The 63,547-nt window shown below is 42.9% G+C and overlaps 2 protein-coding genes across 3 annotated transcripts; both read right to left on the bottom strand.

Moving 5' to 3' along the window:
* Nucleotides 1-23,880: 23,880 nt before the first annotated feature.
* Nucleotides 23,881-38,178, bottom strand: ZNF621 (zinc finger protein 621). The gene is made up of 2 exons (XM_044252429.1): nt 38,097-38,178; nt 23,881-25,104 (listed from the first exon to the last, which is right to left on the bottom strand). Exon 2 carries the CDS (start codon nt 25,088-25,090, stop codon nt 24,044-24,046), a length of 1,047 nt encoding a protein of 348 aa, XP_044108364.1. The 5' UTR covers nt 25,091-25,104; nt 38,097-38,178; the 3' UTR covers nt 23,881-24,043.
* Nucleotides 38,179-45,322: 7,144 nt separating this feature from the next.
* On the bottom strand, nt 45,323-59,198 carry ZNF620 (zinc finger protein 620). 2 transcript variants are annotated; one of them, XM_044252427.1, is made up of 4 exons: nt 58,820-59,198; nt 50,682-50,808; nt 50,083-50,196; nt 45,323-47,833 (listed from the first exon to the last, which is right to left on the bottom strand). In XM_044252427.1, exons 1-4 carry the CDS (start codon nt 58,841-58,843, stop codon nt 46,839-46,841), a joined length of 1,260 nt encoding a protein of 419 aa, XP_044108362.1. In that variant the 5' UTR covers nt 58,844-59,198; the 3' UTR covers nt 45,323-46,838. The 2 variants fall into 2 exon arrangements, with proteins under 2 accessions (XP_044108362.1, XP_044108363.1); XM_044252428.1 differs by lacking the exon at nt 50,083-50,196.
* Nucleotides 59,199-63,547: the final 4,349 nt, after the last annotated feature.

The raw sequence follows: 63,547 nt of genomic DNA, 5'->3' as shown, positions 1-63,547 counted from the left end.
TTAGCTGTGAGAATAATTCCAACCTAGAGCCACAGATACTTAGAAAAGCCCAGTAGGACTTCGTCACTGACAAATCACCCAATTTCAGATCTTCTTTCGGAATCACCATTTTTTCATATGATGTATGTTAAGGAGCCAATGAATTTAAAACAAGTGTTCTCATCTGAGAGCAGTAAATGCACCATACGCAGTGAGCCAGAAAAAGCCTTAACCCAGCTCTCCGGTTAAGGCCAGGCACCTCTCTGCCCTTCAATGTCTGGCATTGGAGGGACACCAGGGTTGGCATGGCCACACACCTCCCTTACAAGTCTAAAGCTTCTTCATGAAGAACTGAGCATCTCCCTAAGAAAGAACCTCAGCCTTGGAAACTAAGTACATTTTTAAATAACCATTCAGTAAGTCAACAGAGGGAAAAAGGGTCTTCCCAGTCCAAAGAATAGTGGATCACCTAGAGGGTCACCCTTGTCAAGGTGTACCTGGTTCCAAGCAGCAGGAAAATCACTACCTGAGGAGTTAGAGGTTCCGGTCTCAGCTGAAATTTATTCTTTTTCGCCCTGGTGTTGTTTATAGTCTGTTTAAAAATATTTGGCAGGTTTCACCTGATTGGCTTATTTGTCAATTTGCTGAGTAAATAGTCTGAAGTTTGCTTCAGAAATGGCATTCAGCAGCCATTTCACCTGCCAAAGATAATTTAATAGAATTATAAAACTTGATTAAAGTTCTGTCTTGTGCTCCACAGACTATACAGACAGGCATATATCATCTATATTTAAAAATCAGGGTGATGATTCAGGCAAGAATAGGTGAAAGTTTGGTAAGGAGCAGGATATTTGCATAAACCCTAAATATCTCCCATTAAAGTACTTATTAAATACAAAAGGAAAAAAAGGTACTTTAACAGTGGAAAGATCCAGTGGACACCTGGATACGAACATGCCTGATGTTTGTATCAATAATTAAATCAACCCATGATGTATGCCTCACGATAAGGTGCACTGAGAAGGACACAATATCACTTCTGGGGTATTCTGGCCAAAATGCATAATCAGAATATAATAATGAGAAAACTGCAGAGAAACCCAAGCTATGTCAAATGTCAAAGTCATGAAAGACAAGGAAAGGAGGGGTAAGTGTTCCAAATTTAAAAACCCCAGAGAGATGGTGCACCGGGGTAGCTCAGTCGCTGGGAGTCTGCCTTTGGCTCGGGTCATGATCCCAGTGTCCTGGGATCGAGCCCCACATCAGGCTTCCTGCTCCACAGGAAGCCTGCTTCTCCCTCTCCCACTCCCTCTGCTTGTGTTCCCTCTCTCACTGTGTCTCTCTCTGTAAAATAAATATATAAAATCTTTAAAAAAATTAAAACCCTAGAAAGGCATGAAAACCAAATGCAAAGTGTGATCCTGGGTTAGAAATAAAAATATCTGCAAGCAACTCTAATGAAATAACTGGTGAAATTGGAAAGTAGAAAACGAATTAGAAAATAGTATTGGCTCAATGTTCGATTTCCTGAATTTGACAGCTATGTTGAGATTATATAAGAAAGTGTTTTTGTTCTTGGATATACCCATGGAAGTATTTAAGGGTGAAGGGATGTGATGTCTGCAACTTACTCTCAAATGTTTCAAGGAAAAAAAAAAAACAAACTGTGGTTGTATATATGTATATGTGTCTCTCTATTTAGAAAGAGAATAATCAAATATGGAAGCTGTTAACTGTTGAATCTGTATGCAACTCATTTCAAGCAGGGTAAAAATGAGGATGGAGATCTGAGCAAGAGTCAATCCCCTTTCTGGATGCTCACATACCAGAAAAGTCAGAGGACATCACAGTTGATCCTGGAACAAACTGAACTATTTTGTGGTCTGTGTGTGTCCAGAGGGATGAACTGAGATGACTCAAATCATCTTTACTTTTTTCCCCTTTATTTCTATAACTAATGCTGTGCCCACTCACATGCCAATACCACTTTTTCTTAGAAATGTCGCTTGCTTAAAATCTGGGTGCAGATAAAATAAAGTTGTACAATGCCTAATATTGCCCTTGTTCCCACCAATAAAGAAAGAATAAACTCGGGGCACCTGGGTGACTCAGTTGGTTAAGATCAGACTCAGTCATGGCCTCAGGGTGATGAGATCGAGCCCCACATCAGGCTCTACACTGGGCATGGAGCCTGCTTAAAATGGTTCTCTCTTTCCCTCTTCCCCTCCCCCCAATTCGTGCTTTTGAACTCCCTCTCTTTCTCTCTCTCTCAAATAAATAAATAAATCTTTAAAAAAGTAAACCTGCTGCTTCTCACCCTGTTTATTTTCCCTGTGCTAATGACATTTATCTACCAATATACATTTCCTTGATGTTTTAAGATAATTTTTGCTCCATTTTCTGAAAGTAATCCTATCATTATGGGAATAGTTTATTCAATTTTAAAACAACTAGGCTCTGTAGATGTCATTTATTTATATTTTAATATGTCGTGAGGCCTGTTTTATAATTTATAGCTCATGATCTCTGTATATTTACTGCTTAGCCTTCTGGTGACATTAAGTTACAGCATGAATTATGATGAAGGCAATAACTATTTGTACAATGATGCTTTCATAATTTATTTATTCAAAAAGTACTTATTGAAAGCCTTCAACACGTCAGGCACTGTGTTATTTGGAATGAGAGAGCCGTATGAATTAGATATGTCAGATAATCATAGATTGTTTACTCTTTTCTTACACTAAAAACAGCAGTAACAAATACAACAAAACATCATGATGACTACAAGTTCAAATGAGAACCAACAGTCAGTGCCTCTTGGTCACTATCTTTTAGCACTAAAATCACAGGATCACTTACTCAGTTTAGGTTTCCACTCAAAGAGAGAGTTGGAAAGGCAGGTAAAAAGTCCAATAGCCCCACACCCACGAACTGGACTAAACGTATCAAAGCCCAGCTTTGCACAATCCATGTTCAAGATAACACAAGACATCTAGTTCCCAGCTCTTGGTTTTTAAATACCTTTTCCCATACCAGGACAGCTTGGAAAAATAGTTGCTGTCTGGGCTGGAGCTGGAAAGATAAAGCATCTCCATGAAGTTTTTTGTTTTGTTGTTTTAAGTAAACTCTACACTACACATGGTGCTCAAGAGTCACATTCCCTACCAACTGAGACAGACATGTGCCCAGCATGAAGTGTTTTTATCAGAGATGTTACCAGAACCTAATCAAACCTCTAGACAAACTTCAAGGATACAGGAAATACCGAGAAGGAAGGAAAAAGTTACCATACAAATCAACACTGGGGGACAACCTCCTTTTGGAGGAGGGCCATTAACTAAAATTTTATTAGCACAAAACAACATTGTTTGCGTTTTCACAATATATGTAAATAAAATCATCACACTGTACACCTTAAACTGATACAGTGATCTATGTCAATTTCTTCTTAAAACTGGAAAAAAATAAATTAAGTTTAAAAAATTAACAATAACAACAATTTAAAAAAAAAAAAAAACACTAACCCAGCAACCTGAGGGCCTGAGAATAAATTAAGGCACAGTGCAGGTAAGGGGTGATTTTCCAAGGCCCAGGTAATGAGTCAAGGGCCCATGTGCCCAAAATTTCCCGAGCAAACTTCCAAGGGGACTGGGGAATCAAAGGTCCTGGAAGATTTTCTAAGGATGAGGGAAATGGAGTGTGGTATGGTTCCTAGGAGCAACCCCTGTAGACACAAGTAGGCCACGCTGTTTCAAGATGTTAATTGTAAAACCTAGGACAACCATATAAAAAAAAATTCCAAAAAATCTGTGTTAAAAAACAAAGAAATGTAAACAGTACACTAAAAATATCTAAGTGACATAAAAGAAGTCAGAAAGGGAGGAACACATGAACAAAAAAGACATAAGACATATGGAAAACCAAGAGCAAATTTGCAGATATAAATTGTACCCATAACGGTAATTACACCAAATGAAAATAAACATTCCTATCATAAGGCAGAGTTAGCAGAATGGATTTTTTTAAATGACCAAACTACATGCTGCTTTAAGAGACACAATTTAGGTCCAGTGACACAAATGGACAGAAAGTAAAAAGATTGTAAGATGTGCTGTGGCAAACAGTAACCATACAGAGTTGAAGTAGCTATTGAATGTCAAAAGAGGCTTCAAGATTTTAAAAAATGTAATTTGTGACAAAAAGATGTTTTATAATGATAAAAAGCTCAGTTTAGCAGAAAAATAACAATTATACATAGATATGTACCTAACAACAGAGTCCCAAAAACAAAACTGACAGAATCAAAAGAGAAAGAGACAATTCAATCATTGGAAACTTCAATACTCCACCCTCAATAATCGATAGAAAAACAGAGAAAAAATAAGCAAGGACACAGAAGAACTGAAAAACACTATGAACCAACTTGACCTAAAGATATCTATCCAACACTCCACTCAACAAGAGCATAATGCACATTCTTTTAAAGCACATATGGAATATTCGGTATGATAGGCCATATGCTAAGCCAATGTTTTACAATTATCTTAATGAATTTAAAATATTTTAAATTATGCAGAGTTTGTTCTCCAACCATAATGAAGTTCAATGAGAAATCAACGACAAAAGGGAGTTTTGGAAAAACAAAAATAGTTTGGAAATTAATGAACACATATTCTAACCCATGGGTTAAAGAAGAAATCACAAGTGAAATAAAAACACAACACATGGGGCATCTGGGTGGCTCAGTGGGTTAAAGCCCCTGCTTTCGGCTCAGGTCATGATCCCAGGGTCCTAGGATCAAGCCCCACACCGGGCTCTCTGCTCCGCAGGGAGCCTGCTTCCCCCTCTCTCTCTGCCTGCCTCTCTGCCTACTTGTGATCTCTCTCTGTCAAATGAATAAATAAAATCTTTAAACACACACACACACACAAAAAACATATAAAAATGTATGGGATCCAGCTAAAGTGGTGCTTAGAAAGAAATAGTTCTAAATGCCCATATTAGAAAAGAAAGAAAATGCCTGTATTAGAAAAGATCTCAAATCATTAATCTAATCTTTCATTTTAAAAATAAAGAAAAAAGGACACCTGGGTAGCTCAGTCAGTTGGGTGTCTCACTCCTGATTTTGACTCTAGCTGTGATCTCGATGTCCTGGGATGGAGCTCTGTGTAAGGCTCCGTGCTCAGAGGGGAGTCTGCTTCTCACTTTCCCTCTGCCCCTCCCCTGTGCTCAAGCACATGCACTTTCTCATTCTGTCTCAAATAAATAAATAAATCCTTAAAATTAATTAATTGGTTAATTAATTAACCATCTAGAAAAAGAGCAAAAGAACGGAAGGTAAGCATAAGAAAGAAAGCAGTAAATATTAGAGCAGAAATTAATTAAATAGAAAACAAAAAATAGAGAAAATTAATGAAACCAACACTGATTCTTTGAAAAGATCAATGAAATCAGAAATCTTTACCAATCTTTACCTGCACCGAGAAACTGAGATGATACCGATAACAAAAATTAGTAATGAAAGAGGGGAATTAAAGGGAATGAGTCAATTAAAAGGGAATACTACAAATGACTTAATGTTTACAAATTAGATAACTTAGGAGAAATTTGTCCAAATACCTAAGAAATTACAAAATACAAAAACTGACTCACGAGAAAAATAAAACATCTGAATAGATCTATGACAAGTAAAGACAATGAATTAGCCAGTCAAAATCTTTCCATGCACACAAAAAATTCCAGATGGCTTTTGCTGATGAAAGTCATACTTATATTCTACAAATTCAGAAAATAAAAGACAAGGGAATTTCCTAATTCATTCTATTGAGGCTAGGATCATTTTATACCAAAATCAGACAAAGACATCACTAGAAAAGAAAACTATAAACCAGTGTCCCTCATGAATATGGATGAATATGGATGTAAGTCAACAAAGATTAACAAGCTGAATCTAACAACATATGTGAAAATATATACCATGACCAAGTGGGATTTATCCCACAAATACAGGGTCCATTAGCATCCAAAAATCAATACTAATAACACCATATTATATGTCTTAATATTACATGTTATAATTAACACAATATTAATAAAACAAAAGACAAAAAAATAAGACATCTCAATAGACACAGAAAATATATTTGAAAAAATCAACCACCTATTCTCGATAAAAACTCTTAACAACCTAGGAAAGGAAAGGAACTTCCTCAACCTGATATAGAATATCTACGCAAAACCTACATGGATTTCACTCAAATTAACTAAAAATGGACCAGTTACTTAAATGTAAGAGCTAGAGCAATAAAGCTTATAGAAGGAAACATAGTAGTAAATTTTCAAGATTAGGAAAAAATTAAGAATTAGGAAAAGAGGGACGCCTGGGTGGCTCAGTTGGTTAAGCAGCTGCCTTCAGCTCAGGTCATGATCCCAGCGTCCTGGGATCGAGTCCCACGTCGGGCTCCTTGCTCGGCAGGGAGCCTGCTTCTCCCTCTGCCTCTGCCTGCCTCTCTGTCTGCCTGTGCTCGCTCTCTCTCCCTCTCTCTCTCACAAATAAATAAATAAAATCTTTAAAAAAAAATAAAAAAAAAGAATTAGGAAAAGTTTTCATAGATACAACACCAAAATCATAATCATATAGGAAAAAATAATAAGTATTTTAAAAGATTTTATTTATTTATTTGACAGACAAAGATCACAAATAGAGAGGCAGGCAAAAAGAGAGAGGGGGAAGCAGGCTCCCTGCTGTGCAGAGAACTTGATGTGGGGCTCGATCCCAGGACCCCGAGATCATGACCTGAGCCCAAGGCGAGGCTTAACCCACTGAGCCACCCACATGCCCCCCAAAATGATAAATTAAACCTCACCAAAATTCAAAGCTTTTGTACTTGAAAGGACACCATTAAGAAAGTGAAAGGACAAGCAACAAACAGGGAGAAAAAGATTTGCAAACATGTATCCAATAAAAGACTTGTATCCAGAATACACAAAGAACTCCTACAACTCAATCAGACAAATGACCCAGTCCAAAAATGGGCAAAAAATATGAACAAACATTTCACCAAAGTAGATATACATATGACCAATGAACACATGATAAGATGTTTAACATCAGTCACTAGAGAAATAGAAATTAAACTCATATGAGATACCCTTCCCCACCTGCTACAATGACTAGAATGAAAAAGACAAATAACAGAAGTTGTCAAGCATATGGCAAAACAGGAGCCCCCAGACATTAGTGGTAGAAATGTTAGTTGGTGCAGCCACTTTAGGAAAGATCTTGGCAGCCTCTCAAAAATGTAAGTCTAAAACTAGCATCAGAACTAGCAATTCTACTCCTAGGGATTTATCCAAGAAAAATGAAAACATACATCCAAAGATTTACATATGAATATTCATAGCAGTTTTATTCATAATAGCCAAAAACTGGAAAGAACTCAAATGTCCATCAGCTAGCGAGTGGACAAAATTTGGTATATTCATACAATGGGATATTAATCCAACAATAAGAATGAATGAACTACTGACACATGCTGCATCATGGATAACGTTATGCTTAGTGGAAGAAGCCAGATATACAGGAAGTGTTCATAAAAAGCAAATTTACAGAGACAGAAAGTAGATTAGTGGTTGCTTGGGCATGAGGGGTCTTGTTGGCAGGAGGAAAGCATCGTCAAACTGATTAAAGTTCACGTTTTTAGCTCTCAGTAAAGTTTTGAAAAATCATTGAGCTGTAGAGGTGAAATTGGTGAATTATGTATATGTGAAATAGACCTCAGTAAAGCAGTGTTTAAAAATCAGTATTTGTTGGGGCGCCTGGGTGGCTCAGTGGGTTAAGCCGCTGCCTTCGGCTCAGGTCATGATCTCAGAGTCCTGGGATCGAGCCCCGCATCGGGCTCTCTGCTCAGCAGGGAGCCTGCTTCCCTCTCTCTCTCTCTGCCTGCCTCTCTGCCTACTTGTGATTTCTCTCTGTCAAATAAATAAATAAAATATTTTTAAAAAAAATCAGTATTTGTTGAATCACTGTATTGTACACCTGGAAATAATACAACATCACATGTTAAATATACTGAAATCTAAAATAAAGTTAAAAGTAAAAAAAAAAAGTCAGTATCACTTTTTTTTTAAGGAGAAGACTATTCCAGAAGAGGTATAGCTTCCAAATCCATGCAAAAACCTAATTGGGTCCTGGATTGGAGGAAAAAAGAAAAAAAATCTTCAAAAACACATTTGGGTGAGGGGCGCCTGGCTGGCTTTGTCACTAGAGTGTGTGACTCTTGATCTCGGTGTTGTGAGTTCAAGCCCCATTTTGGCTATAGAGATTACTTAAAAGTTTTTTAAAAAATTAAATTGTTTAAAGACAAACACACACTTGGGGGAAATTTTTCAATAGACTATAAAGTAGATGATACTACCAAATTGTTGGTAGATTTTGTTGGGTGTGAGAATGATATTGTGGTTTGGTAGAATGTCCTTAAAATTCTAGGGAGATAAGCTGAAGAAGTCAGGAGTGAAAGAGGATGCCTACAACTTATTTTCAAATGACTTAGGAAAACATATACATAGATATGTATGAAGATAGACAATATGAATGTGAAAAAAATGTTAACAATTATTGACTAGATGGATGATATACAAGTGTTCATTGTACCATTCTCTCAACTTTTCTAGAGCTTTAACAATTTTCAAAATAAAATGTGTGAGTAAAAATAGTCCAGGCACCACACTTATCTGCTTTAGGATAGACCTTCAAAAAATCTTTACTTAATAAGCAAGTTGGACTAGTAAAATGACTCTATAGTTTGTGCTTCCTCCATCCCTCACATATTACCCCAGTCACACTAGATTTCCTTCAGTATTTCAAATGAATTTGAATGTTTTTTAAGTTTTATATATTTAAGTAATCTTTGAACCCAACATGGGGCTCGAACTCACAACCCCAAGATCAAGTTCATGTTCTCTAACTAAGCCAGCCAGGGACCTCTCAAATGAATTTGAATTTCATGTGCCTTGCTATCTCAGGTTCTCCCCTCCCCTGGCTTCTCTCACAATACCATGTACCTTTCCTTCAAATGCTTATCAAAATTATACTAATTTGTTCAATTATTTGTCCCATGATCTGTCTCCCACAAAGGATTATAACATTCAGGAGGGTGAGTGCTTGTCCACATCATGTCTCCAGTTCTGTGCAGGGCTTTGTACATAGTAAGGACCCAAGAAATATTTTTAAGAGAATGTATGAATGAATTTAATAAATCTCCCAATGTGTCATTTCCTGTCAGGAATCTCACTAGTGTTAGGGAAGCAACACTGTATCTAAACAGGTCCGTCTCTCAGGAACAGTTATCGTTTTAGATCCAGTTCGGTTGTTATTCCCTGGAGGTCTCTGCCAACCTGTTTCTCACTAGCTCGATAATGGACCTCCATTTGGGAGTAGGTAGAAAATCAAACAGACCGAGCGTACAGTCATTTGGGGGGGGAAGTATGTTGTAAAGAACATGGTAAATCAGTCAAGGACAAGGCAGAAAACATTACTCAAAGGCTCCTCCAATGACATACCGGAGTTTACTGCAGCATCTGGCGTGTTGTGGATGTGGCGGGCTGATTAAAAAAGTGGCTTGTGATTTGTTTTCTCGGTTTTGCTGCTGTCAATCATCAAGGAGTCAACATTTTTTTCCTCTCCCAGGAGAGTAGCTAGATATGTTGGATAATAAAATCTGAATTTTCCTCTCCCTGTAGGGGCAGTTAATAAGTGCTTATTTCTTTCAAAAAAAAAAAAAAAAGATGCAGCAAATTGGAGTCTACTGCCACAGAAAACAATACCTTTGTTTAGAAGCAGGGATTTGCTATTAATTTTTTTAAAGACTTTATTTTTTTGAGAGAGAGAGCACAAGAAGAGGAGGGAAGAGAAGCAGATAGGGCTGAGCATGGAGCCCTATGTGGGACTCAGTCCCAGGATGCTGGGATCATGACCCAAGCTGAAGGCAGGCGCTTAACCAACTGAGCTATGCAGGCACCCAGAGATTTGCTATCAAAAGTATAAATATATTGATATAATTAACTAAACTGGGGAGAGGATGCAATGCAGGCTTTTTGTTTTTCTGGATGAAAGGGAAGGTTCTAGAACGAAGACAGCTGTTCCCCTATGAACAGGAAGAGAAGTGGGAGGGATAGGGACATGAGTCATACATATTCAGAGTGTCTGAAGTGACAGAACTCCAGATCATTTGTCCACCAGTGCTTAGGGAGACTGAGGCTAAACCCACTGAGCCACCCAGGCACCTCTATGGGGTTGATTTTATATATTACATCTTGCCATTTCTAAGGACAGCACCTAATAATCTGTGTTTAAAACATCCTCCAGAGGGGCACCTGGGTTGCTCAGTGGGTTAAAGCCTCTGCCTTCTGCTCAGGTCATGATCCCAGGATCCTGGGATCGAGCCCTGCATTGGGGAACCTGCTCCCTCCACCTAACTCTCTGCCTGCCTCTCTGCCTACTTGTGATCTTTGTCTGTCAAATAAATAAATAAATCTTAAAAAAAAAAAGAAGTCCTCCAGACCCAAAAATCAAATAATCCAATTTAAAAAGGGGCAGACGACCTGAGCAGACATCTCTCCAAAGAAGACATCTATATGGCCAACAGACACATAAAAAGATGCTTGACGTCACTCATTTTTGGGGAAATGCAAATCAGAGCTACTTTGAGGTATCACCTCATTTCTGTCAGAATGGCTGAAATCAACAACATAAGAAACAGCAGGTGAGGGGCACCTGAGTAGCTCAGTTAGTTGAGCTCAGGTCATGATCTCAGGGTCCTGGGAAGGAGCCCAGCCCAGTCTCCCTGCTCAGCACAGAGTCTGCTTCTCCCTCTGCTCCTCTTATCTGCTCCCCTGCTCATTCTCTCTCTCAAATAAATAAATAAAATCTTAAACATACACACAGCTGGCATTAACAAAGATGTGGAGAAAAAGGAAGTTCATGCACTCTTGGGAATGCAAGCTGGTACAGACACTGTGGAAAACAGTATGGAGGTTCCTCAGAAAGTTAAGAATAGAACTACCTTATGATCTAGTAATCATACCACTAGGTATTTACTCAAAGAATACAAAAATACTAATTCAAAGGGATATATGTACCCCAATGCTTATAGCAGCAGCATCAACAATAGCCAAACTATGGAACAAGCCCAAATGTTGCCCATTGATGGGTGAATGAATAAAGATGTGCACACACACACACACACACACACACACACACACACCATGGAATATTATTCAGCCATAAAAACAATGAAATCTTGCCATTTTCAACAACATGGATGGAGCTAGAGTATAATGCTAAGTGAAATAAGTCAGAGAAAGACGAATAAATACCATATGATTTCACTCATATGTGCAGTTTAAGAACAAAACAAATAAGCAAAGTGGAAAAAAGAGAGAGATGAACCAAGAAACAGACTCTTAACTATAGACTGGTGGTTACCAGAGGGGAGCTGGGTGGGAGGATGGGTGAAATAGGGGATGGGGATGAAGGAGAGTGCTTGAGATAAGCACCAGGTGATTTTAAAAAGCCCTCCAGATAGGGGTGCCTGGGTGGCTCAGTGGGTTAAGCCTCTGCCTTCTGCTCAGGTCCTGATCTCAGGGTCTTGGGTTGGGAGCTCTGCTTGGCAGGGAGCCTGCTTCCTCCTCTCTCTCTGCCTGCCTCTATGCTTACTTGTGATCTCTGTCAAATTAAAAAAAAAAAGTCCTCCAGATAATTCTTAAGCACATTCGAGATTGGAGAAGTGCTGAGCTATAGTATGATTCCACTGGGAATTATAAAAAATTGTATATGTGTATGTGTACACACACATGCATGCATATATTTTAAAATTATATACACAGAGAGAGACCTGAATAATGTACACTCTGTTCACAGCAATGTCTGAATGAAGAATTCAGATGTCAATGAGTTTTCTATTTTTTAACCTTATATTATGTTAATTTTATCTTTAAAAATATTTCCAAAAGAAAATATAAAGTGTAGTGTGGTCAGGACTCTACTTCACTAGGACTCTCTGAGCTCAGCCCTGTCACCTTATCTGAATTCCCAATGGCTCAGGAGATGGCTCTGGGAGTTCTGAATACCACAACCAGACATGACAATGCCTAAAGGCCACTTAGCTGTGTCTCTTTTCTAAGAGTAAAACTCTTTTTTGAATAGAATGTACTCTCAGCTTTAACTCATGCTTCCTTGTGGATTCAGGATATTCAATCCATGATAGAATACTCATAACAGGACAAACACAAAAAACACAGAAACACTGGTGGAAGAAGTTGGGAGAGTTCTTATAAATTCTCAGTGTGTGCGAGGAAGGTTGTTTTGATTTTTCCTGGATGTATCTTGATATCTTTGTTAAAGGACTCAACTTTCCTAAGATAAAGGGGATTAAAAATTGGTTTACCTATAGGGGTAGTATTGATTGGGGAAAGGGGATTACTTTGAAGTTTAACTCTATATGAATATGAGAGGATAAAAATAAAAAGGAATAAACTAGACTAAACTAAAATTTTTAAAAAGGAATTCAAAAAATAAAAATGCAAAAGAAAAACATAGGTGTATGTATCAAAAAGTTCAGGTTAGAAAGGTATTATGGAATTTGATGTACTGTACAACTCGCTGTGATGGTAAATAGGTTAAAAAAATTACCTATGTGTAAAAAAAAAAAAAATATGAACCAGAATAGTGGGAACAAGTGAACGATACAAGTTTTCCTATGAAGTAGTGGTTGTTCTCTTGTAATCCTTTTTTTTTTTTTCTTTCTTGGTTTGTTTTCTGGGGGAGGGGCCTTCCACGTGGGTTGTCAGTCAATGATGTTTCCTGAGTTAAGTCCTCCCGCCCCCCTCAAGGGGGTGGGCTCTGAGGAAACTGGTTTTTTTCAGGCTTTTGTTCTCTGGCGGTTTTTATGCCTGTTCACTTTTTCTTCTCTCACCTTGACCGCCTTTGATGGTTTTTGTAGTATTAGAGGAAGTCAAACCGCACCCTGATCTCCCTCTCAGAGAGAAGCCTCAGTCTGGGTGCAGAACCTGAATAAGTTCCCCCTTGGCCACTCCTCAAACTCAACCCACACGAAACAGGCAAACATATCAAAAAATGGGCAGAAGATATGAACAGACACTTCTCCAATCAAGACATACAAATGGCTATCAGACACATGAAAAAATGTTCATCATCATTAGCCCTCAGGGAGATTCAAATTAAAACCACATTGAGATATCACCTTACACCAGTTAGAATGGCCAAAATTAACAAAACAGGAAACAACATGTGTTGGAGAGGATGTGGAGAAAGGGACGCTGTTGGTGGGAATGCAAGTTGGTGCAGCCTCTTTGGAGAACAGTGTGGAGATTCTTCAAGAAATTAAAAATAGAGCTTCCCTATGACCCTGCAATTGCACTACTGGGTATTTACCCCAAAGATACAGATGTCATGAAAAGAAGGGCCATCTGTACCCCAATGTTTATAGCAGCAATGGCCACGGTCGCCAAACTATGGAAAGAACCAAGATGCCCTTCAACGGATGAATGGATAAGGAAGATGTGGTCCATATACACTATGGAGTATTATGCCTCCATCAGAAAGGATAAATACCCAACTTTTGTAGCAACATGGACGGGACTGGAAGAGATTATGCTGAGTGAAATAAGTCAAGCAGAGAGAGTCAATTATCATACAGTTTCACTTATTTGTGGAGCATAACAAATAGCATGGAGGACAAGGGGTGTTAGGAGAAGGGAGTTGGGGTAAATTGGAAGGGGAGGTGAATCATGAGAGACTATGGACTCTGAAAAACAATCTGAGGGGTTTGAAGTGGCAGGGGGGTGGGAGGTTGGGGTACCAGGTGGTGGGTATTATAGAGGGCACGGATTGCAAGGAGCACTGGGTGTGGTGAAAAATAATGAATACTGTTTTTCTGAAAATAAATAAATTGAAAAAAAAAGAATACTCATAACAGAGAACATAATTTCCATTGACCCCTCATTAGTGGCGGTGTTTTTTTAAAGATTTTATTTATTCATTTATTTATTTAAGAGAAAGAAAAAGAGAGAGCATGAGGTGGGGGGGCAGGGGAGAGGGAGAAGTAGACTCCCTGCTGAGCAAGGAGCCAGCCAAAACACAGGGCTCATCCCAGGACCCTGGGATCATGACCTGAGCCAAAAGCAGACACCTAACCAACTGAGCCCCCAGGCACCCCTGGTGGTGGTAATTTTGATCATCCAGTCAAGGTGTTGTACAGTTTCTAGACCCTTCTGTGCTTTCTCTTGCAACTTATAATTTCCATGGTTAAACATCTTAAGATTATACAAACATTCTAAACTCCATTACATCTCCCCACTGAAGATTCTTAACTGAATCTATCTTTATTATAATGATTGTAATAGGATTTTCCAACTTCACTTATTTTTTTTAAGTAAGCTCTACACCCAACAAGTGGCTTAAACTTATGACTCCAAGATCAAGAATTGCATGCTCTACCAACTGAGCCAGCCAGGTGCCCCCTATTAATTTACTTTTGATGAATAGTTTTGCTAAGAATGGAATTCTAGGTTGAAAATAATTTTCTTCAAATTTAAACGAATTGCTCCACTATCTTGGATCATCCCATATTGCTAATGCAGAATCTGATGTCCTCCTGATTCCAGTTCCTTGATGTATGGCCTATTCCCCATCACTTCCCACCCCTAGAAGTCCATAGGATTTTTTCTTTATCCTTGGCATTCTAACAGTGTATAAAGATGGGGCTGGAATAAAGATTTTTTTTTTCCTTTTTTCCTGGAGGCCTCACAATTTTTCATCATCCTATTCAAATTTGAACTGGTTGGTGCCTAAGACCAATGTCTTCCCAGCCCTTCACTACTTTATGAATGTTGGCTCCTCCATTCCCTAGACTCTAAATATTTTTTTAGATTTTATGTATGTATGTATGTATTTAAAAAGAGAGAGCACACACAAGTGAGGAGAGAGACAGAGGGGAAGGGAGAGGGAGAGAAAGAATCTGAAGCAGACTCGTGCTAAGCAGGGAACCTGACATGGGGCTCAAACTCATGACGATGATATTATGACCTGAGCTGAAAGCACAACTCAGATATTTAACTGACTGAGCCCCCATGGTGCCTCTAAATATTTCTTTCAGTTCACTCCCTCATTTTGCTGAACCACAGTCTTCTAGCAGTATCACTGAAGCATAATGTGAAGAGAAAAAAGGCAAGTTGCTGAGAGACTAACAACCCACTGAGACGAACAGAGGAGCACGTATGTAGTTGTACATCGCGTAACTCTCTCTAGTGCCCCTGGGACACTGACACCTACATCAACTTTTTTAAATGTGTGAAAGATTGACATTCATTATGCCTAGTTTAACTCTGGAGAAATAATGGAAGAGACAAATAGGAAAGAGAAGAACAAAAGGGAGCCCTACTTTATTGAAAATATTCCATTTATCGTTGAAAAGTCTGCAGAAATAAAAAAATAATGACTATAGCAACTATGTACGTACTAGATGTTCATCAAAGTATTTAAGAAATTCAAAATAGGGGCACTTGGGTGGCTCAGTGGGTTAAGCCGCTGCCTTCAGCTCAGGTCATGATCCCAGAGTCCTGGGATTGAGTCCCACATCGGGCTCTCTGCTCAGCAGGGAGCCTGCTTCTTCCCCTCTCTCTCTGCCTGCCTCTCTGCCTACATGTAATCTCTCTCTGTCAAATAAATAAATGAAATCTTTAAAAAAAAAGAAATTCAAAATGGAATTATCCTACATGTTCAGTAATAATGAGTTATGTAAAGAATACAAACCCATGTAATGTAATATTATGCAGCTAATACATATAATATTAATTGTTGACTAGAACAGGCACATGATATTCTGCTAACTGAAAAAAGGAGTCTATGACAGAATGTGCATATTATAATTATGTATGCATACAAGTGTGTGGGCATGATTGGGTAATCAGGTGCATATTTATGCATATACCAAAGTATCAAAAGTGATGAAATTCAGGACAAGTTGTTTTTCTAGGTAAGATTTTGGTTCTAGTATGTATTTCTTCTGTAACTAGAAAAACGGTGATTTTATTTTTAGGAGCTGCTTTACATGCAGGGCACCTTGCTGGCTCAGTCAATGAGTACAGCATGTGACACTTGACCTCAGAGTCGTGAGTTCAAGCCTTGTGTTGGATGCAAGGCTTGCTTTAAAAAAAAAGTGTAAAAAAGGGAGCTGCTTTACATGATCAAGAAGTTAAAAGTGGACAATTTATACAAATGATGGAAACCCTCAGTATTTGTAAAACGACTAGCCATCCTGCTAATGGAAAATGAGAAACCTGAGAAGTACAGGAAAATTGACCTGTTCCCAGAACATCACACCTGAAAAGAGAACTTCTCTTCTCAAGAACAGGTGCAATGTGGCTTCATATTTCTGCTGCCACAATGGCTGCAATTCATTATTTACACTTTGACAGTCTAATGGACATTGCTCCTGCAATTAATTAAGCGATCTGCTAGTAGTCACTGACAACAAACAAATTAGAACTGGACTTCTGAGATGGCCCTACAAAACAAGGGCAAGGAAAAAACCTCTGCCCTGTAACGATCTCTCAGTAGACATAAAATCGCTATACTTGTGACGTTTCCTTCAAAAGTTAACATCAAGAACTGAAAGTGGGCATCAAAATATTTCACGTCTGTCCCCAATGACTATGACCTTGAGAAAGGTCCTTTACCATCTCTGGAGCTTCTTTTTATACAAACCTAAGATAGGAAATCTCACATGCAAAGTACTGTGCTTAAATATTAAACAGTAAGCCAGGAAAGTATCTATTTTTATAATTATTAAAATCCAAGGTGCCCCTAAAGGTAGCAAAAAGTAGATTGAAACTTTTGGGCCAATTAAAATTTCCTATAACATCATAAATTCACTGTAATTAGCAAATAGATCAGCAGAAATAAAGTTATAACATTGATTACCAATTCATTTAAGAGAAAGACATGAGCTAGCCTTATAATTGGGCTTCATGTAATAAAACTAACAAAATGTTATCTTTAGTGGCACCTGGGTGGCTCAGTCAACTAGGCGTCTGACTCTTGGTTTCAGCTCAGGTCATGATTTCAAGGTCGTGAGATTGAGCCCCAAGTCAGGCTCCATGCTCACTGAGAGGTCTGCTTGAGATTATTTCTCTCCCTCTCCCTCTGCCCGCCCCACTGTGTGCACACTCTCTAAAATAAATAAATAAAATCCTTTAGAAATATTTTATTTAAGCAACACAATCATCTGGCTTTTAAAATTTTATGATTTTTAAAGATTTGTTTATTTGCAAGAGAGTGCAAGAGCATGAGTGGGGGAGGGACAGAGGAAAAGAATCTCAAGTGGACTCCTTACTGAGCGAGAAGCCCCACACACATCTTGATCTCACGACCCCTGAGATCATGACCTGAGTCAAAAGCAGGATTCAGACACTCAGATGACTGAGACACTCAGGCGCCTCTAAAATTATATGATTTTTAGTTTAAAGCAAGTTATGTTACTTCTGGACAGTCATGAAGTAAGATACTAGTACTGTTCTACTTACAGAGAGATTGAAAGACCACATTTCATACTTTGAGAATCAATAACTCAAGATTTTTTTAAAGATTTTCTTTATTGGGACGCCTGGGTGGCTCAGTTGGTTGGACGACTGCCTTCGGCTCAGGGCGTGATCCTGGAGTCCCGGGATCGAGTCCCACATCAGGCTCCCAGCTCCATGGGGAGTCTGCTTCGCTCTCTGACCTTCTCCTCGCTCATGCTCTCTCTCACTGTCTCTCTCTCTCAAATAAATAAATAAATAATCTTTTTAAAAAAAAAAAGATTTTCTTTATTTATTTTAGAGAGAGAGAGAGCACGCACAAGCAGGGGGAGCAGCAGGCAGAGCTTAAGGCAGACGCTTAATCTACTGAGCCACGCAAGCATCCCTAACTCTAGATATCTTACAAACAAAATATCTGACTCATTTTCAGACAAAATAGAGGTGGCAACAGTGAAGGGTGTTGGACACCTGGTGAGCAGCATTTGGGATTGGGTTCCTGGCTTTTGGGACAAAATGAAAAAAACAGTAAGAGGGGAGTAAAGGAAGATCTTTCATATTTTTCCAGGCTATGCCACTGATGCTTGTAGATCTTATTTCTCTATAATTTTATATTTTATACGTGTATTTTTTATAAGATATAATATTACTAAATAGTATATTATTGGTTTAGATTTTTTAATTCATGCAAATATATTACAGTATATCTATTTTTATAACTCAGATTTTTTGGAGTTTTGTTTTGTTTTGTTGTTTTCAATGATCATTATATTTAATATCTGGAAGAACAAAATCTCCCTGCTCTCCAAAATTGTCTTAGTTATCGTTTGTTCATTGCTCTCCTACATAAACTTTAGTATCAGTTTGTCAGGTCCCATACACAATCCCCTTTGCAATTTCTGTTGGAATTGCTTTTAACTTATAAATTCACTTGGCAAAAGTTGAAATATTGATGGTACTGATTTTCCCCACCCATGAGTAGAGTGCATCTCTCAGTCATTTCAATCCTCTCTGTGCCTCTAACGGATATCTGATATTTTATGCCTGCCCAAAATATTTTGAAAATCTTTTTCCCATTTTAGGACTTCTCCACCCTGTAAATCTCACTTTCCCCAGGTAGAATCCAAAAAGTATTTCCCAGAAGCCCTTGCTACACAGATGTACACATATAACCAACTTCAGTGGCAGGTACACCCTTGCAGAAGATGGCAGATCATGGTGCCCTATGGTCTCCTACCAAAATAGTTGTGTGGGACTTGCTTTTTCTCCAGAATATGTAGAAACCTCCTGATGGTCTAGTCCCTCTCTTCAATGGGGATAGAGGACAGTCCAGTAGCAGACACCAGCAACTGCTGGGTTTCCACTATAACCATTTGGTACTGTCATTGTTGGTTATTTTTCTTGGCTTCTGCCTATGTGACATTCTACCTTGGTTCCCTCTTTGAAACTCTGTAAATTAACTTAAGAATATGCAACAGATCTTCTTTGCACTGAAGCTAGTGAAGGTGAATCTGCAGTCAGCAACTGAACACCGACCAACACAGAATGAGGAACCAGAAGTGGGTTGCTAAGTGGGTGAACCTTAGAGCTGGAAGTGCTTTAGTGTTAGTGACTGAGAATATGGCAGTGGTAAACCAGGTACTGCAAGCTGGAAAGGAGATGGACAAGACGAGGTGGCCACAGCGATTCTGGGCCCAATTTGGCTCTACCTGTCTTCTCCATGTGTTGCCCAGGCTTTCTGGAGCCTAACTGCTCTCCCAGCAGAGGGCAGAAATGATCATCTGCTGAACCCGAGGACTGAGAAGGAGATGCCACAGAGTTGAGAAGAAAGAAGCTAGGAAACAGCAGTAGACTGCTGTGGGGGAGTGGGGGAGTGACATGAACCCTAGAAATGTAGTATGACTGTCGGGAAGCATCAAGGGCCCACTTGCAGTCACTGGTCATGAACACAATTGAGCACGGTAGTGTGTTTTCCTGATTGCTTTCAGTAGCGAAGTTGCAGGTCCTGAGAAGGCAAAGAACTGCGTTTAGTCTGAGGTGGGGTTTTGCCAAGTCAACATGATGACAAAGGAGTTGAGGAAGACCTAAGGGGCTGTTACAATAATTGAGCATGGAATTTGTGCTGGGCGAAGGAGAAGGGTAGGCACGAAGGAAGTGAAGGATGGTTAGCTCAGGATTCTAAAGAGAATGGAAAGAGCTAAGAGGGCAGGATATGTAAAATGCTGAGTCACAGAGGAGATGAGGTGCTTGGTAGCAACAAGATCTAGGGTCTGATCAGAGGAGATGCTGGGATAAGAGGAGAGGTTGGGGTAAGATGGAGGACCAGGAAGGAAACGAGAGGGCGAGGTACTGAAAGGATCAGGTATTGAAATTACCAAGAATCCTGACAAGAATAATGTTGAAGACAGTGACAGCAGGCCAGGAACTAAAATCTTCCGGAAATAGAGGGGTATGACCCTGAAGCCCAGCCATACAGCCTGATGACCTGAGATTCAAAGGTGGTTTTTAGGAAAAGGGAAGAGGGAGCAGAATGGTCTGGAAATGGCAACAAGAAACAAAGAGGATCCACGCTGTGTGTGATATCAGCACTGTGTGAGAGAGGGGACCACCCTGTCAGAGGGCTCTAGGGTAGCAGTATCTTCAAGGGACAGACAGGTTCTGATTAGAGCACAAAGGTAAAGGCAATGCTGAGAGGTTCGGCACACAGGCGACTTGCTACCAGTGGACTGGCCGTTTCAGAGAGCAGAGGGAAGAAAAGCTTTCAGGAGCTGAAGAGGAAACAGATGAAGACAAAGGGGGAAAGCAGAGATGTGGAGGATTCAGTTGATTCAATCTGCAGGAGACGGGGACTATCCTGGGAGGTCAAGGCCCGGTGCATGCAGAGGCTGCCCTGAGGCTCCAGACGAGAAGGCTGGGCAGGCGGAGTTTGGAGCATGGTAGGTTGGGGAATGGATCTGGAGTCCCTCTTTATTCCTGCCAGGAGGGACACAGAGGCCTGAGGTGGGGTAACTTTACTCCAAGTCTTTAACACATGCTCATGAAGGCAAAGAACCCTAGGCTTCCATTCTGGGAAATCGCCTGAATGGAAATCGCCTGGCAGCATTTCTTTGATGATTTGTCTCTCTGTTCCCCTCTAAGGTCATTAGGTCACCTACACTACATCTCTTTTTGCTTTCACCTCTTTTTGCTATGCTTTCTAGGTGATTCCCTTGCTCACTCTAAGTCTCATTTCTGATACCAACTTTAAGTTTTCAAGAGGTGTTTTTTTTTTTATTATTATTGTTGTTCTCTGAATTTTCCTTTTTTGGATTAGCCTTTGTTTCATAGATGTGAACCTCTTCTCTAACCTCAAAATAAATTCTTCCTGCCATAGTTTCTTTCAAGTAGGCTTTCTTTTTTCTTATTCCAGCCTCCTGCATATCCTTGGCTATTTGTTTATATCTCAGAATGGAGCATTAAAAGGCTGGCTAAGGGAGGGGCACCTGGGTGGCTCAGCCGTCTGAGTGTCCAACTCTTGATTTTGGGTCAGATGCTGGTGTCCAGCCCCACATAGGGCCTGACACTCAGCAGGGACTCTGCTTTGGATTCTCTCTCTCCCTCTTCCTCTGTCCCTCCCCCATCATTCACATGCTCTCACAAAATAAAAATCTTTTTTTTTTATTTTTTAATTAAAATAATAAAAGGCTGGCTAAGGTGAGGGGGGTGGTGGGGTGTGGCCTGGCTAAGAAGCTCTATGTGCATAGTTGGAAGATTCCTGGAGAGCCATTTCACTGAGGAATCTGAGATGTATTATCTTTCTTTTCTCTTGATTCACCTGATCTCCCAAAGAAGTTCTTCTGACTTCTAGCTGAGAAGGTACACAAGTCTAGCTGGCAGCATTCTGGAACAGAAGTAGGGGCAGAAGGCTAGAGGGTGAGAGAGAAGGACCTGATGTTAGCATGGTACCCCTGACCTCCAAAACTTTTGTTTTACTACTCCAGTGAACAGAGTACTAGGGGAGGTGAACTAGAGACTCTAAATGCTTTGTAAAAACCTAGCAAATTCTCTTATGTTTAGCTCCACCAGCATCCTCTATATCCTCCACAGAAACCTACATCTTCAACTCCTAAGCCTCTGTGGGAAATCTGCCACATAGGCAGCTCAGCTTCCCCCAGGAGCTATTCAAAGTTCTAACTCTTCACCCATCTTCCAGCTTCCAAGCTCTTCCCATCATATTTTCTTTGTCCTTGTAAATTGGTGCCTTTTAATTTTTAATCTTTTGCTGTTTTAGTGGGGTTTCAGGAGGGCAAGAGTGCTAACATGTCCAACCACCATTTTCCCCAAACACTCCGTGGCAGTATCTTGTTTTTGCCAACTGTGTTTTCAATTTTTTCTGATCTGTTTGTTTTCTTTAGTTTGTGGTTAATTTGTTTCCCACAACTAGACACCATCCCTGACTTGCTGAACTGCAAGGCTTAAGCTCATTTTCTAAAGGATGCATCCAAGTCTGTCAATATTGCTCTGAGTACAGCATTTTGCCATTTTCCAGCCCATGCTGCATCCTGTTCTTATCGTTGTTCAGTTCTCGATCACCCACAACATCCAGGCACCATTTGTACTCACTTTAACCAAAGAGTTCCTTGGAAGGGTATTAACTAATACGAATATATTTCTTCATTATTTTAGCCAGCAAGCAAATAGCAAAAGTTAGCCAATGTCAACCCCCAAGCCACTAGCAGTGGAGAACTTTAGAACACCTCATGGCCACCTCAGACCTCTTTGCCCCTTTCTTTTGTTCTCTACCGCTATGTTTTCATTGCTTTTCTCTCTTCTTCGAAACCAACGCAATCCACCCTGCTCTTAGAGGTCTCTGCCTTGAACACCCACCATGCAGGAAGGCTGTCCCTCCCAAACCCTTATCAACACACATCTCCAATGGCCAACAGCACTTTGTGCTCAGGGCTGCTCTCTCACTGTATCTCTAGCCATCACCACAGATATCCAAAAACAGAAGGTCTGGGAGTTGGGCCAGAAAATTACTCTTCTCAGACCAGGTTATTCAGACACACGGGAAAGTGTAAGAAAAGAACCATTAATTTAAAGGTTTTTCTGTGAACTGCCGTGAAGAAACATCGAGGTAGCAAAAGCAACTTAGGGGGCTCAGTGCCTTCGGCTCGGGTCATGATCCCAGGGTCCTGGGATTGAGCCCCGCATTGGGCTCTCTGCCCAGCGGGGAGCCTGCTTCCTCCTCTGTCTGCCTGCCTCTCTGCCTGCTTGTGATCTCTGTCAAATAAATAAATAAAATCTTAAAAAAATAAAAAAGCAAGTTAGAAGAATAAAACATATGGCCCCTTTCATCAATGTTTAAGGAGTTCCTTTATATTAATGCCAATAATTCTTTTTCCAGAAATTGCTTCACATAGTCCTCCAGGGAGCTGTAAAAGATCCCCATCAAGGTCAAAACCAAGAGCAATCCAAAATTCGGCTTCACTGACCTAGCACAGAAGTTTAGCCACTGACCCACCAGACAGCTCCCTCTGTTCCTAAGAAATACTTTAGGAGACTTATTCGTATTTCCCCCAAGCTGGCTTAACACTGACGCTATTTCTTTCATAATTCACCAAATCCATGTTTGCAGTTCATGCTATCTGGAGAACATTAAACGCAGAAGCCAATGCTTGCCAACAGAATGCCATGGAGAAAAATGTATACAACAGTGGAACATGGATGAGTACTTTGGTGTGTATTTACTTAGAAAACCAAAGTTAAAGAGAAATATCTAGACATCAAGAGCAAAACTAAAGAAAAAAAACACAAAACACACTTTGTGTTTACAGACATGATTGCTATCACTCACATAAATGACTGTGATCAATGCACACATTAGGTTTTCACTGGTTATTTCACATGATCTTTTGCATAGACATAGGAGATCCCCAGTGATCCGTGCCAAGGGCAACATGATTTCGACTGTGTTGATGGACCAACCGCCTTAGCCCACTGAACAAGCTGCATTAACTTCTGAGACTGTGGCTGGAAGGGGATTTCAGTGCCTCCCCGCTCCCCCCATCCCGCCCTCAGTTCCTGCGCCCTCATCTGCTTCCCCCAAGCCAAATGGCTCTAACCACAATGGCCCAGCACAGGGGCGGCCTCACTCCCAGACACTCGAATGCAACCAAGTGTCCTGCCAGCACTTCCAACATCCCCGCCCCCACAGGGCAGATACAGCCTTTACTGTTCAAGCCTAAAAGAGACCAGTGCAAAAGTCAGGTAGTTTCACTTTCTACCTGGAAGAAAATACAGAAACACAGTCTTCCCACATAATACAATTATAATGGAGTTTATGCTGAAACAATTGTAATGCATATAAAGTAAAAAAAAAACAAAACAAAACAAAACAAAAAAAAACACACACATATACAAATGAAACTCAAGTGAAGCTGAGGGTCTGCTGGGCCCAAGAGCCAGAAGACTGCTGAGATAAAGTTCATGAGGTGTGAGGGGAAGGGGCCAGAATAACCGGCAATGGCTTCACAGTGGAAGGAAGGCCCTGGAAGACACGCACTATTTGGACAGGTGAAGAAGGCATTCCAGGTGCAGGCAGTAGCATGAACAAAGGCCCAGAGGTAGGAATGAGCACAGCATGTGGAAAGGTCAGTGAAGGCACAGCCACCGTGGCAGCAGAGCATGGGCCCTGGACAGGAACAGCAGAGAAGGCTGAAGAGGCACACGGGGGACTCATCAGGGATGGCCCAAGGACCTTGGCAGGCTTCTTTTCCACAGGGTGCAATTTCTGGTGCTGAACGAAGCTGCCATACCATTTGAATGCTTTCCCACACACCTTGCACTCATAGGGCTTCTCGCCGGTGTGCACTCTCTGATGCTGGATGGAAGCTATCTTCTGAGTGAAGGCTTTGCCACACTCCTTGCACTGGTAGGGCTTCTCCCCTGTATGAATCCTCTGATGGACAATAAAAAGTGACCTACACCCAAAAGCTTTCCAACATTCCTTGCATTTATAGAGCTTCTCTCCCGTGTGCAGTCTCTGATGCTGAAGATAAGCTGCGCTCCTTCGGAAGGCCTTCCCACACTCCTTACACTCGTACGGCTTCTCTCCAGTGTGGATCCTCTGGTGCTGAGTCAAGGCTGTGTTGGAACTCAAACCTTTGCCGCACTCCTTACATTCGTATGGCCCTTCTCCAATGTGGTTCTTCTCGTGTACGATGCAGTCATAGCTGGACTTAAAAGCTTTACCACATTCCTTACATTTGAAGGGCTTCTCCCCAGTGTGACTCATCTGGTGCCGAAGCAGCTTTGAGTTGTATCTGAAAATTTTCCCACATTCTTTACATTCGTAGAACTTCATTCCACCCCGAAGTATCAGATTTGGATTCAGACTGAAAGTCTGCCATGTCGCCTTACTTTTAAAGTCAAAGTGTTGGGAGACATTTCTGAGCAGTCCTCCTCCGGGCATTCTGGACATTTCTGCCTGCTCAGAGGCTTCCTGCTTTACAGCTGGCTCCTCCTCCTTCATCCAGGACTCACCACCTGTCCAAAGAAACCACAAGTGTTCGGAGATACTGAGCTGGGAGGGCAAAAGGATCCAGGGCTCCTGTTTTCTCTTACAGAATCTGATTTTGAAAAACACACTCAGACTCAGAAAGTGGCTACAGACATCCCTACAGGAAGGTAAGAGAGAAAAGAAAAATGATAATCTACTAACTGGAGGGCAGATGGCACTGGAAACAGCGGGAAGTGCCTCCTATGAGGAAGGCTGGGAAGTGGACTAAGACAAGTGAAAGGAGCACAATGAGACCTTCCAGAATGGAAAGGGAAAAAGGCAGACGGGAAGGAAAAGAGAAAAAAAGATGTGAGACGTAAGAGGATCAGCAAGAAATGGAAAATTTTTGAGAGAGAGAGAGAGAAAGAGACCCCAAAAAGGGAAGGAAGTTCACGCTCTTGGGGAGAAGAGTTGGGAAGCTCTCACATTAGCAGGGGTCTTGCAAACTGCAAACCAAACTCAAAAACACTTCATTTCAATGTCCCCACCTGCAAGCCAGAAAACCATCCTAAATTCCAAATAATGGCCCAGTGATTTTATTCTTAAATATTCCACATGGGGCGCCTGGGTGGCACAGTCGGTTAAAAGTGTCCAACTCTTGATTTCTGCTCAGGTCTGATCTCTGGGTTGTGGGATCGAACACTGCCTCAGGCTCTGTGCTCAGCATGGAGTCTGCTTAAGGATTCTCTCCCCATCTCATTCTCTCTCTCTCTCTAAAATAAATAAATCTTATTATTGTTTTTTTAAAGATTTTATTTATGACAGACAGACACAGTGAGAGAGGGAACACAACTATGGGGGAGCTGGACAGGGAGAAGCAGGCTTCCCGCCGAGCAGGGAGCCCAATATTGGGCTCGATCCCAGGACACTGGGATAATGACCTGAGCTGAAGGCAGATGCTCAACGACTGAAGCCACCCAGGCACCCCTCTAAAATAAATAAATCCTAAAATAAATAAATAAGTAACATTCCACATAATCTTCTAGGATAAAAGATTCAGGAAATCAGCTAGAAAACACAAATTGAACTGGAGAGCTGTAGGCCACAGGCATATTTCTGCTAAAAGAACTACAATTTACAAAATCACAGCATATATGGAAACTTTCTCCAAAAGGAAGAATACCCAGGGAATCAAGAGCTCCCAGGACTGGTGGGCAGTCTCAGGGAAATTTTACGCTGTGTGTGTTGGGTATGTGTGCATGTGTGTTCATGTGTGCACATGTGTGTGTGGGTGTGGGTGTGGGTGCATGCACGTGTGTGTGTATGTGTTGGGGTCTGTGTGTGTGTGTTGGGTGCAGTGGTGGGACAATAGCCCCTGCCTCCCCCTCTACAGCTGTATATAAGACAAATATAACATAGACCTAAGGATTCTGGCATATAGAACCTGTCGGTGACTTAAATACTAAAAAGGCAAATTAAAGGCATTTATTTCATTGCTAAAGACCTAAAAACAACATTCATAGCTGTGGCACAAATAACTCAGTATGACCCACAGAATCATACTTTCCTCAAAGTACGGCTGAAACCCACTCATTTGCATAAAGCCGGTTTAAAATTAAGTATTTCCACTGTTGAGAAAAGAAGTGGTTTAAGAGCTACTGGGTCAGAGCTTTTCTGTGGGAGTTGAATGGCCACACAATCCTGGGGACTGGTCTTCCCAGGCTCAGGGCTGGAACTGGGCAGAGGTCAGAGAGTGTACTGAGTATTGCCTTATAAATGGCTTCTCTGCTGCAAAAGAAACACTTCTAATAAACTGGGAAGGCAAAACTAGAAACCACTAGGTTCTCTTACTCACCTGGACAGATGCCTCTCAAAAGCTCTGCTTCCCAGGGATCTGGGCCCCATGGCGCTTCACCGCTCTCCAGCTGGGAGATCAGATCAGGTTTGGGGAATGGAAATGCTACTCAAGCAAGAAAAAGGAAAAACAAGTTGAGGGAAGACTTCCAGAGCTTTCCTGAGATCTCGCTAGGCCCACCTCACAACAGGCTGACTACAGGGAGGGAGGAAGGGATGGGATGAAATGCCCAAGAGAACAAGTTAGCTATCAAGGGTATCTGAGGAAGAACTTCAAACCACGCTCCAAGGCAAGGCCAAGGAGATAGCCATTGTCCTCAGGAAGAAACTGCAGTCTCACCCTGACCTAAAGGAAGAGATCCCCTCAGGAAGAACATAGGTATTGATTCCCATGAAGGGAGGACCCACATCTCCAGAACACTGGCAGCATGGAGGAACCTAGTGCATCAGGAAGCGGCCTCTCCCTCAGGGCCCAGAAACAGCCCCTTCCCAGGATGTAGGGAAGTCTGATTTCAAAACCAGAGAGAATCAAGGATTTCCTCAGCCAGCATCTCCAGAGACTGGCAACTACAGAACTAACCTCTGGGGCCATCTAACCTAACAACTTCTAGAAGCCCCAAAAGTCTTAGAAAGATGTCAAACTATCACAAAGGACCAGGGCGAGAATCCTTACCCAGCGAAGCCACATTCGCATAATTCTCCAGCATCACCTCCCGGTACAAAGCCCTCTGTGTGGGGTCCAGGTTGGCCCACTGATTCTGGGTGAAGTACACAGCCACGTCCTCAAAGGTCACTGGCTCCTGAAAAAACAGGCTCCTGCTAAGGCTCTCAGTGAAGGCAGAAGAGAGGGCTGACTGCAGGGAAGAGGTGGACCTGCCAGGGTCTGCAACTCTGAGCCTCCTGGAAGATCTGCTCTAGTGAGAAGAACACTTAGCATCCCAAGGGGCAAGCCCTCAGCCAATGCTCCAAATGGAGAACCCCAACACATTCCCGTGTGCACAGCTCTGAGGCCACAAACTGTTATCTCCCTCTCACTGCCTGGCAGCCAGGGCTCTCTGCCTGGTCACTGTATCAACCCCCATGTTCCTGACTCTGTCCCTCCTGCACCACAATCCTGTCACCCTGTTTTCTAAACACCAGCCACTGCAGGCTACTGCCACTCACTATGTCTCTGCCCATCCAGAGTACACACGCACACCCTGTTTGTTCCCTGCACCTAGCATCTCCTCGGTCTTCCCCAACATTCCACCAGTGCAGAGGACCCACTCCTTAAAGGTATTTCCAGCATTCTTTAAATTTCTTTTCATTCTTTCTTACCTTATCAGAATGCTCCCTTGAAGGAAACCTGCAGCCTGCCTGTTCTGGTCTTTTCTCTGCCTCACCCACCTTCAAAGAATGTTAGCAGTGCCTTGTCTCTGGACGCAGATCCATCCCCCAGTATTGAGCTCCATCCCACCTGCCAAGGTGGGTCCCTCTCTGCCTCCCCCTGGAGCTATCCATGTTCCCACACATGAAGGGAATTCATACTTTTTAATTAAGACCCTAGGCACCAAGCTCTTAGGAGGGTGTACCTTTAGGACATGTATTTCATTTAATCTTTTTTTAAAGATTTATTTTTTTTTAAAGATTTTATTTATTTATTTGTCAGAGAGAGAGGGAGAGAGAGCAAGCACAGGCAGACAGAGAGGCAGGCAGAGGCAGAGGGAGAAGCAGGCTCCCTGCCGAGCAAGGAGCCCGATGCGGGACTCGATCCCAGTAAGCTGGGATCATGACCTGAGCCGAAGGCAGCTGCTCAACCAACTGAGCCACCCAGGCGTCCCTAAAGATTTATTTATTTGAGAGAGAAAGAGAGAGAGAGAAACAGAGAGCATTCGAGCACAAACAAGCAGGAGGGCAGAAGGAGAGGAAGAGAAAAGCCGAGTCTCTGCTAAGCACAGAGCCCGACACAGATCTCAATCTCAAGACCCTGAGATCATGATGTGAGCTGAAATCAAGAGTCAGACGCTTAACTGATTGAGCCACCCAGGCACCCCGTATTTCCTTTAATCTTAAAAACATATATATGGGGGCACCTGGATGGCTCAGTGGGTTAAGCCACTGCCTTCAACTCGGGTCATGATCTTAGGGTCCTGGGATCGAGCCCCGCATTGGCCTCTCTGCTCAGCAGGGAGCCTGCTTCCTCCTCTCTCTCTGCCTCCCTCTCTGCCTGCTTGTCATCTCTCTGTCAAATAAATAAATAAAATCTTTTAAAAAAAACATATATATGATGTAGAAATTATTACTCCCATTTTCACCTGATGAAACTAAGATTCAGAAAAATTAATTACTTTGCCCAAGACCACACAGACAGGAACTGGTTGAGCTGGGATTTCAGCTCAGATCCATCAAAGAGCAAACCTGGGCTCTTCCCACACACCAAGCTGCCTCCCATACCAGGCTTACGAGCTTCCCCTAAAACATGCTCACCCCTGATCCTCATCATTACCTGGTGCTGTCCCATCTTTGAAACTCCTAATCCCCAACAGCACCCATCAATCCGTCTTTACCATGCTCCCTCCAAGCCAAAGGGACTCCCTCTCCGAGTGTAGACTGGTGTGTGTGTGGGGCAAGGGGGTTCAGCTCTTTCAAAGCCTCACACATCACCCTGGGAGCCACAGACTCTGAATCGCCCAAAAGCAATCCCTAATGGTGTCACTGGCGACCTTCTCTGCTTCTACAGTCGGGACAGTACAAACCACAGAAACTAGATTCTCACATGGGAAGTTTCATGATTTCTGTGCCTTCTCACCTTGATGACCCTGTCCCCAGAGTCTACATCCTAGGAGATATTTATTCAGTACCCTATGCAGTCAGTTTTGTTCTTCCAGTCCCAAAAACGAAAACACCTACTAAGAGGGGTTCAGCTAAGCCCCTAACTCTGTGTGCCCCTGTCTCTCAGGGTAGCAGCCTTGTGCTGAGGACAGCACCAGGGCCAGGGAGAAGGGAAGGCTACTGTAACCGCTCTTGGAGGAAGCCCAGAAGAAATGTATCCCAAGCATAAACGCTGGCATTCACAACGTTCATGGCCACTCTACACTAAGGTCCTTGTGAGGGTGCCCTCTTATTTTATTTTTTTAGAGAGAGAGAGAGCAAGAGTGTGAGTGGGGATTGGGGCTGAGGAGGGGAAAACAGAAGAAGAGAGAGAATCCTAAGCAGGCTCCACACTCACTGTGGCACCCAACGAGGGGCTTGATCTCATAACCCTAAGATCATGACCTCCAAGATCACAACCTGAGCTTAAACCAGACTCTTAACCAACTGAGCCACTCAGGCACCCCAAGGGTGTCCTTTTAAAACAACAATTAGGGAACCCAGTTCAAAAGGAGACAGTAGACACTCCTCAAGGCAAGAGTTGGCCTTTAAACTGGGCAATGACAAGGTCCAAAGGGCTCCGAAAATAACCTGAGCCAAAAAATATCCCAACAGTAGACAGAAACGCAAATCAATAAGGCCTCCGAGGACACCAACCACAGGATCACAGGCGAACCAAAGTTCACCTCCACTCAGAGCAAGTCCGACCTCGCTTCCTCTCATCTTCAGGGCTGCTCTCACAATCTCCTACTCCTCATCCCAGTCTGCCACCCCAATCTCTTTCTCCCCCACAGTCCCTCCCACCTGCCACCAAATATCACCATGGTTCTGGAGTCTGGAAAAAGGAAAGCTTACTGCTTTAAGGTAGCTGGGTTGTGGATATACCTTTTTTCTCCCATGATGGTCCCTATGTACCTCACCTTATTTTTCTCCACCACCTTCCTCATCATCCAACAAATTAGATTATTCATTAATGATCTGCCTCCAACAGAACATAGGTCGATAAGGCAAGGACCCCGTTTTGTTCATAACCAGTTCACTAACACACAGTCCAGTGCCTGACAGATACTAGATGCTTAATATAAATTTGCTAAATGAATGTCAAAAATCATTTGACCATAAATCTTTTTAAAACTTATGAAGAAGGTCAGAAAACAGCAGCAAATACCTCCCTGAGTAAAATGCCAGAGCATATGCACTCAAACTAATGGCTGGTGCTTTACCAAGAGCAGAGATCCTCCTTTCTGCAAAAGATTAAAAAAGGAGCATAAATGCAGGAAATGAGCCTATAATCTTTGCTTGCAGATGAAGTAACTATCTGCCTAAAAATACTAAAGAGCCAAGGGAATAAATGGAAAATAGTTAGAACCAACAAAAATAACTCATTAAGTTGGCTATATATAGGGTAAGGAAACCAGAATCACTAACTTTCCTAATACTGTAACAATTAGAAGAAAAATGGGGGGGGAGGGGCTGGCTCAGTCGGTAGAGAATGTGACTCTCTGGGTTGTAAGTTCTGGGCCCCTGATGAGTGTAGAAATTACATAAAAATAAAATCTTTTTTAAAAAAAAAGATAAAATGGGAGAAAATAGATGCCATTTATATACAAATAGTTAAGACTAGACCTAACAAAAATATGCAAGACCAAGATGAAGACAACGGAAATAAAGGAGAAACAGTGTTTCTAAGTGGGAAGAATCAAATTTGTAAACAATTATAGCCAATTGTGCCTAAGAATTCAATAAAACCCACACTCCCATCTAAAAAGTCAATGACATCTGTGCAGAGAAAAGATATCATTTAAAGTCATCTAAGGGGCACCTCGCTGGCTCAGTCCATAGAGCATGGGACTTTTGATCTCAGGATTATGAGTTCAAGCCCCACACTGGATGTGGAGGTTACTTCTAAAAATAATAATAGGGACCCCTGGGTGGCTCAGTCAGTTAAGCATCTCCTTTCAGCTCAGGTCATGATCCCAGGGTCCTGGGATTGAGTCCCACATCGAGCTCCTTGCTCATCAGAGAGCCGGCTTCTCCCTCTCTGCCTGCCATTCCCCCTGCTTATGCTCTCTCTCTCTGACAAATAGGTAAAATCTTAAAAATAAATAATAATAATAATAGTAGTAGTAATATAATAATAATAGTGTCACCTAAAAAGTAAGTACAGAGGACTACCTAAAATGTTTTGAAGAAAAGAAGTTATGAAAGAAAAGATGAGCAGGAATTAAACCCTACACTGAAAGGCCAATACTTGAGGGGTGAGTGGGTGGGTCAGTCAGTTAAGCATCCGCCTTCAGCTCAGGTCATGATCCCAGGGTCCTAGGATCGAGCCCCGCATCAGGTTCCCTGCTCAGTGGCGAGTCTGCTTCTCCCTCTCCCTCTGTGATCTCTCTCGCCCCCACTCTCTCTCAAATGAAGAAATAAAAATCCTTAAAAATAACAATAATAAAATAAAGTTAATGGGGAAAATTGGAGATACTATAGGATTTTGGTCTTGGGTGTCTGTATGAAATTCTGAGGCCTTCATTTAAATCTTCCACTATATTGTGATTTCCTTTTAGGTGTATTGCACTAAGTGAAACTTGTCAAATACATCTTCCTTTTAAAAACTGAAAGAGGAAAAAAAAAACTGAAAGAGGGTGTCTGGGTGGCTCAGTCGATTAAGCATATGCCTTCGGCTTGACTTGGGTCATGATCCCAGGGTGCTGGGGATGGAGCCCACATCCGGCCCCCTGCTCAGCAAGGAGCCTGCTTCTCCCTCTCCCTCTGCTCCCACTGCTTGTACTCTCTCTCTCTGTCAACTAAATAAATAAAATCTTTATATAAATAAATAAAACTTGAAAAAAATAGGATATAAGAAAATGAGAAGGGGAGCCTGGGTGGCTTAGTCAATTAAGCATCTGCTTGCAGCTCAGGTCATGATCCCAGGGTTCTGGGATCAAGTCCCACATTGGGCTCCCTGCTCAGCCAAGAGTCTGCATCTCCCTCAGCCTGCCATTTCCCTTGCTTGTGCATAAGCACATGCTCTCTCTCACTCTCTGACCAATAAATAAAATCTTTTTTAATCTTTTTTTTTCAATTTATTTATTTTCAGAAAAACATTATTCATTATTTTTTTACCACAGCCAGTGCTCCCTGCAAGCTGTGCCCTCTATAATACCCACCACCTGGTACCCCAACCTCCCACCCCCCCGCCACTTCAAACCACTCAGATTGTTTTTCAGAGTCCATAGTCTCTCATGGTTCACCTCCCCTTCCAATTTACCCAAATTCCCTACTCCTCTCTAACACCCCTTGTCCTCCATGCTATTTGTTATGCTCCACAAATAAGTGAAACCATATGATAATTGACTCTCTCTGCTTGACTTATTTCACTCAGCATAATCTCTTCCAGTCCCATCCATGTTGCTACAAAAGTTGGGTATTCATCCTTTCTGATGGAGGCATAATACTCCATAGTGTATATGTTCCACATCTTAATCTTTTTTTTTTAAATGAGAAAACAAGCCACCACAGGGAAAAAATAGTTGAAAAGGCCTATTTGATAAACGACTTAACCAAAGTATACAAAGAACTCTTTAATCTCAAAAGTAACAACCCTTTAATCTCAAAAGTAAGAACTCTTTAATCTCAAAAAGTACATTAAAACATGTACAAAAGGGCGCCTGGGTGGCTCAGTGGGTTAAGCCTCTGCTTTCGGCTCAGGTCATGATCTCAGGGTCCTGGGATCGAGTCCCGCATCAGGCTCCCTGCTCAGCAGGGAGCCTGCTTCCTCCTCTCTCTCTCTCTGCCTGCCTCTCTGCCTATTTGTGATCTCTCTCTCTGTCAAATAAATAAATAAAGAATATTTAAAAAAAAAATGTACAAAAGATCAGAAGTGACAACTCACAAAGCAGATGTACAGATGGTATACAGGTATATGAAAATACATCATACATCAATAGGAAAAGATACATTAAAACACTGAGGTACCACTAGAATGGCCAAAACTAGAACGCTGAAAACACCAAATGCCAGTGAGGATCTGGAGCAACAGGAAATCTCATTTATTGCAGACAGGAATGCAAAACAGCACAGCCACTCTGGAAGGCAGTTTGGTAGTTTCTTACAAAACTAAACATACTCCTACCATATGATCCAACAATCATGCTCCTTGGTATCTTCCCAAACAAGCTGAAAACTTATATACATATAAAAATCTGCACACAGATGTTTCTAACAGCTTTATTCATAATTGCCAAAACATAGAAACAACCAAGATATCCTTCAATAGGGGGAATGAATAAACTGTGGTACATCCAAACTATGGAATGTTATTCAGCACTAAAAAGAATTCACTCTCAAGCCAAGAGAAGTCATAGAGGAAACTTAAACACATATAATCAAGTGAAAGAAACCAATCTGAAAAATCCACATACTGTATGATTCTAACTACGTAACAAAACTATGAAGACAGGGGTGTACAGGTACAACACAGAGGATTTTTATGACCATGAAAATACCCTGTATGATACTATAATAATACTCTGTATGATACTGTAATGATGGATACATGTCCTTATACATTTGTAACCCACAGAATGCTCAACACCAAGAGTGAACCCTACTGTAAACCACGAACTTTGGGTGATCGTCATTTGTCACTGTAGGTTCATCAACTGTAACAAAAGTAGCACTCTGGTGAGGGATGTTGATTATAGGGAAAGCTAAAAATAGCCGAAGCAATCTTGAGAAGGAAAAACAAAGCTGGAGGTATCACAAATCCAGATTTCAAGGTAGACTACTAAATTGGAGTATCAAAACAGTATGGTACTGGCACAAAATAGACACACAGATCAGTGGAATAAATAGAGTCCAGAAATAAATCCACACTTACATGGCCGATTAATCTGTAGCAAAAGAGGCAAGAATATACACTGAGGAAAAGACAGTCACTTCAATAAATGGTGCTGGACAGCTATATGCAAAAGACTGAAACTGGACCACTTCCTTACACCACACACAAAAACAAACTCAAAGTGGATTAAATACCTAAAAGTGAGACCTTGGGGGCACCTGGGTGGCTCAATCGTTAACTTCGGCCTTCAGCTCAGGTCATGATCCCAGGATCCTGGGATCGAGCCCTACATGAGGCTCCCTGCTCAGCAGGAAGCTTGCTTCTCCCTCTCCACTCCCCCTGCTTGTGTTCCCTCTCTCACGGACTCTCTCTGTTAAATAAATAAATAAATAATAAAAGTGAGACCTGAAACCATATAAATCCTTAGAAAGAACACAGACAGTAATTTCTGACATTAGCCACCGCAACATTTTTCTAGATGTGTCACCTAAGGCCATTTCTCCAAAGACCTACAGTGATCAACATCACTCACCGTCAGGGAAATGCAAAACCACAATGAAGTATCATCTCACACCTATCAGAAGGGCTAAAATCAAAAAGACAATAACAAGTGTGGGTGACGATGTGGAGAAAAGGGAACACATGCCCACCGTGTGAAGGAATGTAAACTGGTGCAGCCACTGTGTAAAACGTCACAGAAGTTCCTCAAAATATTAAAGACAAGAGTACCATGTGATCCAGTAATTCCACTACTGGGTATTTACCCAAAGAAAACATAAACACTAATTCAAAAAGATACATGTGTCCTTATGTTTAATGCAGCATTATTTAAATAGTCGCAATATGGATTCAACCTACGTGTCCATCAATAGACAAACGGATAAGGAAGATATGAGATACACACACATACACACACACACACTGAAATATTCTGCAGCCATAAAAAAGGATGATATTATGTCATTTTTTGTTTTTTTAAGATTTTGAGAGTGAGCGAGAGAACCCAAAATTCCCCTGAAAATAAAGCCCATTTTTTTTTTTTAAGAAAAAAAAAGGACAATATTTATCTCTTATCTGGACTACAATATGCTTCTTACTGACTCAAACCCTTCTACAACTAACACACCACCAGGGCTGGAAAAATCATTTTTTAAAAACCTAGATGTCCATCAACAGATGAATGGATCAAGAAGATGTGGTATATATACACAATGGAATACTATGCAGCCATCAAAAGAAACAAAATCTTGCCATTTGCGACAACATGGATGGAACTAGAGCGTATCATGCTTAGCGAAATAAGTCAAGCGGAGAAAGACAACTATCATATGATCTCCCTGATATGAGGAAGTGGTGATGCAACATGGGGGCTTAAGTGGGTAGGAGAAGAATCCATGAAACAAGATGGGATAGGGAGGGAGACAAACCATAAGTGACTCTTAATCTCACGAAACAAACTGTAGGTTGCTGGGGGGAGGGGGATTGGGAGAAGGCGGGTAGGGTTATGGACATTGGGGAGGGTATGTGCTTTTGGGTAAATTGGAAGGGGAGATGAACCATGAGAGACTATGGACTCTGAAAAACAATCTGAGGGGTTTGAAGTGGCGGGGGGGTGGGAGGTTGGGGTACCAGGTGGTGGGTATTATAGAGGGCACAGCTTGCATGGAGCACTGGGTGTGGTGAAAAAATAATGAATACTGTTTTTCTGAAAATAAATAAATTGGAAAAAAAAATATCTTTTTTTTTAAAAAATCTCTACACTCAACATGGGGCCATGGGACTTGAGCTCATGACGCTGAGATCAACAGTCATATGCTCCACCAACTAAGTCAGACAAAGTCTGCTGGAAAATCTTGTTAATACCCAACAAAGGTATTAAACCCTTGTTGGGTATTAACCCTCAGTTGGTTAAGTGGCTGCCTTCAGCCCAGGTCATGATCCCAGTGTCCTGGGATCAAGCCCTGCATCTGGCTCCTTGCTCAGCAGGAGCCGGCTTCTCCCTCTCCCGGTGCTTGCCACTCCTCCTGCTTATGCTCTCTCTCTCTGTCAGATAAATAAATAAAAATCTTAAAAAAGAATACATATATCCAACCATGTCACCTACCATGCTTAATAATCCTTCAGTGCCTTCCCAATGAACTCGGAACAGAAATCAAAGTCTTGGCAGTGTCCTACAAGACATGTGCCTACTTCTCCCACCACACAGTGAACCACTTTCCCTGACCTCACCCTATTTCCAGAGCACACCCAGCTTTCTCCCCAACTGTAGGGCCTCTGCATTTGACATTCTTCTCTTCGGAAAGCTCTTTTTTAGCTCTCTCTTCAGCGATTCCCAAAACTGTTTCTAGCTCATTCTTGGGATCTCAACCCATGCTACTGCCTCTATGAGGGCTTTCCTGACCACTACCTTGAGAGGGAGTTTCAAGGCTTCTCAGATTTGCAAAGGTACAGGCATAAGAATCATCTGAACAGCAGCACCTGCATGGCTCAGTCAGTTAGGGATCTGCCTTCCAGCTCAAGTCATGGTTCTGGGCTCCTGGGATCGAGGCCCATGGCAGGCTCCCTGCTCACCAGGGAGGTCTGCTTCTCCCTCTGCCCTTCCCCCTGCTCATGCTCTCTCTCTCTCTCTCTCAAATAAATAAATGTTTTTGTTTTTTTTTAAATCACCTGAAGAGCTTGTTACAACAAATTCCTGGACTCCCCAGTCTGATTATGGGTCTAGGGTGGAACCCAAGAATTTGCAATTCTAATGACCTGGCAGGTGATGTGGATGCTGCCCACATGGGGACCACACTTCTGACCACACTTTAGCAACATGTAATTAACTTACTAGTTGGTTTATAAACTATCTACTTTGCTAAAGGTGCCTTTCATGAGAAAAGGAGACTTGTCTACATTATCCAGTACTATGTACCCATCACTTACAAAGTGCATAGGGAAAGAACAATGCTGGTCTCCCTGCGATACATCTGCCATTTGTGGAACAATGTCTTCAATACAGAATTTCTCTGATCTTGGGGCACCTAGGTGGCTCAGTGGGTTAAGCCTCTGCCTTCAGCTCAGGTCATGATCCCAGGGTCCTGGTATGGAGCCCTGCATCAGGCTCTCTGCTCAGCAGGGAGCCTGCTTCCCCCCTCTCTCTCTGCCTGCCTCTCTGCCTACTTGTGATCTTTCTCTCTCTGTCAAATAAATAAAATCTTTAAAAAAAAATTTTCTCTGACTTCAGTAGGCAAATTTTATATGAAGAACATGATTTGGATTTCCACATTCAGGGAGAATTTCTTAGCTTGGGTGCCTCTTTTCCCACTTAACCCTACACATCCACACTCATCACTCTCATACACACAACTTATCTCCTCCACCATTATTTAGAGCCCTGGCTGTGGGGATAAACTTAAGGGGGAAATGGGAGCATGGCCAAGTCAGGCCTTCTTGGTCTTTTCCTGATTACCTGATAGCTAACTTAAATTTAAAAGACTGAAAGGAAGCTCAGCTCACCTGAGGCCAAGATGTTTGGAGCATGGCTGATGTCCCCTGGCTTCGTGCACTGTCTTCTTGATTTGGAAAAGCAAAAACCTTAGGAGCTAAGAGAAGAAGAGCCGTGAGTGCAATGCACCCTGACCTACAACACTCACAGCCGCCCATAGCCTTCCCAGTCTCCTCGTTTCCAGCACTGGGAAGAGACTCTCTCAGACCCGCCCTGCAGCTGATGGCCCTAACAACCTCATGAACTGCTCTGCCTGGTCCTCAGGACAATCCCCATCACCTGCTCAGTCCAAGAGTGTTCCTGAGCCCATTCACACGCAGCGGACTGAGAGATCCAAGACAAATCCTATCCCTACAATGTTGGGTCTGAACACACCTAAAAACGCGCTTACAGGAACCATGACGTTGACCCAAAAACGTTGTCAATGGAAAGGAGGCACAGAGATGGCAAAATGCATATTAACAGTAAAATACTCATGATGCTGACCAGAGACCCGACCGGGATCTCCACCCAGGGACTCCGAGACCCCAAATAGAAACGTCAATAGTGGGCGCGGGAAGCTGCTGCGCCAAGTTCCTGAGGACAGAAAAGAGGATCACGCCTCGGCGGAGGGCAAGGGGCAGGACCAGGCTGCAGAAGGCCACTCGGCCACCTCGGGCGGCTTCCGCGAGGCCCAAGCGCCGGAGTCCCGAGTCAGGGGAGGGGGTGAGCCCACACTGGGCCCGAGTTCAGGGGAGGGGGCGCTAACGAGCCGCCAGGGAAAACGAGGAAGCCGACGCCGGGCGGACCTTGCACGTAGAACTCGCTGGAACCCACGCTCTCCCTCTCCGAACACCAAAAAGCTGGTAGAGGCAAGCCGACGCGGAAGCGAGCGCGAGCGCCCAACGCCCCTCTAGGCCGCACGGAGGCTGCTCATCTCTGTGGTCCCCGAGGTGCGGCCCACGTGACTCGGCCGGCCGCTCGGAAGAGGAGGGGTTGCCCGCGGGCCGCTGCAGGCGTGGTCATTAACTGGCGCCTCCCCCGGCTGCGGCGGCTGCATCCTGGTGGGGTCTGGGACGCATAGGCTCAGGTACCCCGTCTAGACCCACGTGGGATCCGGGTTAACTCGATGCCCGTCAGCAGTCGGTCTCCTTTACTTGGAGCGTCACTCGGGCTGTGCTAGTGTGGGGAGAATGGCTCCCGGTGCTTCACCTCTTGGAGGCCCAAGCCAAGGACACTCCTTGGGTCCCAAGCTGGGAAGCCCTTAGGAAAAGGAAGTTTTCTATCCACCCCTGTGAAGCCCTCTCCCTCTCTAGGACCTGCACGTGTGGTGGTGCCTTTTCCGTCAGACTCACTTAGCTACCAAAAGAATGGTGACTGAAGTTGCCAGGCATCCTGTATATATAGGACATGTCCTATGTTAGACAATCTTGTAATGTATTGACTTAAAATGTCTTCTGTTTAGATTTTCCCGAAAGATTTTACCAATAAATCAGTAGTTTGGAGCTATTTTTCCACCCAGTAACTGCCACTTAAATACAATGTCAACACTGGCTGGGGGAAAAAAAAATCATACCTTCCATAAATAAAGGTCTGTATAATCCCTTAAGTCTCTCCTGCAGGTTTGGCTGTGTGAAGTTAAAACAATTAACATTAAAACTACGTTTTTCAGGGCACCTGGGTGGTTCAGTTGGTTAGGCAACTTCCTTCAGCTGGAGTCATGATCCCGGGATACCGGGATGGAGTCCCACATCAGGGGACTGCTCCCTCTGACCTTCTCCCCTCTCATGCTCTCTCTCTCTCAAATAAATAAAATATTTTTTTAAATGTTTTTCATAGTCAAGTAATTGCCATTAATTTGCATAACTTCAGGTCAGTACACGTGTTCTGCAAATCAGCCAATAAAGTGATAGCCTCACTTAGGTGGTCCCAATTCTGAAAGTTAGCAAAGCAATGGCAGCCCAAGCTTCTGAAGAGGAGCCAATCAGTGGCAAACACCCCCTGAAAATCTGTCCCCTCAATACAGCGACTGAGCCTTTGAAAGTCACTGGGTCCCCGTGTTCCAGTGACCAGGGTTGGTCAGCGTGGTTGCCAGCAGGAACAGACTTTATTTGAGTACATGTTCAGATACACGCCTCCTACTCACCAAGCACTTGGTTGCCATGGAGGGCAATCAGCCTCCCACTGCTAAAAGACAGAAGGATCCTTGGTATCCGGATGTATGGATCTACCACAAGAGTTTCTATTCCTTTTGTTACCAAACCCATTTGGCTGCCTGTTACCTGAAAGATCACTCAAGAGAGGAGTTTTGAAAAGGAATCTGAGCTTTATTCAGGAGGGAGACAACCAAGAGAAAAGTTGGACTCTTGTCCAAAAGCCCCTTCTGAGGGTTCTGCCTGGCCCAGTGGGGTTTAAAGCAGCTAATCAGCAGTGTGCAGTGGCCCGTAGTATTTCTTCATCACATGCAGATTTGAGGCCAGCTAGAAACATTTTCAGTGCTGGGGTTTTGCATGGGGGTCCAGTTCTTGTTTCGTGATGTGCCCCAGTACGCTCTTCTTTCTGGAAAGCAGGGCAAGGTCTACAGATACACAAAGGGAGGTTAGTAAAATCATTCGTGTAACCTAATAAAGAATATTTTGCTTTAGGGCACCTGGGTGGCTCAGTGGGTTAAGCCACTGCCTTCGGCTCAGGTCATGATCTCAGGGTCCTGGGATCGAGTCCCGCATCGGGCTCTCTGCTCAGCAGGGAGCCTGCTTCCTCCTCTCTCTCTCTGCCTGCCTCTCTGCCTACTTGTGATCTCTCTCTGTCAAATAAATAAATAAAATCTTTAAAAAAAAAAAAAGAATATTTTGCTTTAAAAAAAAAAAATTGCCGGAGTGATCTGAAAGTCGAAGTGGCTTCAAACAGACTTGCTGGCCTCTGGGGACTCGGAAGGTTCTGGTTCTTCACTTCTCAAGGTCAATGGTCTGCAAATTGCGAAGAAAGTAAAATAGTTCTGTTACAGACTGAGGCCTTGGGTCAGGGAGTAAGGAGTGCTGTTACCCTTCCACAGGAATTAGACTGTTACTAACTATAGCTTAAAGTCCTGTCATGGAAAGTACAATAGGTACCTCCTGCTGCATAATCATCCCAAAACTTTGTGGCTGAGAACAATATATTTATTCAACATGTTTCTTCAAGTTTCTGTAGACCAGGAATTCAGGAATGGTTTGGCTGGAAGATCCCAGCTTGGGATCTCTCATGAAGTTCCATGCAGGTGTCACCTGGGGCTGCTTACATATACACTTAAATTACTGGTTACTGCTGTGAAACTTCAGTCCCTTCCCACATGGGTTTCCGCACACAGTTGTGTCCTCACAACTTTGCTACAGGTTTCTACCTAAGGTAAACAATACAAAAGGCCAAGGCCAGGGGCACCTGGCTGCCTCAATTGGTGGAGCATGTGACTCTTGATCTCAGGTCATGAGTTCAAGCCCCACATTGGGTGTACAGTTTATTTAAAAATTAGATAAAACCTTTTTTAAAATAAAAAAAATGTCAAGGCCAACTGCAGTGTGATGACTTAAGTTTGGAAGTCATGCACCATCATCACCTCAATGTACTACTAAGACAGGCCTCTCATAATACAAGATTAGATGAGATACACAAGGACATGAATGCAAGGATTAGAATCACCATGGACCATATGGAGGCTGCCTAATGCTGAGATTTTGTCTACCACAAAAACCATATATTTTATAAAATATCCAGTATTTTTATTATAAAGCTTCTGTACAATTGTTTTAAGTAAATGAATTAGATTTCCAGGAACAACAGCATGATGAAGACTTCTATTTTCAAACTGCCTCTTCTCTAAGCTGATCAAAATGAACAACTACCATTAATCTAGAAAGATGGGCACACATATATGGGTGCACATATACACATATACATAACAAACCCTTAAGTATTAGCCAGGGGTGCATGGGTGGCTCATTCAGTTAAGCATCTCTCTTTGGCTCAGGTCATGACCCCAGGGTCCAGGGATGGAGCCTCACACTGGGATCCCTGCTCAGCGGAATCTGCTTCTCCCTCTCTCTGCTGCTTCCCCTGCTTATGATCGCTTGCTCACTCGCTCTCAAAGAAATAAAATCTTAGGGGAAATAAAAAGTATTAGCCAATTATCACAATCAAATCTAACTTGAAGGGGGACAATACTGGGCATGATATTCCTCTATCTGGTATTATAGTGCAGGGAGAATAAATGAGAAAGTTTTGGTAGACCCAAACAAAAATCCCCAAGTTGTGAAAATGAGAATTGCAATCACGGGCATCAGAGGAGAAACTGGGAGCATGCCAAAGTCCCATTCTTTCCCAGAACAGCCTCACCAGAGGGACAGAGTATAGGCAGTGCTGATGTACAGGCAGCTAGAAAGCACGGTGAACCAGGAGGTGGGAAACTTGAGTGCTTTTACAGCTATCAGCCTGGGTGGCTCAGTGGGTTAAGCCGCTGCCTTCGGCTCAGGTCATGATCTCAGGGTCCTGGGATCGAGTCCCGCGTCCGGCTCTCTGCTCAGCAGGGAGCCTGCTTCCTCCTCTCTCTCTCTCTGCCTGCCTCTCTGCCTGCTTGTAATCTCTCTGTGTCAAATAAGTAAATAAAATCTTTAAAAAAAATAAAAATAAAAAAATAAAATAAAAAAAAATCTGGAGCTGGATGTCACTCACCTGGTCAATATCACAAGGACTGGCTCTCCCTAAAAACACACTATCCCCAAGCCACCAGTCAGTGCAATAAGGCAAGAAAAAAGACCCAGAATTGGATAGAAGTAAAATGGTTATGAACATGATCAATGTTAAAAAATCCTACAAAATCTCGGGACGCCTGGGTGGCTCAGTTGGTTGGACGACTGCCTTCGGCTCAGGTCATGATCCCAGAGTTCCGGGATCGAGTCCCACATCAGGCTCCCAGCTCCATGGGGAGTCTGCTTCGCTCTCTGACCTTCTCCTCGCTCATGCTCTGTCTCTCTCTCTCAAATAAATAAATAAAATCTTAAAAAAAAAAATCCTACAGAATCTTAAAAACGTTATTAGAATAAGTAAGTTGTGCAATATTGCAGGATACAAGGTCAAAATACAAAAATCAATTGCATTTCTATATACCATCAATGAACATTTAGAAATTTACTATTATAATAGCATCAAAAAATGACGTATCTAGACAAATCTGACAAAAGGTGTGAAAGACCTATACATTAAAAATTACAAAACACTGCTCAAATAAAGATCCAAATGAGATATGTGCCTTTTTTTTTTTTAAAGATTTTATTTATTTATTTGACAGAGAGAAATCACAAGCAGATGGAGAGGCAGGCAGAGAGAGAGAGGGAAGCAGGCTCCCCGCCGAGCAGAGAGTCCGATGCGGGACTCAATCCCAGGACCCTGAGATCATGACCTGAGCCGAAGGCAGCGGCCTAACCCACTGAGCCACCCATGCACCCATGTGCCATGTTTTTAAGTTAAGACTATACTTTTGAGATGTGAATGCTCCCCAAAATTGATCTAAAGAGTCATACAATCTCAACAGAAATCCCCGGATATGCTTTATAAAAATTTGCAAACGGATTCTAAAACTCCTATGAAGTGCAAAGGACCTAGAATGGCCAAAACAACTTTGGTAAAACACAATAGGAAAACTACAGTAATTAAGGCAATGGCATCAAGACAAACAGACCAATGGAACAAATAGAATCTAAAAGTAGGCCCACACCTGTATGGACAACTGATTTGCAACAATGGTGCAAAGGCAATTCAGTGGAGGAGTCATTTTCAAAACTAGGATATGCACCTAAAAAGGCATGGAGAAGAGAAAGGAAGGAACTTAGAGGCATATTTCATTCCCTACACAAAATTTAAGACAAAAATAGATGACATAACAAAATCTAAAATTACAAAACTTCTAGGAAGAAAAACAGGGGGAAACAATCTTGGGTAAGGCAAGAATTTCTTAAATATGACATGAAAGGCATAATCCATAAGTGAACAAACTGTTATATTGGACCTCATTAATAAGACTTCTGCTCTTCAAAAGATTAAGAGAATGAGGGACACCTGGGGAGCTCAGTTGGTTAAGCATCTAGCTTTCGCTTGGGTCATGATCTCAAGGTCCTGGAATTGAGCCCCGCACCAGGTTCCCCATTCAGCAAGAAGTCGGTTTACCCCTCTCCCTCAGTCCCTCCCACCAAACCCTGCTCATACTCAATCTCTCTCTCAAATAAATACATAAAATCTTAAAAAAAAAAAAAGAAGAGAATGAAAAGCCCAGCCCCATGGGAGAAAATGTTCACAAATAACGTATCTGAAAAAGGACTTGTATCCACAATATATAAAGAACTCCCCATCTCAACAAGACCTCCCAGGTATCAATAAAAAGAAGACCCAATAAAAACATAGGCAAAGGTAAAGACATTTAACCTAAGACATATGGAAGGCAAATAAGCATATGAAAGTGTTCAACATCATTAGTCATTACGGAAATGCAAAGTAAAATCACATGTCGACAGCATTACACTTATTGTAAGAGCTAAAATTTAAAACAGTATTAAGCATAGCTAAAGATGAAGACATGAGAGTATAACTCTCATATGGATATAAAATGGTACAACTTCTTTATAGAAGTTTTGAAGATTCTTTTTTTTTTTTTAAAGATTTTATTTATTTATTTGACAGAGAGAAATCACAAGTAGATGGAGAGGCAGGCAGAGAGAGAGAGAGGGAAGCAGGCTCCCCGCTGAGCAGAGAGCCCGATGCGGGACTCGATCCCAGGACCCTGAGATCATGACCCGAGCCGAAGGCAGCGGCTTAACCCACTGAGCCACCCAGGCGCCCCAGTTTTGAAGATTCTTAAAAATGTAAATATATACTGAGGCACGCACCTGGATGGCTCAATAAGTTAAGCATCTGACTTTGGCTCAGGTAATGATCTCAGGGTTCTGGGATCGAACCCCATGTTGGGGCGTCCAGGCTCCCTGATCTGCAGGGAGTCTGCTTCTCCTTCCCCAACCTCCCACCCTGCTCCTATGCAGGCATATGCCCTCTCTCCCTCTTTGAATAAAATCTTTTTTAAAAATGTAAATATGTACCTACCTTATGACACAGGCATTCCATTCCTTATTTACCCAGGACAAACAAAAGTATACACCATTACAAAGACTTAAACACAAATATCCATAGCAGCTTTATTCGTAATAACCAAAAACTGGAAACCACCCAAATGGCCATCAGGAGATGAATGAACAAATTTTATTTCCATAGTGGAATACTGTTCAGCCACCCCTCCCCAAAAAGAACCACTGATATATAATGAATATGTTATATAAATCTCAAAATAATTTATGCTGAAAGATACCAGACCAAAAAAAAAAAAAAAAAGAGTACACAAAATACAGTATTTTTATAAAATCCTAGAAAAGCAAAACTCATCCAATGTGACAGCAGATCAGTACTTACTGTGAAAAGCTATGAGAGGGATTACCAAGGGGCATAAGTAATTTTTGGGGGGGGGTTATGGCTCTGCTTATTATCTTGACTGTGGTGACTGTTTCACTGGTATATACATTAAGTCATCACTTAGCAATGGCATTATAATAAATAACAATATTGTTTACCAGGTTCTAGTCATTGTTCTAAGCACTCCTGCATGTATTAATGCAGTTAATCCTCAACACAAACATATGAGGTAGACCATCATCCAGATTTCACAAATAAGGAAATTAGTAGTGTCTGTAACTTAACCAAGGTGACACACCTAGGCTCACCCTGGCTCTGTATTGTTATCCACTACTCTGCGTCCTGCAGTGGGCAAAGTCAAGCAGCTTGCAAAAGAGGGATGCTAAAACGGAACACATTTATATCTCCCCTCATCTCCACTGGTAACAGAAAATAACCGAGGCTTCTTCTGTGACAGACAGAACTAAGTGAAGTTGCAAGGAAACGCTTCCTGCTGTGAGGTCACTTGGAAGAGCAGTGAGATGGATGAGTTTTTGATAAATAGGGCCTTGCATTTGACTCAAAGGGTATATATACCTCAACTTTTGCGAAGCACAGACTACAACCGAGCATTGAGAAGTGACTATAGAGTAAGCGGTGTGGGTGGGCACTGCACCTGAGGTAGGTCTCTGAAAACCTGTAGCCTACTAGGAATATTCTCCAAAATACAGATGGCTCCACAGGGATAAGGGCCCTCCGTTTCTGAGTTTAGGAGACTCCTAATATAGACTGTGATAGGGTGTCCACGTTATCTTTTTCTTTTCTGGTTGATCCCTTGTGTAGTATTGCACACCTGAGAATGGATGCATGGGAGACAAAGGTTCAAAATCTAAAAGTTTATACTCAATTCACATTTGAGGGTACTGAATACTGGGTGAACTTATTTTCCCTTAGAATTTTGCAGGAATATACCACTGTCCTCTAACTTTCAAGACTGCTGTTATGAAATCCAGTGCATTCTTATTCCTGAACTTTTGTTTTCTCTAGAACTTTTTTAAGATCTCCTCTTAAAGCCTGGATTTTTGGTAATTCACAGTGGTGTTCTCTGATGTAGGTCCTCCCACCCATCCCTCATCCGTCCTGAGGGGCACTCAGGGACACCACAAAATCCAGAGTCACAGCCAGTTACATTTCTCTGTACATTTGAGTTTGGGTGTTTGTTTCTTCTTTTCTAACTGTAAAGAGCGCGCTAGTGAAGAACACAAAAGGGGAGAAACAAAGGGGCATAGCACGCCCAGCTGCAGACCACCTTACTCTTGCACAGGTATCTTCTGTGTGTGTAGTTTCCGATGCAGAGTAAATCGCCCACACCAGCTGAAGGTTTTCCCACACACCTCACACTCGTATGGTTTCTCACCGGTGTGAACTCGCTCATGCTGGACGAGGGTGATTTTCTGACTAAAGGCCTTCCCACACTCCTTACATTCAAAAGGTTTCTCCCCTGTGTGAATGCGCTGATGCTGAGTCAAGGCTGTGGGGGAGCTTAGCCGTTTCCCGCACTCTTTACATTCATAGTGTTTCTCCCCAGTGTGCACTCGTTGATGGACGATAAAGCTTGAGCTACAACTGAAAGTCTTCCAACATTCATTACATTCATAGAGTTTCTCCCCAGTGTGGAACCTCTGGTGCTGGAGGAAAACAGAACTGCTAATGAAGGCCTTGCCGCACTCCTTACATTCATAGGGCTTCTCTCCAGTGTGGATTCTCTGATGCTGAATCAAGGCCGTGTCTGAACTTAAACCTTTTCCACATTCTTTACATTTAAATGGTTTCTTTCCAGTGTGAATTACCTGATGTCGAATAAGTAATGAGTTGTATCTGAAGGCTTTTCCACATTCTTTGCATTTGAAAGACCTTTCACCAGTGTGACATCCCTGAAAATCTGCCATTCGACTAAAATATCTGCCACATTTTCTACATTCATATGATACCTGACCACTAGGAACTGTCTGATCCATGAGTTGTGTGCTAACATTAATGTTTTCCCCAGATTTCTCACAGTGCTCCCCACTCCCGACAGTGCAGTCGTTGAGATGGTTGGTTGGCCCAGCTGTGGAATCTCTCCTCTTTGACATGGTCTTCTTAGCTATCCAGCGACCATGCTGCTGCTCTAGGCTGCTCCCAAAGTCCAGGCGCTGGGGAACATTCCCTGGCAGCCCTCCTAATGTCAGTCTGTGGGACTCTATTTCTTTAGAAATGTGTTCCTTTGGAGTTGATTCTTCCTTCTCAGCTCTGGCCTCACCTCCTGACATCATGTGGGGGAAAAAAAAAACCAACACAAGTGTTAGCCTCTAACAGTGCTGAAGGGGAAAAAGGATCAAGTTGTTCTCATCTGCTCTATGTGACTATTTTCCTACAGGTACACAAAATGGCTACCAAAGACCACCATACAGCAGAGCCCCACAAGTGAAAGATACCATGGGTGGAAGGCAAGCAAGGCCAGGAGAGTGGCCTTGTAAGAGTGTAAAGACTGGAAAACAGCAAAGACTGTTACCTACTAGGATGGGAAGACCAACCACTTTCTCCTGAGTGAATGGGTGGGATAAGAATGTATGGACAAGTGATGAATAGAGACCCCAGGGTCAGAGGAAGACCACCAGATTGAAGAAGGGGCAGGTCAAGCAGCTCAAACTACAAAGGGTCCCACAACTGATTCCTTAAAAGCTGCTTATTTTTTACAACATTATCCATGTCATAATCTTTGAAAAGAGAATGGTCTCTGTCACCAGGCTGACACCAGTAAAGTGGCAGCCTCCTATGCTGTGGCTAAGGGAACTATGGTGGGCTAACACACCATAGCTGGAAGGAAAGGGGAAGACACTGAGGCTGGCTTCTAAAATAAAAGAGCAAGGGTCCCTGGGCAGCTCAGTCATTAAGTGTCTGCCTTTGGCTCCTGGTATTGAGTCCCACATTGGGCTCTCTGCTCAGCGGAGAGACTTTTTCTCCCTCTCTCCCTCACCCTCTGTCTGCTACTTCCCCTCTCTGCTTGTGCACTCTCCCTCTCTCTGTCAAATAAATAAATAAAGTCTTTAAAAAACTAAGACAAAATAGCATGCACTGCACATGTGAGGAACCCTTCCAAGAACAGACGTAAGCCTTAGGGAGGATCTGGTAATAACTCTGGTGCTTTTCCTACAGTACTGTACAAGCTGTGTATAGTTTACTATGATAGTGAGAATGTGAAACAGAGAAGACCAAAGGCAATTTTCCCTCTCCTATTAAGGCCTTTTGCAGGCTAATATAATCTTCAGCACTGGGCCAGGGAAAACGTGTGTTTACAAGCGAACTGTTTAAAAATGCTTTTTACACAGATAACCTGAAGTCCTGGGAGGGAGGGAGTTATGCATTACTTATGGACATTCTCTGTGAAGAGCCTGAAGAGCACATGAAATTTTACAGGTAGAGCAGGGGTGAAAAAAAGTAATAAAGGCAGGAAAAAGTACACCGTGTTGTTATTTTTCATTCGCATATCAATCAAAATGAGGAAGCCATTCACCTTTCCCATATAGCAAGTTTTGTTTCAAAAGCTCAGCTGTTAAAATCAAATTTTTTTTTAAGAGTCTGTAGGGGAAAATGACAGGCTTCAGGTGGGTGTTGAGGCAAAGGAATCACGGGGTGTGCTGTGCTGGTGTCTGCGTATGTGGGAAAATTTCCATTGTGAAAAAGAATTTTTTATTTTTAAATAATTTTTTCAATTGTAAATTTTTTTTTTTTTTTTAAATTTAAGTCAGTGTTTGGGAACTCATAATTCAGTTTCCCAGAGAAAGGAGTTCAGCTGGCTCAGTCAGTACAATATGCAACTCTTGATCTCAGGATTGTGAGTTTGAGCCCCATACAAGGGGTAGAGTTTACTTTAAAAAAAAAAATGTTCCCATAGAAATAATGTACTGGGGGCACCTGGGTGGCTCACTGGGTTAAAGCCTCTGCCTTCAGCTCAGGTCATGATCCCAGGGTCCTGGGATCGAGCCCCCCATCAGGCTTCTGCTCAGCGGGGAGCCTGCTTTCTCCTCTCTCTCTGCCTGCTTCTCTGCCTACCTGCTATCTTTGTCAATCAAATAAACAAATAAAATCTTAAAAAAAAAAGAAAGAAAGAATGTATGCTGTGAATATGTGGATGGCCAAATAGGCCCCAGAAGCCTATTTTCCTTCTAAGGTGGTTGACATCCTCATCTCTGTAACACAAACTGGTGGAAAAATAAACTTTCCACAAGACAGGTTTCAAAAGAGCCCTCATGCCTCAAGAGCTGCCCGCTCAGTCACATGGTGTCCCTTAGCAGGTGGAGAGGTGGAAAGGCAAAGGTGAACATGCAGAAAAATCTTGCAGCCATACTTTCCCTGGAAGAGACTGGCCCTTCCTCATTTGAGGGAGGCTACTACCATGAACACAGAATCACATATAATGATTCCAGAAGAAAGAAGTCTCACACATATTCAAATGTGAATATAGGAAAGCAGGCTAAGCAAAAAAGGCAGCTGGTAGGTTCTCATGCTCACCTGGACAGATGCCTCTGAGAGCTTCCCTGTCCGCAGGCTCCCAGGGTTCCAGGCCCCATGGCAGCTCCCCTCGCTCTAGCTGGGAGACCAGAACAGGTCTGGTGAATAGAAAAGCTGCCCAGGAGAAAGAAACAGGAACAAAAAGTAAAGGGAATCAGGAAGCAAGGTCCCCTCTTGACTGTCTTTATTTTTCTTCACTGAGTCAGGGAGGGAAATGAAGAGAAGTTAGCCTGCGCTATCTTAAAAGAAAGAAAATTCCCACAAATGGGGGCAGAGTCCTGGAATAACCCCCCATTCACACAAGTGAGTCCCAGATCTTCTTCAGAGAACTTGGAAGACAGAGACAAAGGGCTCTGCTGGGCTCCCAAGAGCTCTTCCTTTCTCTCCATGCATGGGGCAGAGTCCCTCCCAGGGCCAGGGGGACAGCAGGTTTCAAAACCAGGGAACCTGAAACTCTCCCCAACCAGTAGCCTCTGAGAAGCTCAGCCTTTGGAGCAACTTCTCATGAGGGTTATCAGAGAGGACACGATGTCTAAAAGAAGCAGCCAGGATGCAAGAAAGGCAGAGAAAGACAACAGCAGGGAAAAGAGAGTCCTTACCCAGGGAAGCCACATTTGCATAATTCTCCAGCATCACCTCTCGGTACAGGGCCCTCTGTGAAGGGTCCAGGATAACCCATTCATTCTGGGTGAAGTACACAGCCACGTCCTCAAAGGTCACTGGCTCCTGAAACAACAGGTTCCTGCTCAAACTGTGTGAAGGCAGAGGAGCCTAAGTATTGGGGCAGAGATCTACTGGATGTGGTGGTATTGCCAAGGACAGTTCTCCAGTGCCCTCTAACCCCCGTGGGGGCCAGCCCTCAGCTGGCATCACCCTCATCAACAGGAGAGTCCAAGACCCACTGTACCTCCGTGTGATCATCCCCACAAACAGCCCCTCCTTCCCCTGCTGACCTCTGTGTTGACTCTGCCAGGCCCTGCTCTATGTGTCTGTCCCTCTGGCTCCTTTCCAAGGGTTTTGTGTGCACATGCACAGAGAACATCTGTATAAACACAGCCCACAGCACTTTTGTACTGATCTCCACTCCCTCCCTAATCCCACTAAAGTGACAGTAATATAATGGCCCACAAGGAGAAGAGTCTGAGCAGACCAAGGATGTTAACAGAATTTTAGAAGACAGAAAGGATGAATGTACTGAATTAGAAGAGCAGAGAAAGCTGAATGTTAACTGCTGGCAGAGGGGGAAGCAAACAAAAAGGAGGCTGATCATCATACAAAACCAAGAATGAGCTTAGGATTTTTTTTAAGTGTGCTCTGCTTTTTTTTTTTTTTTAAGATTTTATTTATTTATTTGATAGAGAGAGAGATCACAAGTAGGTAGAGAGACAGGGGGAAGAAAGAAAAGGGGAAGCAGGCTCCCTGTCAAGCAGAGAGCCCAATGTAGGGCTCGATCCCAGAACCCTGAGGTCATGACCTAAGCCGAAGGCAGAGCTTAACCCACTGAGCCACCCAGGCGCCCTGTGCTCTGATTTTTAAAACTTGGTAATTCTATCTGTTTAAAAGCACCAGGGAGGAGAGAGGACTGACAAGTACTCAGAGTAGTAAATGAAAAATACCTACACAAGATCATTGAGAAGTCTCAGAAAAATGAAAACATAGAAAAAAAAAATAAATAAATCCTGGGTGCCTGGGTGGCTCAGTTGGTTAAGCAACTGCCTTCGCTCAGGTCATGATCCCAGAGTCCTGGAATCGAGTCTGGTATGGGGCTCCCACATCCACGGGGAGTCGGCTTCTCCCTCTGACCTTCTCCCCCTTCATGCTTCTCTCATTCTCTCTCAAATGGATAAATAAAATCTTAAAAAAAAAAAATCCTAAAGGACTTCAGAGCAGGAAATACACATACATACACAAAGACTGTGGAGTAAAGATGGCAACAGACAATATGGCAAAAGTAAAGGGGAAATGTTTTTAAAAGCGCTGAGCGAAGGAGCCCCTGGGTGGCTCAGTCAGTTAAGCCTCAGACTCTTGATTTCTGCTCAGATTGTGATCTCAGCTTCATGAGATGGGCCCTGCATCAGGTTCCACACTCGGTGTGGAGTCTGCCTGGGATTCTTTCTCCCCCTCTCCCCTTCTCTCAATCTCTCTCTCTCAAATGAATGAATTTTAAAAAATAAAAAATAAAAATGCTGAGTGAAAACCTCTGTTTTTCATTCAAATGGAGTCAAAGCAACTGGGTTTATCCTGCCTAAACCAAAACAAGACAAATTACACAAAACAAGTTATCAGATACTAGGTGACAGCAATGGAGGATAACAATCCCAGAGGGACAGGAAATGACAAGGTGAGCCCTGTGAGTTGCCATGCTTACTACTATGAGTTTCCGGGCTGCAACACAGGGAGGAGGAAACGAGGCAAAGCTGAGCAGATTCCCTGGTAGCTTCTAAGGAGACCAAGACAGTGGAGTTTAGAGACAGAATACCATAGAGAAGAGAGCTGCACAGAGAGAAAAAAAAAAAACAATTATCTGCAGAGGGTTCACTCGAGTGGGCACAGGTGTGTGGAAACTACTCAAAGCCAGAGAAAGGATCATTTGAAAGGACTGAAGGACACAATGCCTGGCATTCACACAGGGCCATTAACAGTGCCTACTTCCACTATCCACATTGGAAACTTTCATAATTCATAGGCCACTAGATAGAGTTCTCGGGAAACTCTTGCCTCAGTAGTGGAGAATAATTACTCCTAGGCTGACGAGAATTCTACTTTCCAGATTCTACTAGCAAATAATAAATATCAGAACCAGGAAGAACCAAACGGTTTCCAAGTAACTGAACCTGATTCCAGAAAAGACTGAAGAATGTTTTGGGAAGGGGCGCCTGGCTGGCTCAGTGTATGCTATGCGACTCTTGATCTCAAGGTTTTAAGTTCAAGCCCCATGTTGGATATAGGTTAGATATAGGAATTACTTAAAAATAAAATCTTAAAAAAAGATTTTTTTAAAGAAACTATTTTGGGGACTAAAAAAAAACTAGAATCAAACAAGATAAAAGTTACAATATCTGGCATTCAATCATAGGTTACTAGGCATTCAAAGAGGCAGAAATAGGTGACCTAACAAGACCAGGCAATCAAAATCAACCCAGAACTGATAAATGTTAGCATTAGAGAGATGGACATTAAAGCAGTTATTATAAATGTATTCCAAATATTCAAAGTGAAACAGAAACAAGTTGTATGTATATATATGTATGTATGTATATCTTTACATACATATTTCTTTATATCATATTTATAAAGAAATATGCATGTAAAGATTTATTTGAGAGAGAGAGCATGCACGCGTGAGCTGGGGGAGAGGGGCAGAGGGAGAAGAAGAGAATTTCATTCAAGCAGACTCCCCTTTGAGCATGGAGCCCTACACTTGGCTCGATCTTGATGCAGCTGGATCTCACCATCTTGAGATCACAACCTGAGCAGAAATCAAGAGTCTGACACTTAACCACCTGAGCCACACAGGCACCCCAAAGATATACTTTTTTAAAGACCCAAATCAAACTTCTACATATGAAAACTGCTATGTGTGAGATGAAAAATACAATTCATGGGATTGACAGCAAATTCGACACTGAAGAAGAAAAAAAAAACGAACAAAAAACTTGTGAACTTGAAGGCATAGCAATAAAAAATAACCAAAAAGGAAACAGAAAAAGATTGAAGGCAGAAAGAACAGAGCCATCAGGAAGTAGTGAGAGAACCTCAAAAAGCCTAAAGGACAAGTAATTGAAGGTAGACTATGATAAACTAAAGATGCATACTACAAACCCTACAGCAATTTCTAAAATAGCAACACAGTTATAGTTTATATGTAGCCAATAAAGAGGAAAACATGGAGTAAAACACACTATTAATCCTAAAGAAGGTAGAAAATCAAGAGAAAAGGGAATAAAGAACAGACAGGACAACTAGAAAACAATTAGGAAAATGACAGATTTAAATCTAACCATACCAATAATTATGCCAAATATACATAATCTAAACATCCTAACCAGTAAACACTATCAGATTAGATATTCTAAAAAGGGCCTACTATGTGCTGCCTTCAAGAAATGAATATTACATGTAAAGACAAGAATAAGTTAAAAGCAAAAAGATGTAAAACATATATATACTGATCCAAAAAAGCTGGGAGTGGCTCTATTGACTTAAGGCAATGTATTTTTCAGAGCAAATAATATTTTTTTAAAGATTAATTAATTTATTTTGGGGAGGAGAAAGGGAGAGAATCCTCAAGCAGACTCCCCTCTGAGCTCAGAGCCCAACACAGAGCTAGGTCCCAGGAAACCGAGATCATGACCTAAGCCGAAGTCAGAGGCTTACCCCACTAAGCCACCCAGGTGCCCCAGAGCAAAGAATATTAAGAGATAAAGAAAGTCATTTATGACCATAAAGGGATTAGGTCATCATGAAGACATAACAATTCTATATGTTTATGCAGTTAGTAACAAAGCTTCAAAACACATAAAGCAAACTGAAAAAACTGCAAGAGAAATAGAGAAATCCCTAATTATAGATGGAAATTTCAATAACCCTTCTCAACAAGGATTTAGCAAACATAAATAATATATTACCCAACCTGACTTAATGGACATTTACAAAACACTCCACCCCAAAATAGCAGAATACTATCTTCTCAGGTATCCAAGAAACATTTTGTAAAGTAGACCATATTCTGGACCATAAAAGAAAAAGAAATCAAGTCATGCAAAGAATGTTCACTAACCACAACAGAATTAAATTAAAAGTAACAGGGGCACCTGGGTGGCTCAGTGGGTTAAGCCTCTGCCTTTGGCTCAGGTCATAGTCTCAGGGTCCTGGGATGGAGCCCTGCATCTGGCTCTCTGCTCAGCGGGTACCTGCTTCCTCCTCTCTCTCTGCCTGCCTCTCTGACTACTTGTGATCTGTCTGTCAAATAAATAAATAATAAATAAACATCTTAAAAAAAAAAAATTAGAAGTAACAGATAGACACATGGAACATTCCCAAATATTTATGAACTAAGTAACACCCTTCTAAATAACACACAGATCAAAGAATAAAACATAAAAGAATGCAGAAAGTGTTTTGAACTCAAGGAAAATGAAAACACAATGTACCAAAATGAGGGATGCGCTAAAGCAGTACTTAGGAGGACATTTATAATATTAAATGCCCGTGTTACAAAATTTAAAAAGGAGAGAAGTTCTTGAATCACTGACCTCAGATTCACCTTTAGAATCTATAAAAACAGCAAATTTAACACAAACTATGCAGAACAAACAAAATAAAGATCCAAGTGGAGATCCAACATAAAACTGACAAAAAACAATAAAAAGTCAGCAAAAGCAAAAACTGGTATTTTGTGGGGGCGCCTGGGTGGCTCAGTGGGTTAAAGCCTCTGCCTTCGGCCCAGGTCATGATCCCAGGGTCCTGGGATCGAGCCCCGCATCGGGTTCTCTGCTCAGCAAGGAGCCTGCTTCCTCCTCCCTCTCTCTCTGCCTGCCTCTCTGTCTACTTGTGATCTCTGTCTGTCAAATAAAATAAATAAAAAATCTTTAAAAAAAAAACAAAAAAAAACTGGTATTTTGTGAAGATCAATGCAACTTATAAATCTCTGGTTGGATTAATCAGAAATAAAAGAGAAAAAATAAATCAGCAATATTAGTTCAAAAAAACTGCAAATAATAAAAGGATAAGAAAATATTATTAACAACTTTATGCCATTAATGTCTATAGCTTAGATAAAAATTGACAAATTTCTTCAAAAAGACAAATTAACAACACTCATTAAGGAGAAGAACTGAAACTGCCTTCTAAAAGTTATCACAGGGGCGCCTGGGTGTCTCCGTGGGTTAAAGACCCTGCCTTGGGCTCAGGTCATAATCCCAGGGTCCTGGGATCTGGCCCGGTATTGGGCTCTCTGCTAGGTGGGGAGCCTGCTTCCCCCTCTCGCTCTCTGCCTGCCTCTGCCTACTTGTGATCTATCTGTCAAATAAATAAAAATAAAATCTTAAAAAAAATAAAAATAAAAAATAAAAGTTATGGGTGCCTGGGTGGCTCAGTGGGTTAAGCCTCAGCTTTCGGCTCAGGTCATGATCTCAGGGTTCTGGGATGGAGTCCCGCGTAAGGTTCTCTGCTCTGTTTCACAGGGAGCCTGTTTCCATCTCTCTCTCTCTCTTTGCCTGCCTCTCTACCTACTTGTGATCTTTCTCTGTCAAATAAATAAATAAAATCTTTAATAAATAAATTAATTAATTAATAAAAGTTATTAGAAAGAAAACTCCACACCTAAGTGGTTTCACTGGTGAATTCTACCAAATATTTAAGGAAGAAATTCTACCAAATACTTCTACACAAATTCTTCCAAAATACTCAAGAGGGCAGAATACTTTCCAACTTATTTAATCAATGGACAGTCACGACAAGAAAACTGCAGATCGATACCCCTTACATAGTGCAAAAATTCTAAACAAAATTTTAACAAAAGAGAATCCAAAATACAGTAAAAGAATAATACAAATGACCAAATGGTTTTTATTTAAGGAATGCAAAGTTGGTTAACATTTGAAAAATTAATGTAATTCACCATATTAAGAAATTAAAATAGAAAAACCATAAAGTCCTCTAAAACAACATAGAAAAAAAAGCATTTGTCACCCTGCAATTGCACTCTTGGTATTTACCCCAAAGACACAGATATAGTGAAAAGAGCCATATGTACCCCTATGTTCATAGCAGCAATGTCCACAATAGTCAAACTGTGGAAGGAGCCAAGATGCCCTTCAACAGAGTAATGGATAAAGAAAATGTGGTTGGTTCATATACACAATGGAATTTTACTCAGTCATCAGAAAGGATGAATTTCCAAATTTTGTATCAACATGGACAGGACTGGAAGAGATTATGCTAAGCAAAATAAGTCAAGCAGAGATAGTCAATTATCATAGGGTTTCACTTGTGGAACGTAAGGAATAGCATGGAGGACATTAGAAGGAAAAGAAAAATGAAGGGTGAGGTGGAAATCGGAGGGGGAGATGAACCATGACATACTGTGGGCTCCGAGAAACAAACTGAGGGTTTAGGAGGGGAGGTGGGTGGGGGGAATGGGTGAGCCTGGTGGTGGGTATTAGGGAGGACACATACTGCATGGAGCACTGGGTGTGGTGCATAAACAATCTTGGAACATTGCATCAAAAACTAAGGATGTATTTTATGGTAACTAACATAACACAACAGAAAAAGAAAAGAAAAGAAAAAGCATTTGTCAAAATCCAGCACCCGTTCTTGATAAAAATTCTCAGCAAGCAAGGCACAGAACATGATCAATGTAATATGGGGCATTTACAAAACAAAACAAAACCTATGTCGGCTTTAACTGAGAAATATTGAATGCTTTCACTTGAGATCACAAATAAGACAAGGATATCTGCCCTCACCACCTGTACTCAACATTAAATGCCAGTGAAGTTAGGCCAGAAAAAGAAAGAAAAGGTATCCAGACAGGAAAGAAAAAAGTAAAACCGTCTTTATTTGTAGATGGCATGTCTACGTAAAAATCCAATGGAATCTATCAAAACAAAAACAAACACAACAACAACAAAAACTAGAATTACTTTGTCCAAGGGAAGAGAACACTCTTGTGAACAGAGGTGAAAAGGGTCTTCACAATATGCAATGATGCGGATTTCTACTTTTCAGCCTCCACTGCAAATCTATCCCAATCAACCCCCCACACTTGCCTTTCCATCCTGATTATGTCTTAGTTTGGGCATTCTGATCTCTCCATCCCTCTCAACTCCACCTCCTCTGCCGGAACACGCTGATAGTGACAGCCGCACAATGAAAGCCACAAGCCTGTCAAACGGGAACCTAGGGAATGAGTTGCCGTGCACCTCCCCGGGCCCGCCGGCTGTTAATGCTTTTCTAGCACAACTCCCTACTGGCTATGATCACCGCTTTCAGAGCAAAGCATCCGCTAAGCAGCAAGCCCCGACCGGTCCAAACCAGTCTCCTCCAAGATCCACAAGCGTGCTGAACTTTCACGACTCTTCCCTCATTATAATACTAAAACTCATACCCAGGGGTGGAGATTTAACAAGCTCATGACGCAAGCGATGCATGAAGAAACATGACCTTTAAGTGTGTAGGTGCTAATAAATGCCCGGTTCTACTTGCTTAGACGGCACAATCTTCCTACCTAAGTAGCTTACTAAAAATTCCCCTTGAAGGGCGCCTGGGTGACTCAGTGGGTTAAAGCTTCTGCCTTCGCCTCAGGTCACGGTCCCAGGGTCCTGGAATCGAGCCCCGCAACGGGCTCTCTGCTCAGCGGGGGCCTGCTTCCCACCGCCCCCCTCGCCTGCCTCTCTGCCTACTTGTGAACTCTGTCAAACAAATAAAATCTTAAAAAAAAAAAAATAGTTGGGTTAAAAAAAAAAAATTCTCCTTGACCTCTCCTCGGAGTCAACCTGAGGATTCTTTGTGCTGCTCCCCTGTGCTCGAGCTTAAGCCCCAATAAAGCCTTTCTTGTGACTTTAATGTGGGCTCCAGTCTCGTTTCCACCGACGCTGAGTCCAAGGACCCGAGTCCCGTAAGACCTGGACAACTCAGGCTCCAGATGCGGACTGACATCTGCTCTCACCTGACATCTAAGGGTGGGAGGGCCGGTAAGGGGACGACGGAGGCAGAGAGGATGCTCGCTCACCTGGCGCCACGTGATCTGGAGCATGGCTGGGGTCCCCACTTCACACAGCGCCTTCGGGGTTCGAGGTGAGGCTGAAGAGAAAGTTAAGAGGCACGAGTAGGGCTGCTGCTGCTGCTGCTGTCGTGCACCCCTCAAATGCCGTCTTCCGCCGGGGGCCCCCTCTGTTTCAGGACCCCCTCAGCCCAGAGCCACAGGGACTGGGGAACCGGGTGCTGGAGAACGCCGTGGGGATGCAGCCCCGTTAGCCGGACCGGGAGCCCAAGACCGCTACCGCCGAACGCCTCAGATACAGGGAACGCGTGGGAAGGCTTCGAACCTACGCTCCCGGGAAAGCTTAGGACCCGCTCCGCCGGAAACACGTAGAGCCGTTTCCCCTCCTCTCTAGGAACGTGAAAACGTGCGCGTCTCTGTGGTTCCCCAGCCGAGCGGCTACAGCCGCTGTTCCTTCCCTCTGAGACTGAGAGCCAGAGTTGCGGGGTCCAGGCTCGGGTCCTGCAGCGCCCTCTCTCGGTAGCTCCTCCCGGGGACATGGTCTGGCCCCCTCAGACCGCGGAACGGTTGCAATCCCGAGATTCAGCCAGGCTTCCCTGGCGTTTGTAACTCCTGGCTGCTCTTCAGGTCCTGAAGCTGCCCAGCTAGGTTCTGGGGCGGCGCTGCAGTGGGCGAAGTATGCGAGGCCCAATATTTGAACAGCCAACGGTGCATTAGTGGAGAGCATGGACTACATAGCTCCGGAAACCTGGCTGTAGGAGGTCTTAGCTGTGTGAGCAGCAGCTCACACAATAGTGATACCAACCGCAAAGGACTGTTGAGGTTTAATAATTAGCTAATGGATTAGCAAAGTACTTACAGTAGTGCCTGGCGCACAGTAAATGCTTGCGGGTTGTTTTCTTTTTTAAAGATTTTATTTATTTATTTGACAGAGAGAGAGAGAGATCACAAGTAGGCAGAGAGAGAGGGAGAAGCAGGTTCCCCGCTGAGCAGAGAGCCCGATGCCGGGCTCCATCCCAGAACTCTGAGATCATGACGTGAGCTGAAGGCAGAGGCTTAACCCACTGAGCCACCCAGGCGCCCCTGTTTTGTTTTCTAATTGTCTTTTTTGCTTTCGAAGATACAAGTGCTGTTGAGACTTCCAAGATGTGGCACAGTTTAGGGAAAAGAGCTATTAACATTTAGCCTTTCATCCGTTTCCCACCCTATATGTGGATTTGTGTTCCAGGTCCAGCTAGGAAACAGATCTCAACTAAGGGCCCAGCAGCCTTCTGTGTGAATACTGGGTCCATATTGAGTCAGATATTTCATATAGCTTCTCCTCTGCCAGTTTTCAGAACCACTGCATCCTCAAAGACTAATCAGAGCACCGCACTACACAGCTAGACCTGCCGATGGGAGAGCCACCATGATTTGCCTTTATTACATATTTGCAAGCCAAGCAAAAGTCTCCACCCTATCCCAAGAAGCTCTTCTTGGAGGTTGCCAATGTGGGAAGGCTCTAATACTCCTGAGAATAGCTTCAGAGCCATGGCTTCCACTAGCCAAGCTCTACTGTTCTATATTAAGAACTGCCCACTTGAAAGAGGACTTTGGTTCCCTCCATTCTGACCTCAAAATTTTTAGGTGGATTGCTCTTTCCAGCTTGTCTCTTGGCTCAGGAAGGAGATCCACAGGGCCAAGTATCCCCTGATGGGAACCAAAACTATCTCTTCAAGCAACAAGAACTGCTCTGAGGCAGCAAGACCCTACCCATGATTGATCCCAAGACAATGATCTTTTTTAACCTTCACTGCCTACATACCCACCCACTTTGTCCCACATTTTCTTTACATAAACCTGGAGTATTTTTGGCATTTTGGAGACAGTCTTTGAGACAGTAATCTGCTCACTGAAATAAATTCCTTTCTTGTTTCACCACCACTTGTTTCTCTGCCTTTGGGTTTTGTCAGTGACAAGTGGCGAAACCTAGTCCGTTTGGGAACCCAGGATCCAGGGGCTCTTCAGCCCTGACTACACCCCCTCTTCTCCAATATTAGGGAGAATGGAAGAATGTTCTAGTACATTCTAGAAGCTGAGCAAGGTGAGGAGTCTAGCAATTCAGTATGCATCCTTTGATAATTCCAGTTTTCCAGAACTGGGTGGCTCACTCCTGCCCCCTCAGCTTTGCATAGTGTCCCTGAAAAACATCTATGGTTCACCAGCTCAAGAAAATACACTTCCATATTTCTCCCTGGGTAGAGGACGGAGAGTCTCTAGGCAACATGGAATCAGGAAAAGGATTTGAGATCAGGCTGCGACAGGGAAACTAAAGGGATTCATGAAAAACTGCTTTTTCATTCCTTCTCCTGCTTCTGTTCCTGCTAGGACCTATGCCCCTGCTTTACACAGGTGTTATAGAACAGATGGTGTATGTCCTCCCTGTAAAGGTCAAGGATTTAGGGGCACCTGGGTGGCTCAGTGGGTTAAGTCGCTGCCTTTGGCTCCGGTCATGATCTCAAGGTCCTGGGATCGAGTCCCGCATCGGGCTCCCTGCTCAGCAAAGAGCCTGCTTCCTCTCTCCCTCTCTGCCTGCCTCTCTGTTTACTGTGATCTCTCTCTGTCAAATAAATTGAAAGACTCCGCATATAGACACCCCCCCCAGCCATTGATTAACTAACTGCTTCTTGGCTTTTCTGTAATCGCTCGCCCTTCCCCTGTTAGACCCCTCCCCCAGTTAATTGTTTAACCACTCCCTTGCCTTTCTGTAACCACTTGGCTTTTAGGGGGTGATACTGGTCTCCTGTTTCAACAGGATACTTTATGTGCATAGTCATGTAGGCAAGGGGGGTCGCCTAGGTACGTGGGCCTAGTCACGTAGGCAGGATGTTTCTCTGCTGAGTAATAAGGTCCAACTCCCCCTCCTCACTCCCCCTCCCCACCTTTCTCTTCGCGCGCCGGGGTCCTTCAAAGCCAATCTACAAACACCGAGTATGCCTTACATTTAAACCAGCCAATAAGAACCTTGTAACTATGTTTCTGCTTCTGTACGTATGCTTTCGCTTCCCCAAACCCCATAAAAAGGCCCTGAACAAAGGGCTGGCGCGCGAGTCTTCCTAAGACTTGACCGCCCGCAGGTACCTGTGTCAACTCAATAAACCTCGTGCTGTTTGCATCTGATCAGTGGACTCGGCTTGGTTTTTGGGTCCGGGGGTCTCCTCCTGAGAAGGGGTCCATTCCGGGGTGCTTGGAGCCCCGGGGGATCTTTCATTTGGGGGCTCGTCCGGGATACGAGACCCCCCACCCAAGGACCACCGACCCACTGTCAGGAGGTAAGCTGGCCAGCACTCTATTCGTTGTGTCTGTTCGTTGCGTCTGTGGCTGCGTCTGAACCTGTTACTTGTGAATTTGCGCATGCGTTTGGTTTGGGGTTCGATCGGATCCATTTGTATTTGGCGGGGGCCAGAAGGAGCTGACGGGCTCGGACTTCTCCCTCGCAGCCCTGGAAGACGTTCCAGAGGCGTTTGTAGTCCCGCAGGACGGGACATTTGAGTATTTGCGCATGCGTTTGGTTTGGGGTTCGATCGGATCCATTTGTATTTGGCGGGGGCCAGAAGGAGCTGACGGGCTCGGACTTCTCCCTCGCAGCCCTGGAAGACGTTCCAGAGGCGTTTGTAGTCCTCCCGGGCGGGACATTTGAGTCCTTCGGGACATTTGGGCCCTGGTGCAGCGGGGCATTTGGAGCTCAGCCTGTATCAGAGAGATACGTGGCCTTGGTTGGAGAGGGGGAATCCGGACCCCCAGGATCTCCGCTTGAGTTTTTGCTTTCGGTTTTGTACCGAAATCGCGCAGCGTCCTTCTTGTTAACTGTTTTGTGTGTCTTACTTATTGTCCTTGGTGTTTTCTTTGACTCTAAAATGGGGCAAACACTTACCACCCCCTTAAGTCTCACTTTAGGTCACTGGAGAGATTCTGAGTTTCTCCTAATAGATGTGGGGTTTCTCCCTCACTCACTTCCCATGTTAATGGCTATAACTGGAACCAACGGGTTGGTCTAACTCGAGACAGAGACCATAAGGAATATTCCCAAGCAGCTGCCGAAACTCTCTTTGTTTCGGGGAAGTTTCCCTGTGTTCTCTGGCCCGACTTGGACTGCTTAACCCCTCCCCCCTTGCTGATGGGAAAGCATGGCATCTGCTCCTCTGTTGGGGCTTATGAGCTCTAAAACCGGGAATCTTTTCTCTGCCTCCTGGCAGCACTTTGTTTCTTCTGTTTCCCCCTTATCGTATTTCTGTACCAATGTGCGTGCAGCCTGCATGACTAGCCTCTCGATCATGCACCACGGCTCCTTCTCTCTCCACTGTCAACGAGCAAGAAGAGCACCCCCTGGACCTAACACCCCACTCCAGATCTTCCCACTTGTGTCTCAGGTAAACATTTGAAATGGAGTGGGTCCAGGTGAACTGTAAATCAGTATTAGAATGAAGTTAAGTTTGTTGGTTTAACTAAGATAAGATGTGTCTTTTAAGTTATCAGCAGTAAATGTGAAACTTCGAAGTTTACTGAAGGTCAAATAAGCTCATGTTATTTGTTAAAATTTGTTAGCAAAGAGATGACTAAACTGATGGTTAATTGTCTGTCTCAAAGTTCTAATGGGTAATTGCTGAAGTAGCTTTCAAAGTCTTTGGTAACCTGAAAGTTTTAAAGTTTTGCTTGGATGACAAACGGAATTGAATTGTGGACATCTATATCTTAACC

This window comes from Neovison vison, chromosome 6 (genome assembly GCF_020171115.1).
Source record: "Neovison vison isolate M4711 chromosome 6, ASM_NN_V1, whole genome shotgun sequence".
NCBI classification, from domain to species: domain Eukaryota; kingdom Metazoa; phylum Chordata; class Mammalia; order Carnivora; family Mustelidae; genus Neogale; species Neogale vison.
This window is presented reverse-complemented; position numbering and strand designations above follow the sequence as displayed.

Coding starts and splice junctions, on each gene's coding strand:
- ZNF621 (XM_044252429.1), bottom strand. CDS start 25,090: ATGAAGGAGGAGGAGCCAGCTGTAAAGCAGGAAGCCTCTGAGCAGGCA.
- ZNF620 (XM_044252427.1), bottom strand. CDS start 58,843: ATGCTCCAGATCACGTGGCGCCAG. Junction 50,197..50,681: donor TGCAAATGTGGCTTCCCTGG/GTAAGGACTCTC, acceptor TCTCCTGGGCAG/CTTTTCTATTCACCAGACCT. Junction 47,834..50,082: donor TCTCAGAGGCATCTGTCCAG/GTGAGCATGAGA, acceptor ACATGATGTCAG/GAGGTGAGGCCAGAGCTGAG.